Here is a 72,089-nt window from a genome sequence, read left to right as displayed (position 1 = left end):
CTAATTAACTTTTTTTTTTTAAGTGGTATTGTAAATTATGGCCACAGGTTCTGATCTTACAGTGTAACAGGAATTCTGTTACTCAATTGTTACTGTTTCGGTAACTGTAAAATTATATTCATTGGACTCATGTGCAAAGACAGTCTAATACTCCTAAAAATGAGGTCATATATTTCTTTACCTAACAAAACATTTTTTTTTACCATTTCACTAAAGGACTTGACTGCATCCTCTGAAGTAGGAACCCAAGACAAATATTTGTCCAGAGTTTGAATGTGTTCTCTTCCACATTTGACTGTTTTTACTCTTCAGAAATGGCTGTTGATATAGGTTCAGAAAAGACTTGGTAGCTGCCAAATACTGAACTGGGGAAGCAGGGAAAACTGTCAAGCATCTTCCATCCCCCTAGAGCTCCATGGTGTGACTGGGGAGCTTGTGTTCAGTCAGCAGTCAGAGACAGCACGCTGCAGTCTGGAATGGCAGGGATGAGGCCAAATTTTCCTCAGTTACAACACGGCACTAGGTATCAGGAAGAGGAAAGCTCTGGACTGCCTCACACTGCAATGGGGGGAAAATTTTTGCTTTGGTGTACAGTGATAAGTGAGATAAGACTGAAAAATAAGGAAAATTAACAGCAAGCAATAGAAGGGAGACACTCAGAGGTGTGTGAGGGTAAATGGAAGCCTTTGACAGACGGAAATCAGAAGAAGTTACCAGAAAGGAGAGAAGATTCAACAGCACACCTTTTGTCCTGGATGCTGAACATACAGGACTAGGATGCTGGATGTAGGGAGTTATGTTGGCTCTGCAAACGCTGGCTTCCAGATCAGCAAAACTGATGTGAATACACAACCCATTTGAGTTTAGGGTCACTATTTACCTCATTTGACTTGAGCGCTATGAAAGCTGCAAGCTTACATACAGATCTAATTTCCCCTTGTTCATAGACTTCTGATCCTTGACTTTGAAGCTAATAAATACTTTGACAATGGTCTATTAGCTCTTACTAAAATGTTGCATTTCCCCAAAGTCAGTATAAATGAAAATATTTCTGGAGGTTATGAAACGTTTTAAAAGATGTTTTCTTAAATGGTGCAAACAAAGTAATTAATATATGTGCCATTTATAGCAAGGAACCTATCTGGTGATACTTTTATGAAATAAAGATACTGTTATTGCATAATTTGCAAACTATTAGTGTTCTTTAGGTGATGTATTACCTCTAGGCTAAATCCCAGCTGTACTTCAAGTTTTATGACCATAATGACAATAACAGGGGACGAAGTTGAAACAACATTTTGTGGCAAGACACCCTCATTTTGATTTAGCTGTTAGGCAATGCTTTTAGGTGTTTGTTTATTTGCATGTTTCCAAATCTTGGAATGCTCCCAAATATCACTCAGTTTAGGATTTTTTTTCCAACAGCCATATTAAAAATTGAAATTGATTCATAAGTTCTAATATCCCTTTCCAGTCTGCATGAAATGATATTTCTTGTTACTGTGTTGAAATAAAACAAGACTCATTAGCAGAGCCTTGCAGTTACCACTTCGAAGGACCTTCCATCCTGATTCTACACCAAGCAAGTCCCTGAAGTTATGGAAAGCATAATTTAGTTTGTGTTTCTCTGCAGTGTCAGCTTAAGAGTAGTGTACTCACATCCACTTTATCCTCTGAAGTAATTTGTGAAGGAAATAGGCCATTTTTTTCAAAGGGTGGAAACAGAAATAAAGGCACTAGATGGCAGCAAACATCATAAAACTGGGTTCTTTCTGAAGTCTGGCCGGAATCTAACAGATGTGGCTAGCCTTCCAGCTGTGAAATGCCTTTTGGAACTTCTTCCATGGTTCAGCTGTTAAACGACTGTCTTGCCAAAGAGACAGCGTTTCCTCAAACTTCTGAAATACCATTTAAAATCAGAGCTTTGCTGCTGTCACTTTCTGGATGAAAATCAGAAATTGCCCTTTTTCAGCATCCCATCCCTACTCCCCCCTCACACCTGTACTTAATTTTGTATTAATTATACATAATTGAGTAGGGCTGAGTTCAAATGTTGTCTTCGCAAAGGCTTAGCTGTAAACAGAGGTGGTAACGTGGGCTATTTGCCCTGTTGAAGTTTAGCTGTATTGTATTCAGTATCAGCTCACACTGCTCAGTATCATCATATTTATTTAACACTATTTTCCCTACTCCAACAGCTTTAGGCACACTGAGTAAACATGTCCATTTTTCATGAGTGTCTTATGAGTGTCTTATGTCAACGCATTTTCCCTGAGCAAGATGATGCCTACTGCTTTATTAAAATACTGCTATTCAAGCTAACAAATACTTCTTAAGCTGCTGTAGAGGGAGTTAACCAACTTCCTACAGATTCTGGGAAGCCAGATGTTTCCTAAAGATTTGTTTTTCCTTTATTAGGAAAAAATGGATAATAAAGGTTTTGTATGCCCCTTTGTAAAGTGTTTTTTCACCGAACTGATTCATTAGGTAAACTTTTCAAGGGCTATTTTTGTATACATGCAGCTGTAAGCTAAGGACATGTAAGGTATAGGACTGAGCATTAGTAGACCTTGAGATGTTTGAGAACTTTCTATTTGCTTGTTTCATGGATGGATTTTATGCATTAGTGTATGGACAGATATTGAAGCAGCACTGAGAGATCATGCAAAATCCTTTTTTCCATGGAAAGCTTTCAAATCTATACAGATTAACTTTAAATGTGGAACACAGACCCCCTGCAGCCTACTGCATCACTATACTGCTCAAGGTGTACCCAGGAGTGGGCTCAGGCCCAGTTTTCAACAACAATGACAGGTAAATCTAAGGAATTACCAGCTTTTACTGTCTGGTTGATTCTTATTTCATCTAAGTCATATACTGAATGTCTTCTCTCCAAGCAAAAATAGAGACCCTTTAGCTTGCTTACAAAGTCTGGAGATATTGCATGCCTACAAAAGAGGAAAGAGTGAACAGCAAGAGTAACAGTTGAGGCAGGAGGTTAGGTGTGAGCCCAATGGCTTATTTTACTTGCTTCACCAGAATATCATAATCCATGTTTCTGGTAGCTATGACCTCACCTTTTCATTTTTCAGCCCAATTTATGGTCAGAACATTTTGTCCCATTCAGTTTTATTTCCCAAATTTATTTTCCAGTCTTCCAATCACAGATTTTTTTAATTGGTTTTCAGTCTGCTCCTTAGCACTGCTCCCTTGGGTTAATCTCCCCCTGCTTCTGCTTTTTTTTTTGACCTACTGTTGCTCTAAAAACAGGAACTATTTTTCCATCATTTTTTTTTCCTCCTCACTGGAATCTTATCCGTCTTCCCTTTGCCATAAAGAGGAGTTACGCAGCAAAAGAGGGAAGCTGTTTTAAAAGTCTAGCTAAATTATTTTTTGGTCAAGTAACATTACTGAAAATCCTAACCTCCAAAGAAACTAGATGACACTTCATGTTATGTTATGGCTTTATCCTAGGCCTTGGGAATACTTCCTGCAAAGAGAACAATGACAAGCATTTAACAAATGTTTGAACGGTTACTTTGGATCTAAATTCAGAGACAGTATCAATCAATGTAGTATAAAATTTTTCAGCTCTTTCCTACAAGGCCATTTCTGGAATTGCTGGAAGCAATACTAGTCAGCTGCAATGAATTTAATAAATATTTATTCAGACCACGCAATTAAGTCTGGTGTTTATTATCCTGTAAACATTTATAGAGCAGCATGCATTAGCAGGCTGTATGCTTTCTCTTATCATTGAAGCTCTGTATTACACTGTACCAATGCAGCTTCAGGATGCATTTTATTAGAAGGCCTTGAAGAAATTGTTAGGGTTAAATATGTAACTATTTATATAAATTAAGAAATAACTCTTGACATGGCTTGTTTATTAACCAGTAAAAAGGAACTGTTTCAGATCTGTGAAAGAATCTCCTCTGTGTTCAGTATTACCAGCAAGAGAAAGATGTTTACTTTTCCTTCCCTAATCCTCAGATCTTAAAAAGAAAAAAAAATAAAAAAAAAATAAAAAAAAAAGACAACCTTGATTTTATCTGAAAATGCAGTGAAATGTTGGAAACTGTTTGCCAAGTTAGAGCTTGTTCCCTTACAAGGAAATGCAGTTTTGGGAACAAATAGCATTCCAGTCTTTTTCCCAGTGGGCATTATGCCATTGTACTTGCAGACATTGTGTCATGGAAATGTGCAAGAAGGCCTGAAACAGCTAAGAAATGCATTGCCTAGTTATATATTTATTTTCTGCTACTTAAAAGCTACTGTCTACTCTTATTCAACAATAGAAAAGGACACAAGCTGAGGCTTATGCATTACAAGTTTTTCTGCTCTATTGACTTAATGAAAAGCGAAAATTAACATGATTTTTAAATAGTTAATAAAATTTATCATTATTGAAATATTTTAATATTGATAAGAGCATTTTTAAGGAAGCAATTCTGTAGGTGATTCCCATGCTGGCCAGAGTTAACTTTTTCAGTGTGAACAAGGAACACATTAAAAATTAAAGACAAAGCCTTTTTCCTATTTTTTAATGAAAATATTGTTTAGCAAGAATTTTACAGAGGTATCTCCTTTGGCACTCACTGCTTTCACAATACACTTGAGAAAATTAATACCAGATGCCCATGTTTCTTCTCTTATTTTCAAGATAACTGTCTTTCTAGAGGGGTACTTTCATAATTAGAAGGAGTTTTTCTGTTATTAATATTCTTAAATTAATCTTTCTTGGGAAATTACTTTTATTATAAAAGTGTGATTTCTGCTTGGAGACCTTTGTTTTTCTCCTTGATATTATCCAGTAAAAACATGGTTTAAATCCACATGAGCATTTTGACAGTCCATTGTTTTCTTGGGCAATGCAGTTTTTAATAAAACAAGCTCCTTTATAGTTCTCCAACTTTCAGTATGCATTATAAAACATCGGTTTAAATTTAGATGCTAAAAATTCTTTTTTCTGACCTAATTCAGATTAGTTCTCAGCAATGAACTTGTTCTTTCTCCCGCTTATTGCTATTTGCTCAGTGGGGGGACCACACTCACAACAAATTTCCAACTAAGTGGGATATACTAATAATATTCCTAACTGCAGTATCCTTCTGCCATCTTGCTGACAACGGGGTATACTTGAGATAAAGCTCAGGGATGAATGAAAGCCTGTATTGACTCACAGATAACTTCCATAACATTCAGTTGCTCATGACACCTCTTCAGTATCATCAGTGTTTTCCAAGACCTGAAAGCTTACATCAGAAAGAAAATACAATTTCAAGTGCCCTTGGAACTTCAGGTTCATTTATTGGTACCAATGGGGTAGCAATAACTCTTAGCACAGTAATGTTTGGAGAATGAAGAGAATAGTTTGGTGAATTGTATGTTACAGTTTGCTCCCAGGGCAACTGCAAGAATCCATCCAACAAAGGAGATTCCAACAATATGTTTGAGAACTCTTGGAGACTGCTTATATTTTTGCTGCCCCAAGAAATGCTGATCTGAGAAATGCTTTTGATCATTAAATTCCTATGGATCACAGCACATATTCCATTAGAGCTGAACTTCCTTATCTATTCATTCTGTATAGTGAAGAGATAATGCAATGCAGGATGATAGAAATGTGCACACACAAGTACAAAACTTAGGCAAGTATTTAACACTTTTCAAATAGGACTTCATACTGGCTATTGGAAAAGATTAAAGCACCAGCAGGAAGTGCCTGTACCTTCTCCACTCCAAAATAAGCACAAACAAGAGTATTTTACTGATAAGATGCACTTCAATTTATTTCAATTATGCTATCAATGTCCTTGCACATTTTTCCTATTAACCCACATTTAAATGTAGATATAAGTTAGCCATTCTTTAAAGCTTTGCCAAGAGCAAAACAAGAATAGACAAAAGGTCAAAAAATCCCGTGGTTAAAGCTTACATTTTCAGTGCCCTGCTTTATGTGGCATTTAGAGCCTTTGTATGCTCAAGGGAAAAAGTGACACTCGTATCCACTTCCATTGTTAGTACTATTTTGGGCTTAACTCTAGTACAAATGGCAATTATAGCACAGCTTCCTTAGGAGGGATATGAATGATGAACATGGTTTCCTTTTCCTTAAGTTTAATATTCTCCTAAGTATCATGGTAATTTTGTATATGTTAAGGACACAATATTTTTTTGCTATTAGAGAATTTCAGCATTTTTCCTCTTTAGCTCACAGACTTAATTCCATGAAAAAAATGGTTCTGTGTCACCACTGGTGACAGGAGTAAGGTCTTTGCTTTCTTAATAATTACTATTTATTGAACAAGGGTTTTGCTTACAATTTTTGTTTTTATATGACAAGTTGATTCCAATTCCTGCTTACTAGCTTGACAAATAAAAATTATAATTCAATTCATACTGCTCTAGTTCCATACAGCAGTTTCAAGATTAAGTCCTCAGTGATAATATGTAAAACAGTTACAACTGCACAAGTTGTCCAAGTAACAACGACTAAAGACATCTTGCAACAACCATGAGAAAAAACATTTTTCATCGTTTTTAGCAACATTCATGTCAGACCTGAAGCCTGGTTTCTAATAGCCAAATTCATCTAATAAGTATGGATAGCAAAATGATCAAATATGTTAATCCACTTTTCAGAGGAAAAAAAAATATGATTTCTTCATCTCCTTCAGCTTCTGTTTCAGTAAAAAATCCTGGGTAATAGAGCTCATGGAACAGTCATGTTTACTAAGAGATAAGTTTCTTCTTCTGGTAAATTCAAGGTGCAAAACAAACAAAACCAACCCACCTGAAGTTCTTTTTTTGTGCCAGTAAGCAGAAAATAGGGGGGAAAATGAAACTGATTGAAAATTCCCTTGTCTTCAGAGGAAATTAATGCAAATTGATGGATTGCCACTGGAAATACAAATTAAACTAATTTGGATAGAACAACCCTATTACAAATCCAGAACATCTCTTTGGATGGCTGTTCAGTGACTATTAACAATTTCTGTACATACACACATTTGTGAAGAGTAAAGAACAGAAGCATTTGTCAAGCTGCTAAATCAATCTAAGAATTACCACAGTTAGTTTGTAAATTGCCTTCAATGTGCGAGGGCTTGTGACACTTGTCATTCTGACCACTACTGAGTATAGGCTTTAATGGAAGGCTTAAATTGCCACCACCACGCCAGAATACCTTTTTTAGAAGCTGATTCTGTGTTTCCAAGGGTAAGTTATTATTTCCAAATTTGTCTTCCCAGTCATCGTTCACAGTCAATGAATAAGTTCTGTGACAACAGCCATCATTCAGTGACTAAATATAGATGGTCTTGGGATCTTGCAAAATTAAATCTGCTCTTCCCTGTGCATGCCTACATGGGCTACATCAGCCCACAGAGCTGAGATCTGAAAGCTGTGCCCTGTATTAAGGATGTGCCACACCCTGGGAACTGGCTGACAGAAAAGTAGCACAATGTTGGCAGCCGTATAAATTTATGTGTGTCTGGGAAGCAGGGTCATGGATTCAGCTCAACAAGGCACATATGCTGAATGCAAAAAAAATCTTTCTTCATCCATTCATTTTTAGCATTTCATTCTTGGTATAGTTTTTCCCAGAGTAGGACTCTGTCAAGATGTTTTTTCCCTTTTTGCAAAGTCATTGCTTTTTTAAGTTCCTTGGGCAAGAACCTTATCCATCAAAATACAAGCACTCCAAAATCCGGGATTCTCCAGCCTCATTATTTCCCATAGCTTCAGGAAAGCAGAACAGCCAGAAAGGCTACAACAGCTAATTGCCCTGGGCAAATGCTCAGTTTGTTGCTGCAAATACCGTGAGTAGAACCAAAGCAGTGCTCACATAGCATGACAGTTTCCCTATTCCTTCCTCACAGGTGCATTAGCAGGCTTTGAAGAGACCTCTAACAGCAATTGCAATATAACTAGTAAGTATCAGGAATATCCTACATTTACTAACAACTTGTATGCAAGTTGGACATATGTAAATACCTACATAGTTTACCTACATGTAAATACCAACATTTGTTTCTTAGGCAGTGTTCTGACCCAACAAGGAAGTATCATCAAAACTTCATAAACACACTGATGAAACAAAGGTAGTTTTCAAAGGCAGGTAAGCTTTTAAGATACAATTCATAAGGAGGGGTTATTTTTTTGTTGTTCTATTATTTAACATGGGCAATTCAAAATGCAGCACATTAATAGTATGGACAGGTAGTAATCTTAATTTTCCATTCATTTCTAAACTAATTGGTGTCCAAGAGCTTACATTTGAGAATTCAATAAATGTGGTGTAGTTCTTTTCCTAAATTTGTCAAATGTTGCTACTGTACCTTCACTGCTGTCTTTAGAATAATAGAAGTTTCCATTCTCTGTTGTGCAGTCAGAAAGCTAAGAAACATTTGACATATATTTGATCAAAGATGCCAACGGCCACAAAGTAAAACATCTTCAGCTGCCAATTCTTGTTTCTTCAACTGAGGGATAAACTAGTGTATTATTGGCATTACATGTATCTCAATCTCAAACTAGATGTATCAAGTCATTTCTGGAATCCTGGGAAATAAAAACATGTACTTTAAAACTACCTGTAAATTACCTGTTGATAACATCGGTATCCTTTGATTACTTCTTCAGAGGCCACCTTGTCATCTTCTGTATTTTCACATTTATCTAAAAAGAATGCATTAAAAAGGTTTTATTTTTGAAGCAGTTGTAAAATGTTCTCCAATACCTACATCTTCTGAATGGTGTGTTGTGTTCACAGTTTACTGTTAGCAACCAGAGAACTTCCTCAGAAGTCAAAGAACTATCAGTAGTAACTAACATTGCTGCTGAATGTAAATTCACTCATTTTCTGGAACACATCTCGTCCTCCAGTCAAAGGCTGTACTTGGACTAGTTGATGACATATGCAAAGTCCAGGTAGAGCTGATTCTGAGACAACACATCTTTTAAAAACATTTAGTTCAGGATCAAAATATGATTTTAAAAATCATCCTTACCTACCAAAAGATATGAAATATTGAACATGAAGTTTACTGCATACTCCATAGGTAGACTGAAGCTATTACTGAATTAAGTGTTTCAGTGATGACTTCTGATCTTTTTGAATCATGTCTGACAACGTATATTTGCCTTCAACATCCAAGTAAACTACAAAGGTCAAGTACATAGGACTAGTGTTGGAATGAGAAGATAGTTTAGGGAAATATTAAACAGCCTGTAGTAAATAGCTCAGTTTCACTCACTTAGACATGAGCCTGGAAGAGCCAGTACGTTGCTTGGTCCTTCTGTGTGCTCTGTGCCCATGTTCTTCAGCCTTTAAATACAGTGCTAACATTGCATGCAGGGGTAGTCTATACCTCCGAGTGACTGGTTTGGGGTTTCATTGCTGGAAGAATGGGGAAAGGGGGTGGGGCTTAAATATACTAAATATATTGAATTCCTCCTAATTTCTTCTTCACCATTTTTATAACAGCCTTGTCCTAAGCACCTGTTTTGGTCACGAAGCTCTGAGACTTTCTTTTTACAAATCTCTTGACAGCACTGGTTGCACCAATTTGTTATTCAGCACGACTGTAATGACTTTTCAGTCCCAAAACATTACCTGCAATAACAGTGGCAGGGGCAGAGAAGTGCATATATTTTATATGATGTCACCTTTTCAGAGTTATTCAATATACTCAGCCCAGTCTGACCTCAGCATAATTAGCAGCACACATAGCAGTTATTTCCAAATGTTGTAAATTTCTTTTCTCTGTTTTCCTTTAAATCAGCATTTTCAAGCTAGATATATAGAGAGCAAAAAACGGATGCTAGATTTTGACAACCATTGAAACATAAGTAAAACTCAAAGGTGAAATCACAAAAGCCTTGATCTTATGTTAACGATGGCAACACACAGAAGCGACTAGACCAGAGACCCACACTGCATGAGACCTGAAATCCAAGGCATTTAATACACGAAGAAACCCTTCCAGCTATCATAGGGTCCCTGCAATTTTGCGTGGATCTAAAGATAGTTAGAAAAGAATCTCCCATCCTCAGCACTTTTCCTGGGTGAGAAGAACAGGAACATTATGGAGCATGAGCAAGCTAGTGGTGTAGAAGTTGAATACCTAAGATATGATAGAAGCAACAAGAAGAAAGGATGGTACAAGTGCAAAAGTGATTCTACTCAAAAATTTTCATGGTCTTTACTGAACCAGTTTTAATGGAAAAATGCACTGTGAACCATAACAGTACGTTTAAGGTAGTAAATAGGGGGTTTTTCAGCATACAGCTTAATAATTTCATACTAATTCTAACAGTGAATGTGAATACTGGCCACCACTTTTTATTTTACATGGCACTATGCTACCCTATACCATTTATTCTTTAGACACAGGGTCTTAGATAATCAAATGGAGGGAACAAAAAGTAAAGCGGAGACACACTGTTTTCATGTCTCCTTGACAGAAGTTCTGGAGCATTCATGTGAGTCCAATAAAAATAGACCAGAGTATTTAGAGTATTCAGACAAATATTAAACTTATAAAATATCAAAACCAATGAGACAATCTGATGGGCACATTCACAAGAAAAATTGAAATGAGAACAGAGTGGACTAATAAGGTTTGTCTCTGATCTGTATTTTCAAGATGAACCTTTGATAGATGTTTGAAAAATTTCATTTTCACCCCCCACAGGTCTGAAAATTACAATAAATTTATACTGCACAACTTATTTCAGGTGTTTGTTTACTTTTTCTGCATTGGAATTGCCCCTTCTATCCTTCTATTGTGGCACATTCTACCATGGAAAATGACCCATTCCTTAACTTTACCTCTGTCAAGTAGAGGAGGTTTTAACCTTCATGAGGGGACATATCTGCTGACAAATCCTATGCCAAATTGTCCACTCCTACATACCGAGTCTGCAACATTATGAAAATGACATAATTACAACTAATTCACCAAAATTATTTCTAATTTTTATGAGTCAGAGACAATAATTCAGTGCCTTAATTTTTCTGGTATTTTCTTGACTTGATCTATATTTAATTATGGAAATGCGAGCAAAGCAGTTCTACCTTAGTATGTGTCCTGGTTGTCAGAGAAATCTAGATACTCCTTGTCTAGGTGGAAGTGATCTTCAAAACTATTATGGTACACCAAGCAATGTAGCACATGTAGCAAATGAAATGTACAAACAGGAAAATAAAAACAACAAAAAAAGAAAGCTTCATTTAACCAGTTCTCTGCAGCTGAGTACTGTACTTTGCAAGATGGAGAGAGAGAAGGATGAGAAGTGGTCAGTTCATACCAACCTCCAGGCTCACTTGAACAGGTATAACTCTTAAACTGAATTTCAGTACTCTTACTGAACTCAGTACGGATTTAACAAATACTAGGCAAATTCCTACCCCTGCCTTCATCTTCATTTTCTCTTTGAGGAGAAAAGACAACACAGAAAGAATTGTGTCTTGCAGAATATACCACCTAAGGAGTCTTTCTGCTGTGCCTTTTGCAACCGGACGTGCCTATCTCATATTGGCCTTTTTAGCCACCAACGTGCTTGCAATAAACGTGGGTAGAGACCTTCCCAAATCTTCTCTCGTGAAGCCTGGCCATGACATCAGGGCGATAACAGAATGTCTAGGTGGTTTTTATAACGCAAGTAAGAAAAATAGGAAGCATGTTGCTCGAGCGGATCTAGATAAGGAACTACTAATAAATGCTTATAAAATCACTTAATTCTCACTTGACCTGCTCTAAAAATATTTGATAACATTAAAAGGAATTTCCACTTTTGTAAATGGACAACTCAGGGTAATAAAAATAACTTGCTATTCATAGGAGCAGAGCAGGGGAAGTAGATACTTTGTTGAGCTATATGCAGAACTGAATGGGGGAGGAATGCCTTTTCATAATAAAGGCAAGGGGTACTAAATCCTCTAAGATTTTGGAGAACCCTGTTAGCTCCATTTTCCCCCATCTCTCCAGTCTTTCTTCACTGATAGTTGAAGACACAGGTAAAAAACAAGTGGTTCTTCTCACTTTCTCCTGTGACTTGTCTGCCTAGGGCTGTTCCCACTGTAGCCAGAGCTGTCTGACAGACAAAACCCCACCTCCAGCATCTACCATCCAATCCCACAGCAGATCTTTCAATTCATCTCACTTTATAACCTTTCTCAATCAAATGCAAGAAGATTTCATAGTTCAATATAGTTAAATTTCCAGAGGTCTTTCCTAGAATATGATAACACTTGGTTAACTTGAAAAGACTACCTTTTGTCCAATGTTTACAGCAGTAAACTCAAAAATAATATTTAGAAAATGGAATTCTTATTTGCAGTTAGCTGACGAATTCAGCAAATACTAGCATTTTCCATGAAGGAATCAAGAGTTAAAAGGGAATTGGCATACTGACCTAATAGGGTCTCATTTCTGTGTGTGACAGAAGACTGCAGCAACGTTTTAGCTAATAGCTTTGAAAAAACACTGCTAAACACAAATGCTTCTATTGTAATACTCTAGCTATTTTAATTACAGCAACTAACAAAGCTGTTGTGTTTACTATGCAACCACCCGGTTCATAGTTTGAGCAGAAGACATTTCAGTTCTGGAGAAGTTCACTTGATATCATGATTTTTGAAACTGTTCTGCAGTTAAGAATATTCCTTATGATTTTTGCATATTTCTAATATTTTTTAAGAAATTCTATGTCTTCATAGTTGCAAAGGGTTAACAGTATTTGACCTTGCTATCAAAAAATTATAAATCCCTCTCAATATATTTTCAAATGCTTCTCTACCATAATTACTATATAATGTTTTCTTATGGATATGGATATGAAGTTGAGCCAGCTTTCCTCTTTTGTTAGTATTTAATATCCAGTTATGACTGAAATAATAACTCTACATTTAATATTCTAATTTAATGTCAGATTTTTGAAATATTGAAACATATAGAAACTTTTAAATTCAAGTGAACAAATGAAAGAAGGCTCAGTGGGAGCTGTAGAGTGCTTAGAGAAAAGGAGACAGAAGCCACGTAGCTAGGTGTTGGAAAAAAATTTAGGAGGCTAATTTAGACCCCTCTATTTTTGCAGTTTATTTTAGGTGCTTGTCATTGTTGCTTTAAATAACTTTTTGTGATACGCTTCCACCAGCCATCTCACTTCTAAGGCAATGGACTTTAAACTTCATAAAGAACCACTGCAGGATGTTATGCAACCTACCTAGTAAGAAGACTGCACTAGCCTGAGGTCTTGTGCATGTAGTAAAATAAATCATCAGCAAATATATTCCAGCTCGGCTTTATGCGGCAATGATTGGGAGTTATTTTACATATGTGGTATTCAGAACTTAGGGACTTATAAATCCAAGTATCTTAAAAACGGCAGTGATAGAAAAAGCATTGAGAGATCTTTTCTCTAGAGAGAATAAAGAAAACCCACATTTCTAACTCTGCAGCTTCCCAAAATTCCAAGGGACTTTTTCTTTATTAGCACTGACATTAATTTTCCAGCAGCTGTGGTAGGATAGGTAAAATGCACATTTGCCTTCAAAACCTCGTTGCTGCTGTTCTAGTGAAGCATTCTCCGATGGCCACTTGTTTGAACCTCTTGTAAATGATTGGTCATGACAAGAAGCTCTAAAATCAGAAGCAAATTACAACAATGACAACACTCAGCTCTTATGTGTCACTTCTGCCTCTTTCACCTCTTCCCCCAGCTACTAGTATTCCGTAGTTTTCTTTGGCATACACAACAGGCCCTTCATTATTTTCTGTTCTTAGTTCCCAGCAGACTCTGGGAAAAGTTCTCATTTGCATTACACGGGTACAAAACACTGTCAGCAGACAGGCAGGTATCACCAGAAACCACCTACACCTACAGGTTGAAAGCTATACTTTTATATGAATTGTACAAGGTCAAAAGAGTATTCTTATGGAAGTTCTTACCATGAAGAAAAGGTTTGTATTCCAACTTCTCAGAGCACCTCACAGTGAAGCCCAAAAAAAATTCTTCCACTAGATAAATTTGAAGTTGCTACAATGTTACATAGCACACTTGCTACAAACACCATTTATTCAATATAAATTCATATCAGAGAAAATAAAAAAATATCCATCAGCCATATACAACACATGCAAAATGAGAAACAGATTTCTGAGCTGATGGCATACAGAAATATATGTTTGCCAAATTCAGCCCTGTAATGATAATCCCTTAAAAACTTCTTTACAAGATTGTTACATTTTTCCATCAACTATTCCAAGAAATTAAAGGGAGTTGCTACCATTTCAGAAGTTCTTTAAAATATATTCCCTTTAAAAACTGCCTTACTGCTCCATAAAATAGAACCACTTAATGCAATCCCATAAATTCACTTTCTCCTAGTTGATACTTAGGAGAAAAGATAGAAACCAGTTGTTTCTAAAACAGTCTTGGTATACCCTTGTGTTTTCCAAATGTCAGTGATTTACAGGCTTCCTGAGTGAGAGATATCATCCTGAACACAGTTTCCCAAAGAGCCCACCCCATATAAGTGCTTCTAATCTTTCAACTGCTTGTGTTGACTATTTAGGCACAGAAAAGGCAGAGGACACTGAAAGGGAAGGTGAGTGCAGTAAAGGAGTGCTTCACAGTAAGACAGAGCTGAAGCTGGCAGGAGCTGCTGGAGCACGTCACTGATGTGAGAATTGGGAGCTACACAAAGTCTCATTAGCCTTTAGTCCCTGCCAGTTTGACTTCACAGCTGGTGTATCTCCTGCACATGTGCAGTGTGTGGTAGCCAGAGGGGAGCTATCAAAGGCCACTGAATCAAGGGTTATGCTGCTATAAACACAAAACCAGCAGGATTTAGGGCTCCCTGTTGAGGTGCACACAGGCCAGATGGAAGCATGCAGGAAGCAAAATCCTAAAGGAATAGGATGCTTGTGCTAGTTTATCACCAAATCCTCATATTACATTTTATCACTTGATTCTGATCCATTACTTATCATTTTCAGGGCTGGGGCTTCTTCTACAACAGTCTCATTTTCAGCCCCATAAACCTAAAAAAATTGAGACCTTTCCAGTGTCACAAGTAAGTCCAGTCAGTGAATAATAGCACTGTTGTATCTGAGTCAACTGATCTAATTATTTCTCATGGCTTAGAAGGGATTACAGACATTCACAGCTACTTACACAAAGCATCACCTTTTAGAACGAGAAAACACGCTGCTAAAATTTCACATGACTATTTCATCTCAGGTTGAAATGTTGCTATTTTAAGAATGGTCACATAACTGCAATTTACTTAACTCTTGTGTGTTCCTGTCCTCCTCATCCTAATCACTGCTTTTAAAATTTATGTTGTTGTTCTCCCTAAGGCTCAAATCATATCCAACTCTATGTTCAGTACATCCATCAGACGTCTCTAATTACAACCAGCTTTTCTTTTACTACTTGATGTAATCCTGAAACATTAAATAATAGCAAATATTGATGTGTCAAATCTTCTATGTTTATATTATACAATCATAACAATTAGAGATTAAATATATACATAGTTCATCTGTTGTCTCTGTGACAGAATTAGATTTGTTTTAGGAAAATTTAGGGCTTACTGTTTTCTCACACGATCTACAGCTGTTGCCAGAAATGGTGTCCACAGCTGCAGCAGCCTGTATAGCCCCTCCTGGCTCTGTGCCTGATCATGCCCTTGTGCAGGAAGAAAAACAGTGTCTATTTTCCCCTCCTCTGCTGTACAATCTAGAGGTAAGATCCAATACTGCAATATGCAATAAACATCCACTGATTAGGTTGATGCTCCATGTCGTCCTCTAATGAAAGTTTTGCTCTAAACACAAGTTTTCTGTCTGAGCATCCTGTGCTGGAAGAAGACAGGGGGATGGCATTGATCCTGTGTGCCACAGGGGTCCTGCCTGCACCTTGGGACCCAAGAGCTGGGTCTGATAGAGTCTGGAAATGTGAATTAGCTTCCAGCCACAGGTTTGGCACTTGGGTAGAAACAAGTGCTGGCTCATGCCTCAGCTTGGGTTAGGCGGTGGCAGAAACTGGGATGTGGGACTAGTTTCTGTCACATACCAAGTTCATGTGGTAGGTGTGCCATGACAAGAAGCACTGACTTTCACTGTTAGGTATTTTTTTATTTGCTCCACAACCACCATTGGTACCATCCTGTTCTTCCTAGTTACATTCTTACTACCATATAGGTTCACTGTCTCCCAGAGTTCACAAGCTGAGACTACTTATCTTGTTTTCATTATGGAATATTAAGGAATACTGCTCTGGGTTTTTGTTTTTTTTCTTTTTTCTTCCCCTTACTTCACACCCAAGCTCTCTGCTCATTTTGCTGCTTTTTTTCTGAAGCCTTTCAGCTTGTGCCTTCCCTATGATGTAGTACACTAAATTTAGTGTGATTCTTTAAATTTAGTGGAATTAGATCAACATGAAGAAACACAGACGCCTATCTTGCTTTATCAGCTGGATTTCCGATACAAGCACCTCAGAAAAGATTTGCAACTATATTTTGTAGCAGCTATAGTGTCCTGCAAATTCAGTTTGACTTTGGTGTTCTCCCTCAGATTTAGGCTTTTTCCATCAGTTCTCATTAATGTAATTCTTTTCTTGCTATATATAGGGATAAAATCCTTACAAAACTCCCCTTTCCTCCAGAGATTTGACTTTTAAGATTGATAACTTTTAGAAATACATCAACCTAATTCTTTGCCACATAGTAACATTTTCTGTTGATGCTTGTTAGTTTTAGATTCTCTGTTCATTTTCCTTCTCTTCATTACTGTTTTCATTGCTTCCAATAGTAATTTACATTTTAATTAATTAGTTTTATTTTATATCTTAATTTAGATTACCCATTAAAAATCCATTACATTTGAGAATTAATGTTAAATTAATAGAATGCAATAGAAACATCTGGGAAGAATATAAAGCATATATAAATTATGTCCTAATTTGCCTTACAGTTTTCAAAAGAGAAAAACTGCAGAGAAATTCTCAAAACAAGGACTTTTAAGAGCAGGATTACACTTCACTCTAAATGTATTATCTCTGAATTTGTTCTTGAGATATTTAGGATTTGTGAAAAAAATTTCAAAAGGTTAAACAATAGAATTATCACTTTTATCCTATACTCTAATAGTAACTGAGGAGCTGGTTTTTAGGATAGTAACAACACTTACTCTAAACCCATAGATGAAAAGGAAAGTGAATGTTCCAGATGAGCAGCTAGAATGAGAATGAGATTCAGAAAAAGAGACCTTTTTTAAACTTTGGAGAAGAACTGCTCCATGTAAGTATTGACACTAGGAAATAAGAAGTTGAGTAGAATAATGGTGAAGATTCATATATATTTATTGTTTCCCTGACTCAATAGGATGTTCAAAGATGGGGAACTGATTCTGAGATATCCCACCAACTCAACCATTTGCACTACAAAAATTAATCTATGCTGAACTGAACATATTGTGAAAAACTGTAGGTCACTGAAGGCATTTATAAATGCTAACACATTTATTTTAATTAGAAAAAAACTAATAGGTTGCTTATCCCATCAGGATCTATAGAGGTGGAAAAGTTAAGAGAACATATTTGGTCCTGACCATGTGGGAAAGTTTTTTCAGCATATAACTTTATGTCAAAAAATTAAGCCAGGAAAACTATGTGGCTTGTGGCTTCAATTGCTATATTTTGCTTTGGCTAACCCTATGTAATTTCAAGAGCAGTTTTAGTATGCACAGCTGTGCACCTTGGCTCCAGTGGTAATTATGCTAGTATAACTGACAAACTCTCTCTTGCAGGCAAAACCTTGGTTTTCCTAGGTTTGATGTGTGGGGAATAGCTATGCCTTCAGGAACATCCTGAAACAGTCACTCCAACAGATCTTGCCTAAACAGCACTTTAAACTATCTGCTGGGACACATTAAACTACCATTTGAATGATGCACCGTGATCATTTCAATCAAACCAACCTAAAGCAATTAAGTGAATGGCATTGATATGATGGTCTTCCAATTTTATATTTGTACCCTTCTTACCGCACTGAAAGATTTGTGCCTGCTTGGATAAGCAATGACAGAGAAAACACTTCTTTTCCATTTTCTCTGGCAAATACATGCCTCTGTATACTCTTCCTATGCATTTGATATACATCCTTCAGCTTATCCACACTTTCCAATGTATTACACATATTTAACTACACCAGCCACTGCTCTACTGTTTTCAAAATTTCAGAAAAAGAAAACATTAATCATCAGTCTTAACTTTCCTGTATTTTTTTCTTCCTGTGAGCCAGTCATTACAGTATGTCTGATTATTAGGAACAAGGAATAAACATTTCCCCTCTGTGCAGAACAGGAAACAATGTTTGGAGAACAATCAAGTCTATTCTCATTGGAAAAAAAATGTAGCAACGGGGGAGAGGCTTGACCTTTTTCCAAACTAAAAAAAAAAAAAAGAAAAAAAGAAAAAAATCTGCTTTCATCTGAAGAAGAAGAAATTAGCCTATGTATTCACCCAGTCTGACCTCTTTTCTAAAGATGTATTTCATTGTAAAGTACACTTAAATATCAAGTATAACCATGGAAAGATACCAAAACACTAGGCGTTTTCAGTAAGTATTTTGCTTTTGTCTCGTGAAATTCTTGTTTATACCTACCTGCCATTGTAAATTATGTTTTCAGCGTAACATGAAAAAAGGCACAAGATATGTAGAGGGGCCATTCCCCTACATGAAGCACACATGAACATGCACTGCCACCTGCTCGCAGCTGTGGTTTATGTGGGACACTCAGCCTGGGAAATAACATCAGCAAAGGCGAAGCAACTGCTCTGACCACAGTCCAGCTGAGGTCTTGTAAACATCAACATATCTCTTGGAGTTGGACTTTTTCATTTTGTTCTGTACTTTTTCCAATATTTATTAAATATGGGGGGGGGGGGGAAGAAGACACAAATGTATACAGCAGCAGCAAGTGCAGTGGTACATACATTAATTCCCTAAATCTGACAAAGCCACACCTCTACATAAGTCTCCTGCCACCTGTTTCATCCTATCACATTTTGTACTCCAGGTTTCTGTTGTATTGCACAGTTCTTCTCTTTGTGCTAATAACTACTTCTTCAGCGTGGGGCAGTATGTAATTTGTTGCCAGAGCACCTAAGGAGTCACAATATGGTTCCCAGTTTGGCCCAAAGGGAGGAAGTAATAGATGCCAATTTTTAACTGATGAACAATACTTCCCTGTGTGTCAGCTCAGACATGTGGTTTGTGCATCTGGGAGCTAAACACAAGGTTTAAATGTTCCCACTCACACCCCACACAGCAGAAATTTGATGGAAATTTTTCTCCTCACTGTGCAGTATAACAGCTGCACTGACTGTCACAATTTGCTGTTAAAATCCCTGGGGCTGCACTCCCTCTCTGGCCCCACAGGTGCCATGAGAACACTGACATCTCAATACACTACATTTCAGCAGAATAGACAAATTTACCAGTCATATGCACCAAAGCTGTTGCCAAAGCTGACAGGTTTAGTATTAGTTTTGCCCTTTTGGATTGTATTTCCCAACTTGCTGACCAACAACAGAATCTCAGGGAAGGGAGACACTTTTTTTCCTCTTTCTAAAGCCTATTTCTATACCTTTTGGTTAGGCCGAAAGAAAAGTCTTGAAAACAATGAAACAACATATACATTCGTTGGGGCACAGAAAATGGGGGGCTAAAACAAGGAAACTAAAGTTTATTTGTCGTATTTTTGAATTCATTATTTTTCCTCTGAACTCATTTTCACTGACAAAAACATAGGGTTTAGACACCTGAGTTACTGAAACTGCAAATGCTCCTTGCAATCCCTCTGCACACTTAAAGCTGACAAATTTCTATCTCCGAGCTCTCAGCCTTTGCGGTGGCTTGACAAGAACAGCATAGCTGCTGTGACCTTACCATGTCCAAAACCAAGACAATAAGAAAGGGCAGAAAGAAGATTAGGACTGCTCATTCTAAGGGGAGAAAGGCACGTTGCAAATGAAAATGGCTGTCAGGCACAAATTCCTACTTGGAGCTCACAGGAGACTAAGGAAACATTGTTCTTTAAAAGGCTGCACACTTAAAAATTTTCATGAACTGATCAGCTGTGAAACTCGCTGCCATTAGATGCTACAGAGCTTAAACCACATCAAGAAGAAAATTCGTGCATATGAGCAAATTCAAACAACTGATATGCACAAGGACATGAAGATGCTGGGAGAATTTGATCTGGTGAGCAGGAAATGTATGAAGCAGGACTGGCAGTATGTAAAGATTATGGGGTTTTTTCCCCCAGAAAATGCTCTATTGGTGCTTGTGAAAACAGCCTCCATCTGACATCAGGCTGAGAGTTTATTGATTAATATGTGTAGGATAACCTTTCTGGCAAATTTCTTTAAAATTACTTGTTGCACTATTAATGCATTTTAGATTTTAATCCCTCTAGAACCAGATAGTCTGTTAAAGGCATTCAGCAAATATGTTTACTGAATTTCATGTTGTATTAAAATGCTGTTATTCAAAGGAATGTTCTCAATGGTTCATTCAGCTCTGGTCAAGACTCTGCCATAAGGGGTATTGTTCACTGAATTTGCAAATCCTCCTCCACATGCAGCAAAATACCAAGGCATCACAAGAACAAGTTAACTTTATAAATCTCAGTCACCTTTTCCCTTTGCTTCAAACAATGCTGCTATTTACTTATTTGTAAAATTCCTCTTTGGATATAATGATCTTTAGTCCCAACATATCACTGTACTACCACAGAGATCTTAACTTTCACAGTTTGTTTGCAAAATTAAGCAATTAATCTTGCAAACTCAAAACATTTTTTTTTTTTTTTGTCTCAGGAATCTGGTGTCTGGGGGCTACTTTAAAATACATAAGGAGCAAATCTGTCAGTAGTTGTCTCAACATTGAGTACAGAGAAAAGACTGATAACCATATCTTAGAGATTTAGCTGAACATTTATCATAAACTGTGGGTATATTCTAACAAGTTATAATTAGCATTCATTAATCACAAAAATGCATTAATTTATATTTTCACATTCCATCCAGGTTTTAATGCATATTATGGACTGGATTTCACATACTTTGTGAGCTTTTTATATTTTAACTCGTTTTTTAAACTGACTCGAAATACCAAGCCAACAGTTTGTTTTGACCAGCTTGTACAGTTAGAGTCAAAAAAAACCAAAACAGAAGTTGTCAGTTGTACACTCCTTCATATCTTTTCAGTCATAGTAAAGAAATTACGTAGTACCCAAAAAGTTAACTTCAATTTCCACTGGCAAAGGACAAACATTTCTGAATTAGCCTTACAGCAAAAAATCACTGTCATTCTGTTACATCTTGTGAAGAATTACTCTCAGGTGTGCAACGCCTTCCAAACAGAACACTGAATACACTAATCCCACCTTCTTTTTTACCACACTCGGCCTTGTTCTTTCTGTACCTCCTGCTAAGTGTCAAATATATTTTCCTTTTTGTACAGATCTGTGGACACATATAAAAGGCAATCCTCAGTGAAAACAATAGTACAGTGCTAGTGACACCACATCAATGAGCAGCTCACAGCCTGTTGGTTATGTCACCAACATGTGATAGGATTTGCCATAGAGACATGCCACAAAGTTCTTGAAAGGAGTGAGAATGTTTGCATTTGGTGCATTAGGGGATTGAAAGCTGCTAGAAAGGGAGCTGCTGTGGTCATGACCTTTGCTAGCTTCATAGAATCACAGAATTATAGAATATCCTGCATTGGAGGGGACCCACAAGGATCATCGAGGTCCAACTCCTGGCCTTGCACAGGACACCCCAAGAATGACACCATGTGCCTGAGGGCGTTGTCAAAAAGCTTCTTTGAACTCTGTCAGGCTTGGTGCTGTGACCACTTCCCTGGGGAGCCTGTTCCAGTGCCTGACCACCCTCTGGGCGCAGAACCTTTTCGTAACATCTAAACTAAACCTCCCCTGACAGAGCTTCATGCTGTTCCCTTGGATCCTGTTGCTGGTCATCAGAGAGAAGAAAACAGTGCCTGTCCCTCTGCTTCCCCTTGTGAGAGAGCTGTTGATTGCAATGTCTCCCTGCAGTCTCCTCCAGGCTGAACAAGCCAAGTGACCTCAGCCGCTCCTCATATGGCTTCCCCTCTTACCCCATTGTCATACCTCTCTTTTGGATGCTTTCTGATAGCTTATGTCTTTCTTATACCGTGGTGCTCAAAACTGCACACAACACTCAAGGTGAGGCCACCCCAGTGCAGAGCAGAGCAGAGCAGGACAATCCCCTCCCTCGACCAGCTGGCGATGCTTTCCCTGATGCCCCCCAGGACACGGTTGGCCCTCCTGGCTGCCAGGGCACTGCTGACTTATATTTAACTCGCCATCAGTCAGGACACCCAGGTCCCTTTCCGTGGCAGTACTCTCTGGGCTTTCATTCCCCAGTCTGTCTGTACATCCAGAGTTGCTCCATGATGTTATAAATGGCTGCATATATGGTAACATTTCGGTCACTGCAATATAAGAAAGATATTGAGCTCTTAGAGAGCATCCAAAGGATGTTCTCTAATGATGGTGAAGGGCCTCGAGGGGAAGCTGTATGAGGAGCAGCTGGGGTCACTTGGCTTGTTCAGCCTGGAGGAGACTGAAGGGAGATGTCATTGCAGTCTACAACTTCCTCATGAGGGGAAGAAGTGGGGCAAGCACTGATCTCTCCTCTGTGGTGACCAGTGACAGCAGCCAAGGGAATGGCCTGAAATTGTGTCAGGGGAGGTTTAGGCTGGATATTAGAAAGAGGTTCTCCATCTACAGGGCTGGACATTGGAATGGGCTCCCCAGGAAAGTGGTCACAGCCTGCCAGAGTTCAAGAAGTGTTTGGATGATACTCTCAGGCACATGGTGTGACTCTTGGGGATGGTCCTGTGCAGACTTAAGAGTTGGACTCAGTGATCCTTGTGGGTCCCTTCCAACTCAGCATATTCTGTGATTCTGTGAACCTTGCAATCAGCAAGCACACTCCAGATACAAGGCATAACTCCAGTCTCAACATGAGAGCATGGACAAAACTCTTAGCTGTAAGTGGAAGAAAGAAAGTTGTATCCTGTAGAAACTATGCAGCAGAACTGCAAAGCTGAATTTGACAGCAAAGTTGCAAGTCCGAATGACAAGCTGGCTATTGATGTTGTCCACAGTGACAGGGGAGCTGTCTGTGAGGATCTGAGGAAAAAAAGATTAAAATCTCCATTAAACTTTAGCAGCTGGCAAGAAACACACAAGATGATATCAGGCAGAGGCCAGTCAAAACAAACTGGAGGTTTGGTATTTCAAGCTAGTTTAAAAAAATATAGACAATGAGGAACTGTTTGAAACAATGGTGAACTTTCAAGTCCTTTTTATAGTTTGTCTTGATTTTTTCCCAAAAGAATACTATCTTGGTGTAAAAAATGGCATGCAAAAGAGAAAAATTCATACATTTTTGCATTTTCAAAGAACATAAAAGAATTCTGAATTCATATACATTTGGTGCAAACTGCCCTCCACTCCTCCTAAGTGATCCTTAGCAGCTGTTCATTTCACTATCATCTCCCAGCAAAAACTTACATATTTTCATTTTCTACCTTCCACCGGAGAAAATCTGACCTTGTCTGAGCTATACTGTATCTATGTTATAATGCTATATTGCATATATGCTGTGCCTGCCCTTGCACCTGGTTGTGACTACGTGGACTTTCCTGGTGGTCACCACACTGTTGGCTGAACTTGGTTTCACTGGACCAACTCTGTCTCTCCTGGCTAGGGATTGGGGGACAGTACTTGCCCCTGGGGCCGCCTCAGCTGCCAATTTGACTCCACCACCAGGGGTCCCTGAGATAAATGGCTGAAGACAACCTCATCTTGCAGTGCTCCTCCTCCTTTCTCTTCCCACTCTTAGGGAAGTAATTCTTTCCCTGTGGCAGGTACTGGGAACTTGCCTTTCAACACGAGGCCTTCAGCTGAGTTGTGCTGAGATGCTCTTACTCTTGCTCTTTTCTGCTTCGTTCCATTTTTGAACTAACTATATGACAAGTAGCTCAGCTTATAAACAATCCCATACATCATCCTCATCCTAAAAAAGACAATTGTTTCCCAGTTCCTGTGTGGCTGGATGGTTACACAAATACTGTGAACATCCTTCTGCATGAAGATTCTGGCTCTGGCATTGTTTGTCTCACAACTGAACACATCCTGCCCCATGATGTCTCCTTCAGTCACACTAAATTGTTCAGAGGACTCACAGAGTCTTGGATTCGGTGTCTCCTTCACTTCCCAGGAGAGCAAGAGGCTCAAGAGAAATTTTACTGATCACGTCTACCAAAGGGAGCAAAAGTTTTTAAGGAGATGCTTTATAGTATTCATTCTCCAGTGGTGACTTGACTCGCCATGCTCCATTAAGACAGCTTTGTGTACTAAGCAAGCCTCAGAAATGGAAAATTATGTCTTACAGTAAATTAGACGCCATTCCCCAAAAAAACAAGATTAAATCCTATAGGATATATTCTGGCACATTTCCAAGCAGCTGGGCTCACACAAAGCAGCCTTTTTTTCTTTAATAGATTCTGGTGACATTTTGTTCCTCTTTATAAAAATTGCCTGTGTTATCTTGAAAATAGAAGCAATTGAGCTTTCCCTGACCTGATCTGGACGAAACATAAAAAACTCATTTAGTTATGAAACCTCTTTAACTTATACTCTCAAAGTTCATCACAAGAACTTTGCAAAAAATTATTTGGGAAGGCAAACAGCACCTTAAAAATGCTGTTAAATTACCATCCATTTTGTGGCTGTCATCCATTCTGATTCCTGGGGAGTTCTCTAGAAGTTTTCTATGTGCAACCCTCGCACAATAGTATCAAACCAGACACAGATTTCCTAATATACTCCAGTTTCATGTTGTAGAACTACTAAAACCAACTATTTGCATGGCTTTCTGGGATGCAACGTTAGGTTTCCAGCATCATCACACTTTTTGCAAATGTTAGAATACAAGTAAGGTGGTGCACTAAATGGAGATCCTCATCTGGCATGAAGGTTTTATTCTACACCAAGAATTACCTTTGAAACTCACCCTGTGTGGAGCAGTCAAAAGACATTTAAGGATTTATTTAATTTTCAATTAATGCTTTTATCCTGGTTTTCTTTCAGTGAGATTAGCTTAAAAATGTTTATAAAGCAAGCTTGTAAAGCTCAAACAGTGAGTTCGGCATGGCTGAATTATGGAAAAATAAACAAAACTATAATTCTAGTACTGTAACTGTCTAGCTGTCCTTTTGGGTTTTTCTTTTTCTACGGGGTCTTGTTGTTTGGAGTCCTTTTTTTGTTTTTTAAAGCCTTCAAAGTGTTCAAAGTATTGCTCTATTTTGGATCTTACCTCTTGCTTTTGAGCAATTGAATTTGAAATATATTTATCAAACATCTGATTTTTAAGGACTTTTTTATTCTCAAAATTACATGTATTTCAACACTCCACCAGCTCTCCCTTTATTTGTTGAAAGTGTGATCAAACCTGGATTAAGGAATTGAGAAGAAGCTAAGGAAACATTCAACTAGAATGTTGAAAGACACCTGCATATCTGATGTATGCCTCCCTTTATTGTCCTAGGCATCTTCATTTTTGAGCAATGCAATTTAAAGAAATGGTTATAGTTTTTGAGAAATTATTTTACACACTTGAAAAAAATAGGCAAGTTTTCAGGTGCAGAATCCTAATCAACTGTATTTCAATGATACCCCTGTTTCAATTTTTAATGTAGTTATTATCATGGGTCAGTACATTAGGCAAGAGTCACCATTTACCACGTGAATCCAAGTGCATATGCATATGAAGTGCAAGAGACCTGACAAGTTATAGCTGAACTGAACACCCTTTCCCAATCCTTTGAATTCTTCATGTTAACAAGTGTTTCCAAGATTTGAATAAAAAACATCTGAATGTATGCATTTTTAGAGTGCTCTGTTTTTTTTAGTCCATCATATTTCCCAAATGCTCTTTTATATGCAACTGAAATGTCTTGGATGCGTGAGAAATTTCATCCATTTGAAGTTCTGAACTATATCAAAGCTCCAGGAAACAGGCCCATTTAAAAGGAGATAGATCTGTGTAACTGTAGATAAACCTCCTGACAGACAAAATGCCTGTAACTCTGATGCTAGGCCCTTACACCTATATTGCTAATTCCTGAAACACACTTTTGTCTGCTCTCAGAGCTACAAGAAAAAAATTATCACTACAAGAAAGCAGCTGCCTGCAGAGATACAGAAGAAACTCACAGAAAAGTAAGAGATGAAAGGGAAATATGTGTTAACAAGAGCCAGTGGAAGCACACAGGGCTTCATTAGCAGCTTTCTGGTCCCTTGGGGGCTTTGCTTCACAAGCCAATATCCCCTGCCTGAAACAAACAACCAGATGGAAAGTGTCACTCCTTCCAGAACTTGGCTCCCAATCAGAATGCCCTAATTAAAAAATAATGCTCTTTGCCAAAATTTAGTAACTGCTTCACATGCTTCAGAGAATTAATAAAAATATTTTCATATATTTACAAGAAAATTAAAACAGTCTAATTGGATTGCAGGTATTCACCTGGACATCCTCCGATGATAGGTTTAAAGCTGATTTGCAGCTGTATTGTCATGCATGGGGCTACTGTCATCACCCAATTGACTGGCTTTCAAAGCTGTTATCAGATCCTAAGTCAGCTGTAACTTATAGCATTTCAGGAAATATTTTTCAATAATAACATCATTTTTGTGTGAAATTTTCTAATTAGAGTTTAAAAACACACATAACCCTCACAAAGTGAGAACTGAGAGGGAAGTCAACTGTTTCAGTGTGCCATAGTTTTATTAGAATACATCTAAGATGGTAAGTAATGAATGTCCATTTAAGAACTATTTGCATAATTTTGTAACTAATTAATTAATTTGACATGGCATCTAAGACTATGTCTTTAATGAAAGAGAAATCAAACAAACTATATGAATTAGCCCAGAAAAAGGTATTATGAGGAGGCAGCATCAGAATCAATGCACACTTCTGTACTTGGCTATGTTTTTCCCCTGTGGTGTCAGGCAGAAATTACTCCCATTTTGGTATTAAAAAAAGTTCTGCTCTTAGGATTCATTGAGATACTTGCACATACATTGTCAGCATAGATTTTGTAACAAGCAGGAAGATAGTTTTTCAGATGGCCACTCTGAAAAATGTTAAATGTTCAGCGTTTTCCAACAGCCCAGGATGTTGTAAGAAAACTCACCCACACAAAACTGAGCTTTCTTTGAGAAAACTGCCTAGTTTCTAAATGTTTCATCATTCATCTTTTACATTATTATATTTAGACTCAGTTTGCTGCTATATCTTAAACTTCTCTGGTTTTGATTTTGATTGTCTCCTTGGAGCAAACTGCTTAATGATCTTACTCTACTTTGGAAATCATAGATGTAACACACCATTCTGGGAAGCACAGAGTAGCCTGACTTTCAAGTGAACATGTATAATCATTATCAGGAGCCTGAGCCAATGATTACCATATTCCCTGGGACTGCTGCCATTAGGTCGTCAGGGAATGTTCTACCAGATTTTAAATGAGGAATAACCTCTAGATAAAATGGCCATATCCAAACAGTTTAGATATCCTGGTTTAGCTGGAAATGTATTTTGAGCTGAAATTATTTTAAGGGCTTGGGGTTTTTTTATGTAATTCTACTATACTTGATCCATGTTACTTTCCACCTTGAAACTGCAGCATTATGCACAGTTTAGCAGCTTTTGAACTGATTATGAAAACTGAACAGGTAGAGAGCTTTCCTAAGATGAAAACTCATGGTATTACATATTTGTTTTAATTCAAAGGTGAATGAATTGCCAGAAAACACTAATGTCCTTCCTCATGAACCACATTTGCAATTTCTAATTTATCATATCCTTCTACAAAGGAGGCTGCCAAATTTGTTTAAATGAAAAGCAACTCTGAACTGTATTTGCAAAATGTATAGAATGCTTGGATTCAGAGAATCATAGAATGACTTGGGAAGGGACTTTAAAGGTCATGTAGTTCCAACCCTCCTGCTATAAGCAGGGACATCTTGCACTAGACCAAACTGATCAAAGCCCCATCCAACCTAGCTTTGAATACTTCCAGGGATGGGGCATCCACAATTCCTCTGGACAATCTGGTCCAGTGTCTCACCACCCTCACAGTGAAGAATTTCTTCCTAATATCTAATTCAAAACTATTATCTTTCAGGTTAAAGCCCTTTCCCCTTGTTCTATCACTACATGCTTTTGTAAGAAATGTCTCACAGGTGAAAACTTCATGTGCAGATAAGAATGCAAGGTGCTAATTTGCATGTGCTCTTGCAAGACCCTTGTAAAGCATTCACAGGATGTCTCTGAGGGGTAGATTTTCTGTATGGAGTTAATGGAAAGATGTATCACACCATCTCCAATCTAGCAATTCACTGTTATCCACTGTGCTTCTGAGGAGTTAGCACTTATTTTAGCAAGTATAGAATATATTTTGGGATCATTAAACATGCTGAAGAGCCTTACACTGAAGTTACTGTAAGGAATTCTCTATTTAAAAAACCACCAGTATAAATGAGAATCAGAACCACATTAGGAACACATAAAGAAGTAATGTGGATAATTCAAATTTTCCATTTTTGTGAAATCATGCTCAGGGGTGTATTTAGACATTGTTAATGTTTAGGGAGGAGCTGGGTAAACTGAGAGAGTACCTAGATACAACCTACCATTATCTAATCTTCCATTAGCTATCTTCTTTCCAAATTATATTATTAGTGCCTTCTTTGCCTGTGATTCATGCTGTGAGAGACAAACCACAAAACACAGCACTCTGACTGGGCAATCTCCTAATTTAGTCAGAACTATACGGTGAAAGCTGGATGTCTACATCCAAACTGGAGGAAATCACCCATTTTCATTGGGAATTAACAGCTGCAAACTTGGCCAAAGTGGTCCTTTTCCAGATCATCCTAATGGTTAGAGCCCACTTGGGAATTGAAAAGTACCTGGATTGAAATTCTCCGAAGTTAAATAGTATTTAAATGTAGGTAACCCACCTCTCTACTGGGGAAAGAACCATTACAGTTGTAAAGGAACCATTACAACAGTTTTCTGAAATGGAATTTCTGAATTTCTTTTGTGGAACCCATTCCATCTGGTTCTCAGCACATTCATGTCAGAGTAGATCTCTGACACACAGAGGAATCAAGCTCTGCTCTCTGTTATGCTCACCAACCCTAGAAAAAAGACACACCACTTCCACTGGGCTTCAAGCACAACTCAATATGAAGACCAAAGGCTTAGGTCTACAGAAATGTCTGTAAAAAGGAAAAGTTTTTTTCTACTGAAAAATATGAAAGTTGCATAATGCATACTTCATTTCAGTCCAGAATGCTTGAACAGATCTTAGTGACATCTGTATGCCAAGGGAGAAATGGGAAACAATTGCAGAAGTTTCCCTGAAACTGGAGGTTCAGTTTTGAGCCTTAAAGAATGCAGCCTTTGCTTCCACTAACGCCAATGAGGACTTCATTATGGACTTGAAACATATGCAAGAGTGGGAAGAAAACTAGCAAAGCTGACCATACACTGGGTTGCAACACAGTCCTATTGTGGCTCCGAGACGAGGTTGTAAGAGCAGCCTCCAGGGATGGAGACTGGAGGAGAGCAGATTGCAAACAGCTACGTGAGAAAATACAGCCTCCTTTTATCTGGATTCCGCAGTGAAAGTCATCCAAAGGGCAGGACTTTTCCAGGCTTTAGTCATCAATATAGTGACAGGGAGGGTGGCAATTTATAAAAAATTTTGGTCAAGAAAATTCTCTTCATTTTCTTTAATGTTCATCCACTCCTTAAAAAGTAGAATAGCCATGATATTGAGCTCCACAAGTTGTTTTTGCAAAACTGAATGAATATCCGACCACATTCTCAGATCTACACTTCTGAAATACACTTTTCTCTAATCATCTGTAGTCCTTCCTTACAAGACATATTTACATAGGTTTTGGCAGGACTTATCGCCCACCAAAGAGAAAAAATTACTTATTTTTCTTTGCTAATTATACTATTACCTATACTTAAAATCAGGGAAAGCAAATAGGCTGAAAATTTGACCCTAACTATATGTGAGAGGCGAGGTGCCAAGAAGTACTGAAACATGTAAGTTCTGTTTTCTTAGCAGGAAAGACAGCAATTGTGAAAGCCTGAGGATACATGCACTGGGTGGTAAAGCCAACAGCAGAAAATCAAAGAAATCTTAGCACTAAGGCAACAGTGTAACAAAAAATAGGAGTCAGCTCTTCATGGCCATGCAGATTATCACTCAGATAAGACTGTGATAAAGGGTAAGAATTCTTTCCCAGTATGGTGTTGACACTGCATAAGCTTTAATCTGTTGTTCTTTGGCTCTCGGATCTCTTGCTTCGCAACACAAACACTAACAAATTGACAAAAGCTGTGTTTGCACATTATAGCTACTTGCAAACTAGCATTTCAAGTTCAAGTTTGGACATACAAGCACGCAAAGCAAAATGAAGTGGAAAGCTGTGATTTTAATGGGGATTTAATCTCTTTTGTTCTTTGACCTTTTGCGGCTCTCAGAATACATCAACGCTTCTGTCGCATGAGTTGCCTTATTGGCTTAGTTCATGCTGATACAGCCAAGCAAGCATTCAAGTGAGACTAGAAGTGCAGGGTTTGATGGTATATTGCACTTTCTAGCAGCAATACGACAGTACTATCAGCACAACCCAATGGGGTATAAATCCTGTGAATCAGCCCAGGCCTCAGCTGCAATCCTAAGCACAGTGACTCCTACAGCTGGACAGAAAGAGTCTCATACCTCAGTTAGAAAGTAACTTTAGAAGCAATGGCTCAGGCAGTGCACTGAGTCTGGGGGAAGTATCTTCCCTGCCGAAGGTCAGAAAAAGGCAGAACAGTACCGAAACATAATACATATATGTATATGTATATAACATAACACAACTTTTCCAAGTCTTTTATTAAGATTATTAAGCAAACAGCATACTGAATTTTTAGTGTATGTAATAGGGTTTTTTATTTCCCCTTCCCTTTTGAGCTACAAAGCCTTCTTAACCAGCAACCCTGTAGTAGAAGTCTCCTAGTTAAAAGTGCAGCAGGACCTGAATAACTACAAAAGGAATCCACACGAGAAAAGGAACCCACAGCAGGAGGAATGAGGACCACAGGAGTGATCAGTCAAGATGGAGCCAGTAGTAATTTGTGGATTACCTACGATAACAGATCTCATATTCTTTCATATCAAACTCTTAAAAAAATAAATTAAAAAGAGCCAACAACTAGGCTTATGAGATTTCTCATAACAGTCTATGTCTCACCTGTGCTCCCTTTTCAAAAATTCAGCTGGATATGCTCTAATAATGATACACGTGAAATAAACTGGGAGATGCTTTCCAAGCATTTATCTATCTGAGTTGCAACTGCAATCCTGAACAGTAGCAGTGATATCTGCTATAACAGGAATATTATATGGAAGAAAAGTATCTGGTAAGAAAAAAAAGATGTTACTTTTTTATTTGAAATCTGAGAAATTATTGGTATTGATGCTTCACATTGTAGGAGATCACTAAGAGAAAAACACACGGGTATTGATCAGCTGCATAAAAGACTTGAATCCTGTAGGGATCAGGCGCAAAATAAAAACTGCAGGCGTAGGGTTCAGAGTTTTTCATTTAAGTGGTTCAGCCCCAGAGGGAATAAAAACTAAACCTATTACATTGAAAGAATCAGCAAGATTTAGGAGTATACTGGGTATTGAAACTTACAGAACAGTCAAAAACCTTCATGGTATAGGCCATGATGCTGACCCATATGAGCTGTGATGGAAGAATTGTCCGTGTGGTCATGAAAAGAAGTAGTAGAATGAGTGAATGGGAGTTTGGGGAAAGATCTGCTACAACCATGTGGTCCTGAGCATAAGTCAGACAAAGAGCCTCAGATAGTTTCCTCACATAATGAGGTTTTTTTCAAGTTAGGTCTTGTCATATTTAACAGAATGATTCCTTTCATCTTCCTTCAGGATGATATTTTTATTAGGCAGGTCTAGTTTTTGTTTGGGTATCACCAGTTTACTGCAACTATGCCCCAGCTGTATTTAGAGTATGCTTCAGTCACTTTTCACTTTTACTTTTTGATTGCATATTTCTATTTCAGGAGACCTGAGGTAGGAAAAAACTCCAGGTGACCATAAAAGACCCTGTCTTAGGTATGTGATACATCCACATATATCTGAAAATTAAGATGTTTGACCTGCAGTTGTTTCAGAATTCCCAGAGCATAGCAGCACACTGGACTACCAGCTTTTACCATCTGTCAGACATAATTCTCACACTTCATAAGGCTGGCTTTTACACAGTTAATAAATTCCATCCAAATCTCAAAGTGTTTCACATAGCCAGCTGAAGAATACCTCTGATAAGGCGTGCTTGTACAGCTTAGCAGACCTCTGTGGAATGCCATGCCAGTTTTTCCATTGAAGGAAATAGAGATAATGTTCTTGAACAGTGAATGCTGAAACCAAATGATTAAATAAGAAGTAAATGTACTGCAAAAGACTAAAAAGGAAATAACTACTGAAACTGAATTAATTTTTAGAGAAAGCTACTTATTTCAGTCAAATAAGTAACAGCATTGGTATACCCAGATAAAACAATGCATCACAGTGGGAAAAAAAGGTTTCTGCATTTTTTGTGCATTTCATCTTTTCCAAAAGAACAAAATCCATGGAACTGCTTTTGGAAAACCACCAGTGGGGCCACCCAGCCAAACAGTACTCTTGGACTGTGGCACCGTGAGGTGAGCACGTGAGCTTGGGGCATTATCTGTGGCCCCTTTCCCCTATATTCCCCAGTATCCAGAATTGTTCTATTAGGAACGTTAGAGGATAAAAGCTTGCCTAATTTTTACAAAGTCCATATATATAAATATGCTGTCCTTGAACTTGTCCCCTTTGAATGTCCTGACACACAGAAATACAGATGGAACAAGTTGATAGTCTTCAAAGAACACTTGTAGATCCTGCTTGGAGCCCACAGATGTTGTTTAGAGTACTTACATTCCAGGTTCTATATCCATGCTATATTTCAGGCAACTCTCCTTATTTGTCTGGTAGTCTCCTAAGGTCTCCTTTTGACCTTAGGGTTCAGTTCTCCAATCTCTGAGAACATGGATTAACCTAACTGACATAAATTGTTTTATCTGGAAATGGGATAATTCAGTGAAATTGAAATTAATTCACACAAATGTATCTGATAGAACTTAGCCTGAAGCACACAATAATGTGCAAAAATAAGTAATATTTTTAATAAAACAAAGCAAATTACTTTGTGTGGGAAAGAGAATGAAAATGTTTCAGCATCTTTGTGTTTCCCATTAGCCTCTCTTGGATCATGGCAAATAATGTAAACTTGAGAGGCCAAAAGTTCTTAGGGTACTTTAACTCTGTGTGAGTCTCTATTCCACATGCAGTTCAGTATCTCTCTTCTATTCCTGTGTTTGCTCATGGTGTGTTAGAAAGTTTACGAGTCACCGACCAATACTTCTGTTCTGGCATCATAAATGGCCATGGCCTTTTCTGCTCAATGTTTATGTAAGTAGGTACTGTCAGAATGGCTAAAGAAGGTAGTAAATACCAGTGCTTCAGTAACCAGAAGGTTCACAGATACACTGCATCAGCTTAGTAAGAAAGAGTTGCAAGTCTCATGAGTAAACAGCTAGAAAATATTTCGACAGAAAGAGCCCTATAATCTGTTTTGGATTGTTTCTGTGAAGAAGCAGCTTCAAGGCCATAATTCTTTCTGAACAGTAACTAATGATCCATATATTAAGATAATTATTGTGTTATGGTTTTGTTGTTGCAACTTAGAGAGCTGAACTGAAAATCTGACAGTTATTCTTTTATTTTGTATATTCCTAGACACTATATGAAAATAGCAGTAGAGATTCAAATGATTCATTTCTTGTGAACACACTTTTACTGGTATTAATTAAAGTATAAACAAATTGACTTTTAAAATTCACAAATTCCAAAATAAAATGGAAATTCAATATCTAGTACAAAACTTTAAAAAACCTCTGAGTTGATATCACTCTGGCAGTTTAGCTCAGACACAAACATATTGCTGTTTTTCCCTACAAATGAAAAACTTATAAGATTATACAAATGTGTTGGCAAGGGAAGAGTTAATCCTTTGAGAACAAAAGTTTCATCTATAATAATGTTTTGTTTAAACTTCAACTTGTGTATACCCAAAATTTGACTTACAATCACAAATACAATTCTACATGTAAACAGTAAATTACATAAACAGCTCACTCTTTATTAGCCAAATTGACCATTTTATAGGAACAAGCCTAAGTATATAAATATATACATGTATGTTTGTGTTTGCATGCACAGGCATGCACATGAAAGTGTTCCCAGAATTGCTAGAGGAACCTTGTCCCTTAACGTATCCTAAATCTGTATTTGCTCATTTGAAACCATGGAATTTATCTTTTTTATTATTATTATTTTAATATAGCATGTTATGGAGTACACACACAAAAAACAAGAAGGACACTGCTCTCACAGTGCTCCACAGAAGTTTTCATGTCCTCAGCTTCTGAAACATTTAAGAGTATTAACTTGCTGGCAGGCTCCCGAGGAATTTTAAGGCATCTGTGCCTGTGCTACTTATTTTAAGCTCTGACTCCCAATGTTATGAAATCAGCAGACTCTTTTGACTTTCTTAGTAATTCCATTTCATGTGGTTCTGGCTTTCAAGTAGATTCAAGAATGACATAATCGCCTTTTCCTACCCACAGGTTTTGCACTGTTGCTGTTGGTTACACCCTTCCAAGTAATATGCAACACCAACATTTGTGTGATCCCATATGCCCAGAAATGGAAGACAGCCCAGCAAAGATGACTAAAGCACAGACTCTTGGTTTTCTATTGATCACCACAGGCTGAGTAAGACTTCTTCGGGATTTGCCCTGTCAGTTAATATTATTTAGGCCACAGTGCGCTTCCTGCCAGTCCAACGTCACGCTGCTTTCAAAGGAAGTGAACCGATTTCCCAATAAACTTTACCCCTGTTACTGAAGGGACAGCAGGTATCTTGAATGCAGCAGTAGAGAATGAACAAACTCAATAAAGTGCTTTTTTTGTATTTTTTACTGTAGCTTTTATGCAAATGCACTCAAAAAATACAGAATTCTTCATTATCATAAAACAACCCCCTAGACCTTGGCTTGTATGTACTCACAAGCGCTATTGCAATCATACTTTGCATTATTAACAATACTGGATTCAAATACCAAGCTCCGCAGCAACAGGGTAAACATTATGGAGAAAAAGCACTTTCTGGAGTTTGTTATTAACTTTAAAGAATTAGAAGAAATTTACAGTCCAATCCCACCGTCCAATTTCACAAAGCCTCTCCTGACTTACCTGAAGACTTATGAGAGTGTTTGCACACATAAGAAATATGGCATGTTAACCTCCAGCTATGCATAGTGCCATAATAATGCACCATTGTAAGATGAGAGCAGCATGCAGAATGCCTTGTCCTAGACACAAATTCAGACTTTCAGAGAAAGAAGTATTTCTTTGCCCTTGGAAAGTCTCCAGAAGTTCTGCTTTTTACAGTTATGCTTTTCATGCTTGGTCAAATTTTCAAGTACTGCACAGCATCATGGCTGCTCAGACCTCTTAAACTCATGACAACTGAGAGGCAGTGGTCCAGATCAGCCTCAGGGCAATTTTTTACTAGTAGGCAATTACATTGCTGCTTTAAGAGCTGGCACTGAACTGCCAGGCAAATAAAAGAGCATGTGTCATGCTCAGGGAAACACTAGTCCATATCCAGAAGAAACGGAGAAGAATGCATTGAGTTACGACCATATAAATAAATGACCCAACCTGAAAAAGGTAAAAAAATCCTTACTTTCAATTTCCTTCTTTTCTTGGAAAATGACCCAATTCTGGAAAAAAAAAAAACAACTTGGCAAAGTGAGGAAGTGACTTGGCATCAGGATGTGCAGTCTAAAAGATAGAAGACAGAGTTCCCATAGGACTTTTTTCATAATCAGGTACATGCATATCTCCACTTGGCCCTCTACTGTTTAGTGCAGCTGGGATTCACGCCTTTCTCCCACTCCCAGCAGTGTCTGATAATCCATTTGAACAGATATCTAGCAGGAAGAAAACTGTGAGAAACGCTAGAAAATGAGACAAATTGATCATGATGGTCATCAAAGAGTGAAATTCACTGCAACAGGAATTCCATGTGAAATGGATCCTTAGGATTACTTCTTTCTCTAGACTCTGTTCACAGTGTAAGACAAATTAACATTTTTGTTTCTGTGAAAAAAATTATCTGGCTGATAAGTTACAACATTTTTAAGAAAGGGGTAAGATGAAAATCCTATAAAATTCTACTTTGGTGCTATTAAAAAGTCCAAGGCACTCTAAAACATGTGCTTTCAAGGCAATAGTTAAGTTCTAGTAAGTTTTAACAGATTTATCTGTTCTTTGCCTACAAAATAAAATATTATTTAGCTGGCTAAGCCCTTAAAATTTTACTAAGTATTTTTAAGTCTGTCTATAATGAGATCTATTTCTCCTAGTAATGCAATTATTGTTAATAGGTTTTCTGATACTAAGAAAGAAATCTGGTTTTAGCTGGTTTTAGTGGAATTGTAGTTATTTAAAACATTAAATTCACCCATCCACACTAACAGTGATGAGACATTTTAGTTTCTCATTAATGACATTAAACAAGCACTTTCAACAATATTTTAAAATCTTATACACCATATATTTTTTTACTATACATAAAGACAAGAGTAGCTACAAAAGTATCCAACTTCTACCATTATCTCAGGGCAAGTAGATGATAGATATTTCTCTAGAAAGATGATAAAAGTCTTTTTAAACAAACAGGTGGAATCAGTTGATATTTTATTTCTGCAGGATAGAAATCGTCCAACTTTCTCTAACAGCCTTACCTTTGGGAACACTTAGGGCAAGTCATTCCATAGTGGTCAATCTTAATGGAAAACCAGAGCCTGAACTGCTGGCCAGAGCTGAGCACACAGAATAAACATTTCCTGGGTGCTGGGTTTATCAACACTCATGTTGTTAGTAGGTCTGCTTTTTAATAATTCTCAAAAAATATTGTCAAGAATTTTGCAAAAACAAAACATGTAGCAGCAGCATATTCACAAAAAGCTAAAGCCACTTTTAAAAATAGTGGTAGCAAAGGACAATTCTGTGAGAAATACCCAGTTAATCAATAGACAGAAAATATCAGATTATCCACCTACACATCAGAACAACTTGAATTGAAAATAGTACATTGTAATGAGTGACTCATGATGAATTGTACTCCATACTGGACAGGTATTTGTCAAAATAATTATTATTGTTAAAGTCATGTTCTCTTTTCCCTGTTTTTAAAATTCTTTCATGTCCAGTGCAAGCACTCCTGTCTTTAAAAGAGCTGAATTTAGTTCTCAGATTTCAAAAGATCAAAATAAAATAAAACAAGCCTTGGAAATGTTGGGATTTTAGTATTCCTAATAAAAAGACAAATTCCTGTATATATGTTTCAGGAAGTAGACGCGATGACGGTTGTCATCAAGCTTATATATCTCTGGTCCTATTTAATCTTGTGAGAAAAACTTATATTGACTTGAATGGGGGAAGTAAGAGTAATCCAGACTAATGTACTGAAAATCCTGTTACTAATTTTCAAACAGTTTAACAGAAGGAGTGTTCATGATACCTATATATTACTGCATATTATTTATTGCACCATTTGGTTATTTTTCATGCCACTGGTGACATAGAAGAGACTTCACTGTGTTGAGCTGAAGCTGACATTTAAGTATTGCTTTTAAACCATGTAAGATTTCTTATTTAAAAATAAGAAATTTAAAAATAACCTTGAAAGTTTGGGGGAAAAAATTAAATAATTCTATGAATTAAATCAATTTTACTGTCAATTTTTGTCCCATACAAAATTTTTTAAAGACTGTCTCTCAGATGGAAACAAGACTGTTTCATTCATTCATGGGCAATACTTTGGCTCCATGTGCATTTATATAAGTAAGAAGAATTTTGGACCTCCTTTCTATTACATCAATAAGCTTTTCAATTCCTTTTCTGCCTCCTTGGCTCTCCCAGTATATTTTGTCAAGGAACAAAGACTGGAGCAACTTCTCACGTAAACGCTGGCTCCTCAGCACTGAAACTGCAGATTCAGGGAATCTGGAAAAGAACAAAGAAATTCATCAGCTTTGCCATTACTCTGAATTGCAATATTTATGTTGTGCTTTAGCAATCAATTCTATGACTGTACCCTGCAACTCGGCAAATGTTCCATGCTTGCTTAACCATATGCATGTTAACTGTATCTTTTACAGCAGTGGGATTACTCATTTTAGGCACATCCTATCAATGTCTTGACCAATGATATCTATTCCAGTAACTTAAGAGTCTCATACTAAAACTGGGAAGAAATTATCAATCTTTTTACAAAATTATTAACTTAAAACTTACTCATTGATTCCTTGTAGTATTTTGAAGTCAAGATTGTCCTCATTTCTGTCAAAGAAACCCTTATTGTCTACAAAGGCCAAGTGCCTTTGGTCATGCCTTCTCTGAACTATGTGTGTCAGGTCAACAGCATCCTGATCATTACATTTCAGCTTCAGTCCTTGCTGCATGCAGGAATCCTCCTTGAGAGGTTTGAATCCACAGCAGTTTCTGTCTAGTCGATTATAGATCTAAAACAAAGTACAGCAGAGTGCCAAGTGAAAACAATACCAAAGTACTTGGGGCAAAGTGCCACTGTAAGGCATCACTCACTAACAGAGTTGACAGGAAAGCAAGCCCAGGACAAGTATAATTAAAGTCAGCAGTGAAATGGCATTGAAGACCTGGTCCCCATACTTCATGTACTGCTAGAAGCAATGTCTCAGACTGTGTATTTTATCCATTTTATAGCCATGATTTGTTATGTCAGTAGAAATTCTTTGAAAATAACGGAACAATACCACTGTGTAACTGAAATAACAGGATGGTGAATACAATTCTTTTTTTTTTTCAGAAGGCTGTAGGGTTTTTTTACATTTTCTCTGTTGGAGAACAATAGAAATAGCACAGTCTGACACACACAGAGGATCTTCATTTTGTGGAATCTTAGACTAACAGTACACAAAATAACTGAAAAGACTAGTAAGGGGCACAGCAAACCACCTAAAGCTATAAAATGCAAGAATAGTGAACTTATAATCATAGAGCAGCCTCCCTGAGTTGCACTGTAGAATAAACTTTAATGACATGATGGTCTAGGTTATTTTTTCCCATGCAAACCCTCGATTATTCATCACACAGCTCTTAGCTGGAAGGAATACACACATCTGGTCTAACTTTAGTGGTGTAAATGTTAAGCATCTCTTTTGACTTAGTCATTTCTTTTCCCTTTCATAAACAATGAAGGGAATGAGGCACATCCAGAGCAATGGATGCCATTTTTGGATAATCATCTAATACAGGAAGGATAAATCACTCCTTGAAAGTGCTTCTACCCCTGTTGACTAGATGAGAATAAATACTCCACATTGCCAGGGCCCTGAGTGCACAAATCAACCTGAATTGCCCTGAGAAGTCTCATCTGGGACTTCCACATACCTCACCTCTGTCTCTGGGCACAGGAACCCCCTTTAAACTCAGGCCTGGCACCTCAGCCCTCTTCTGAGCCCTTTGAAGGGAGGGGTGGTTATCTGCTGCTTGTCCTGCTACCTGATGCTTCTGGGTTGCTGCTTGGGGTTCATGTTTGTTGGTCTTCGAATTACCTTGCAGCCTTGTCTGTGCCTGATGCTCGCTGGACTATAAATCAGACGCAGGGCTTTCACTATCCATCCTGCTGGGCTGCCTCTCCAGCCGCTGGTCCTGCCTGTCCTACCTGCCCTAGAGCTGCCCTTGGCTCCAGCTCATCTTCCCAGAGAGCAGAGTTGTCCCTGCTAACAGGTAATTAGAGAGTAGAAGTCTGGTCTGGAGCATCTAAGGCTGAATGAGTAGATTATCAAAGATAAAGCAATTTTCTGTCCTTCCTTCTTGTTTACTGCTAAGTCTTTACACTGCTCTAAGCACAAAAGCATTAATGTTCACATAAGCCTTCCAAAATTACAACTTTATTTTTGTGACATCCCAGTGAAATGGATTGTTAGGACTTTTCACCTGATGTAGAACTAGGTTGCATGTTGAAATGAAAAGGCCTCCTATTTCATCAAATGAAAGTCTGAGAATTTGTTAGGGTTTAATTTTGGTTGGTTGGTTTTTTTATATGTAGTTCTATTGCTAGCAGTATTGCTGAAGGTGTTCGTTTTCAAATGTGAAAATCCTGAGGAAGAGATTTCTCTGCCTCTTTCTCCTTTCATGAGCAGCATTCAGCATCTGCAGGTGGTAGAGTCTCTCTGGCTTCCACTGTTTAGGTCATGGGATCTCTTATTCAACTCATCCAAAGGTAAAAAAGTAAAGCAGAGTTGTTCTAGACAGACTCTTTTGATGTATAGACCTAATTCATCTGCACCACACTTCACTATGTGCATTAAATAGACAAAGAGACCACGTTTTACAGACAGCCTTTTCATAATATCTTCCCTCATTTCAGTGCCATAATGATGGGACACTCTGGAATTGAGGCTGCAACCTTAATAGTTTAGCATGTTTTTCGTTATACATTTATGTACATAAGAGGTCCAAACCCCCAAAATTAAAGAAGCAACTTTATGTTTATGTCCTTATTTTGCTTGAGTTCTTGCAGAAGGCAAATAAAGGTCAACTATAAGCATTTTTCACCCTGCTCCTATGTTTTATAGCATTTGAAACCAGAGATTAGGAACACCTATTACAGGAACCAAACCCATTCTTCTGAGGGAAGTATGTTTAACAGAAAATACTTTTCACCATTATTCTCTATTTCTGAATGACTCATGTAGCACAGATTTATTTTTTTTTTAATGCAGAATCCCTCCTTAGCTTTTTTTTTTTTTAGAGTCTTCTCCTACTGATGAAAAATTTTAAAGTATGAGAGCACCTAGATAAAATTTTGTTTTTAATAACCATAAGGCTCACTTTCACTCACTATCTGGCATGCGTGTTCTTGTCTGGTAGGGAACCAGAGGCATAAATCACTCTGATACCAGCTACTAGTACAACAGTAATTTGTTTCTTGTCATGTAAAGTTCAATCCTGTTGTATCTTATTTTAAGATCCAGCTCCTTCTGGATAATAGGAGTTCTACTATGAATATCACAAACTTTTCTTAGAAGACCCTAAAATTAGAAATCAACACAGAACTCATAAGAATTTTTAAACTGTTAAATGAGAATATAATGGCATGAAAACATTAACTCTGACACAATCTGTACTATTCCTATAGGACCCTTACTGTTTAGCAACAGACTAATCCACATATGACTCTATACCCATTTCTAAGCATTACTTGCTCATAATGGGACTAAAGATGGAGTTATTAGACAAGTGGTAATCTATTTTTGGAGAATAATTGAATGCTCTGTTTAACGTAGCAAATATGCAAAAATATAACTAAAAAAATTGGAGACATGAGTTCATTCTCTAACAGGACTAAGAAGAACAGGGATAGGCTATGCATAAGCCAAGTCATGATTTTTAAATTTCAAGAAATTTCACCCTCTTAAAAACTAAATTATGTGAAAAACCAAACACTCCTTCCTGGCTAAGGAACTGGCTACACTTTTTTAAAAAAGGAAAACTAGCAACTACAGCTATCTTGATCCAGATTGCAGCTCACCAAAACCACTTCAGTTACCTCTGGGGGCTGGGGAGGTACAAGAAGGACCACACAGTAAACAGAGATTTACAGTTGTGAACATAGTCAAGATCTTTTTCTTTTGGAGAAAAAAGGAGTGAAGGAGAAACAGTATGCCTGTCTCAAGGTGAAATAAAACAAGTCAAAAGCCTTTGCTTCCTCTTTAAAAGGAAATTAGTCAGTTATGTTCCTGATCTCTTTCCCTGATTATAAACTGCATTTTGGATATTTTAATCATAAGAAAAAAAAACAGAAATAAATTCAAACTATGCAGATACGTCTCTTTCCCATTAAAAAAAATGAAATAGACTAAAATTACGTTTCCTAAGAGTCCTGTGTTTGCTCACATGATTTTTGAAGCAGATAGTTGTGCTCAGTAAGCGATTTACCTGCAGAAGAAAATCAAAAAGTGCCATCTTGGACCACTCATGATGGTGGATTTCAGTACAGCCCCACTCAGCTTTGGGAACTTTACCATTCTGCCAGCATTTCTGCTTCAACAGCTGCTGATATTGTCCCCATGTTAACCTCACTGAAGAATGGGTACTATTATCTGTTGGACTCAGTGAGGAATCCCAGAGAATAACAGGACAGGCTTGACCACCTGAAAAAAGAAAAAAACCATCATTAGTATAGTGCAATACTGTCAGTCTTATTTGACTTTTCTTTAGACATTTTACAGATCTGGCAGGAAAAACAGCCAGGGACTAATAACTTGACATCCTTTGGTCAACGTGGTCTTATTCTACATCCAACACCAGCCACCATAGGAACAAAAGCATAGGCATAAATGCCTTCAGTGGACAGAAGGCTTTTCCTGTTTGAAGCAAGAGATTAATGTACAAAATCGTATACTAAACTAAACTATTACGAAGTTTCTAGGTAAATTAAGAGCCTACACTCTGAATCAACAATGTAATTTCCCTCTGATTCCAGTGAACTGATTTTCAAGAGTTGAACACATGTCAAAGGGGTTTCTTTCTGCATAATGGATATAGAAACACTGCAAATTCTATACTCAGAGTGGGTTTATTTTATTATCTTTAGTACTTTAGACCTTAAGTATTTATGCCTTCAGAGCTCTGAAAAGATATATGAGAATACTAGAATGTGTGAGTTTAGCAAGAATAAACACCTTGACAAGTTTGGGGTTTTTACCTAGAGATGAGAACTGTTCTGTATAGCAGATATTTTGGCCAAATTCTTTAGTTCCTCTGTGTAAAGAATATTCTGCTCTTCCCTGAAACAGAGAAAAGGGACTTCTCTTTGGTGAACTCAGGTGTTCAGAATTCTCAGTGAGAAGAAATCTCATGAAAGAATTTAAAATGAGCTTTCTCAGTATAAGAACTGGCAAATATATTTCATGAAATGTCAAGTAACAAATGTATCTATCTTCTTGGGAAAGTGGAACTCTCCTTTTATGGTTGATGCAATGCTACTGCTGCCTTAAACTGTCAAGGACCCATGACTGACTGTGGCTTGTACACACATTAAAACAAAGAAATTCTTTACATTTTTGGGTGCGTAGACAAAAGACCAAAATATGTCTTGGTACAGAGAGGAAGAACCATTTATCTGCAAAGCTGCTCTTTACTAAATAACAAGTGTTCAAACACATATAAAGCTTTAAAAATTATTCATATTCATCTTGAAGGTCAACTAACTTAAAGTCTACACTATTGCACAATTTACTGCATAGTTAAAGGCAGCCTAAACTGTCTCTTTGTCTTCCACATGCCCATGGAGACAGACAGATTTGAAAAAAAGCTTTCAGAAACTCACATGGAGGTAAAAGGTCCAAGGCACCTTCTCTAGAAGCAAACCAGACAGAGAATAGCACAGGGAAAGCAGGTATCAATGCCAACAGCAAGGTAAAAGCTGCTGATGTGAATGTTACACTTGTAAGCAGCCAGGACTGTGAAAAACTATCTCCATACAGCTGAATCAAAAAGCAACTTGTTCAAAGGATGCTGACTGGTCTAAAACAACAAGTGAGAAACTATCTTTGCCCATACCTAGCACTGAAACATATGTCAAGTTCCATCTTGTGTTCACCAAAAAAGCAAGAGAGGCCCTGCATGCAATCAAGCCTGAGAGAAAAACTAATTCCTTTCCAAAACCAAAACGTACTTGATCTTCTCTCTGCCGTGGCTTGCACATACAAGGTAGTCCTTCCCAAGCCAAGACAAGCCAACCTAAACCAACATGCAGCTTCAGTACCTCTTTAACTTCCTTCCCAGTTGTCCAATGCTTTCTTAGAACACAGAGCGTGTTCTTCTATTAGGAACATCAATCTCTCTTTCATTATCAGTATTACCTTTATCAGCAGCATGCTCCATACTCTTTCCTCCATTGAAAAAAAGTGCTGAGCACTACTGAAAATCAGGCTTCTCCTCTACTGAGGTTCCTGAATAAGTATTTAGGTAACTAATTTGGGAAATCTTACCCATTTCTCCATCTCTCTTGCTTTGGCTCCATTGCCTACATTGAAGATGACTTTAGCCAAGTTAGGTCAACTATCGTCTAGGCTTCTTTTCCCAGAGAGTTGGAGAAAGTCTATATAAGCATTGGAAATTGTCACAAAAAAAGGATTGCTTTCTTCAGGATCAAGCTTGATCTATTATTTTTATATCTCCAGTAACAGCTTATGTAACTATTCATGAATTTTTCCACAAACCAAATACATAAACAGTCTTCTAACAAAACAAACATCTCCTGTCTACCCAAAAAGGACATGATAAACAATAGTAATATAAATACTTGAAAAATATTAATAATATCTTGCCGGTTTCCACTAAGATACAAAAACATTTTTAAAAGACTAAGGTTAAATGCAGGAAATGTTTGCATTTCAGAGGAAATGGGGGCAGAAAAGATGAGCCAAAATAAAATCCTTCAACTCTGTAATATAAATTGAATTACAGGAATATGAAACAGCAGCTTCAATAAAGAGCTGTGATTCAGATTTTTGACACTTGCGGGAAAAACATGAAGATTCCGAATTAAATCAGATAAGGGGTCTGATTCACAGCTGGATGAACTGGCATGACCATAATGAAATAAGTGGAGCTCTTCTGATTCAAACCTTGTGAGGATGGGGCTAAAGTCACCTGAATAGTGAAGAGACCTACAGCCAAAACTGAGAAGGTTGAGTACACTTCAGAATAAGTCCAGTGTATTCTGTATGTCCTTCTTTCCTATTCAGCTTTATACATTAACACCAAGGGCTGCTGCTTTTCTTTTGCTGCAGTTGCATTGCACTGAATCTCCCCCAAAGCTCAATGGCTTCATTTAACTTTCATCTGCCACTTTAGATCTGTATATCTACCTAACCATCCAAAGGCAATTTGCAAAATTCTATAGGAAAGATTTTTCAGAACTCATGTTGAAACCAGCTTCCTAGTAAATCATACACATCTTTGAATATCAAAATATTTCTAAAATGTCTTTGCTAAGTTGAATAAACTAACACAGATGAAACCTCAGGTTGCTGAGACTAGACTACCTCAAGGTACTCAAACTGCATCACGTGCAGCTAAGTAATGTATCACTGCATGCCTTCTTCAACACAGGCATCATCTTAGATATCCACACTCCATGTCACTTCAAAAATAGTCTGCATTCTTCTTCATCACATTTTGCTCTTGCAAATATCACTCTCATCTTGTGCTCTAACTTGCAGCTACAGCATTTTTTCTAACTTTCTTAAAAGAAAATAATTTCAAACATGCCCCATAACAGCAACACTAAAACCAGAAAACCATTCATGAGGTAGCTAAAGCCCTTTCTCAAACTCATCATTGTTTGGCAGTACAGCTTACCACTGCCACATTTGCAAGGAGCAGTTTAGCTGCTCACATATTTGAAGGAGAGGGCAATTTAGTGTAGAAAATGAGAGGGACTGACATACAGATCATTACTTGATTTTGAGAGTTTAAATTCTGAGGGAAAATATAAGGGACAGAAGCAGAAAGCAGAGAGAATTTAGGCCATTTATTTTTCTTTCTTCCCTGTGCAACTGATTGCAATGTTTTTGTCCTGTGCTCATATAGATGTCAGTATTAAGGAATGCATGAAATGTGCATTAGTTGCTCTCTAGACTATGGACTGCATTGTTGCTTATTCACAAACTTCTCTACCCAACAGAATATTAGAAATATTCTCTTACCCCTCTGAGAGGTACAGCACTATAGGGAAGTATTTTAGAGTACCCTGCATGCATAAAGCAGTCTTGGGTTGGGGTTTTATTCTTTGCCCTGACATAAGTGATTCATAATATGTTATGCTTTTGCATAACTTTTGATGAGATGGCAAGGACAGTCTGATAACACAGGGTACAACAAGGAAAAGCTTATGGCTCCATTTATCATCATGTAGAGGCCAGTAAAGCAAAATGACAAGTGCAACCAGTGGAGCTATCTATCACATCATTCAGCTATTTGCACTAAATCATGCAAACATGAAAGGTGTTATTCAAAGGAAGAGTTTCTTGCATGTTTGGGGGTGACAAAAAGAAAGAGGTTCTGGACAAATAGTAGATTAGATCTTTAGCTAAAAAAAAAATTAAGCTGAATTGAGTACACCCGTTTCTGTTCTTTTCAGCACAGTATAAAACATATTTAACCAATTTTAGGTTATCAGAAAGTCAGAGAAGAATAGAGGTAGTCGACAGCATGCAGTAGTTCAGTCCCTCAGCAAGTGGTGCAACAAAATTGCATAGCAATAATTATATATAGTACCAAAAGCTGAATAAAGACTCAGCCTTGTTGCTATGATCCAAGGAACCAGAGTGCTATCCTTACAGCTGTCAGCTGCAACAGAGAAGCAACCCTTCTCCAGCTCATGTTAGTCCTGTTGTAGCTGAAGCCCTAACAAGCATTGCCATCGTCCTACCCTGAAAATTCGATTGCTGAGATAGAGGCAACACGTGCAGTCATTTTACTTAGCTTCTGTGTAAAGGTAATTAACACAGAGCTGCAACACCAAGCAAAGTCCCTTATGTCTCCTCTGTTCCTCAGGTTAGGGTTATGAAATAATGAGGATTTTCATTACTGTGGTATTAATGTGACCATCTCAAAACTCAGACACATAAGATTCAGCCTCCATCGTCTCCAATAGACACAATTTTATGATTATTTCTTGATGTTTTACAGGCTTGTCCTTCTCTGTTTATAGATGTTTTGGAGCTCTCAACATTTTTCACAACTTGTAGGTAGCAATGGGAGGAAAGCATGACTGCTTGCGTATGCCCAAAATCATGCTCTTTTAGTCTGTTACGCTAAACTCAAAGGGGCTTTTCCTACCTGTACTTCCCAGGTATTTATGTTCAGAAAATGCATCGCAAAAATATGAGACAGTTATCATACCTGATTTTTCCATCCATGATAGAAAAATTAGACAAACGATAAAAACATTCAGTTAACACTTAAAAGCTCTGACAATTAAGTAAGGTAGGTGAGCGTAGCAGACAGGGGACTTGAGTACAGTGTATTGATAGACTTTAGACAAAAAATCAGAGGCAGATTTATGAGAATAAGGGAGACAGGACCTATAGAGGGATTCACTAAGCAGTTCTTTGAAACTGCTTTTGACAAAATGAATGACAGTTTTGAAAAGCCCATTTTTTAAGATTTTAATGCTACATCAAACATGTCTTGTTAGATCACATCACAACTGGGGCAAGCAAAAGGGATGTGTCAGGGAGAGAGATGTGTCAGCCCAGAAATAGTGTACATGCATACACACATGCACAGTCTTTAATCCTGCATTGCTTGCTTTCCCATGTGAATAACTATTTTACAAAAGCCACCCTGTAAAAAACTTTACAATGCCCACCTAATCTTAACTGAAATGCATATGGGTCATAGAAATGAGCTAATTGTTCATATTATTTTTAAGGATATATTTTTGCTCATTTGCTCAACACAGATGTTCTCAGATTACGCCCAACACAAGCACATCAACAGTAAAGAGCTCAAGTAGTTATTAGGTATCTGAGCTCCAGCATATTTCCAGGCTAAAGAAATGGTGAGAGACAAGGTACAATCACTGTTCCAAATGCTCTGTTCAGCTTTTAGCTGGAAAAAATGAAGTGAGACCAAAATAATGTTATTTCTCTTCTCATCACCTAGCAACCCTCCTCTTGCAATAGGAACATAGCCAGTTATGAGGAAGAGAAAATTAAAGAGGGCAGAACAACACACTCTGTCACAGACAGTCTAAAACATACTGTAAGGCGACAGACAATGAGCAACACAATGCACAATTAGCCTAACAGCAGTTTTCCAAGCTTTGCAGTCTGTCATCTCCACAGCCACACTATGCAGAGTTCCTCCAACCGAGCTACCTTAATGCCTTAGGACAGCTCTATAGCAATAGATGTTGTTCCTAAAAATAAAATAGGCATAATGTATCTTCCATGCTCTGCAACTACGAATAATATTCAGAAGCCTCTAAACTGTTGTTCCTAGAGATTCATTCACATTGTTGTACAGGTTTTACAGGGAAGGTTTACAAAGGAGGAAGAAACTGGACATCACTGGATTGTCTTCCTGCTGACAGACTTTACAAAGTCATTCTTGCATTACTTTTCTTTTTAAGAAATGTAGACTGATATAAAAGTATTTATTATAAGCTAATTTCAGCAGCAAGAAATGAACAGCAAAAACATAGCTAGCTACTTTTGCAGTGATTCATTAAAATGCAACATAGTCCTTCTGGATTGTGATTTGTGACTGTACAAAAATAGCAGTTATGCTGAAGACATATTTAAGAAGGTAGCAATGTTAAAACTCACATTACATGTCTGAAACTTACCTTTAATTTCACTAAAGGTTAGAAATCAAATTTTTAATTGAAAACTCTATGCCAATCATGTAACAGCCATATTGAGATATTTACTGTGTACGTTTCTTTGGATAATATATAGACATGTGTAGTTAACCTCAAAATGTACAGCGAGATCCACTGACATGTAGTTTATTTGGTTTTTAAGTACCAGAGGAGAGGGAAGCACTTTTAAAAAAATTTTCAGTTCCCAAGGGGATTAGTACCATAGAAGTAGATTCAAGCTTCTGCAGGAAAGTTCCCTACCTCTCTGAGTAGATTATCTGCCTAAATACAACCCCCCTTTCCTAGCACCTAAGAGATGAATTTTTGTGCCCAGTTTCAACAGTATTTGATTGAAATCAATTCTAAAAGATGAGAAAACTTTTTTTAAAAAACATCAGAAATACCCATTGAATCATGGAGTATTCCAGAACCTCTTTCACCAGTTTCATTTCAGGCAGTTTCTATAATTTCATGCAACCTACGGATTACACTCTCTCTTTTTTCTCATTCCAGATTCTCATGTAAGAGAAACTGTTACTGCCCTCAACAACTCAATGGTATTTGACCTAAACTTTGGGGTACTGCATCCTTTGGACAGGATAACTGCACTGCAGAAGTTATACCAGCTTTATTTCCCTCTACCAACAGGGTTAGCTCTTGGGGTCTCAGGAGTTAAAGGTGGTGGCTGCTGCCCCATGGCTAACATGGGAGGGGAGAGGAAACATCTGTACCTCACCTGCAAGCTGAAAACCATAGGAATGTGTTACCTTGGAAGAACTCTGATCTCCTGCTTACAGAAGGTAAGCTCCTGTTTAGCCCCAAGATCCTATCCAAATGAAAGGCAAACACTTCGCTCATGTCGAGGGGTCTTTTGACGATCCCACAGTGTCCTTGATCACAAGCAGTTCCTGCGGTGCTGGGACCTCCTGCAAACACGACCAGGACTGCTTTGTGTGAAGGTACTTCTTGGATGCTCTCTATCGGAGAATCTGCCAGCATTCGCATGTTTAGGATGTCATTTTTGCTCATCCACGAGGGAGAGCTCTCACTGTAAATCCTGATATTGCTTTCCTCAGGCTGGGGCTGTGCCTTCACAGCTCCAGAAATCATCCCAGGTCTCCGATGACCCCTCTCCCCAATCGCCATTCCTTTATTTCTATGTTCATCCAGCTGGTACTTTCTTGCCTCCAGAGCTACTGCTGCTCCCATTGTGCCCGTGGCATGCATGGCCCTCCCTGGCTGTTGGGCAAAGGCCTTTTCCAGGCCCATAAAAGTGGCTTTTGGAAAATGTTGCCCGTAGGACAAAGGCGTTGCATTTTTCTTCCTGCGCTTTGGCTTCACTGTGCCTCTGATATTGGCAGGCTTGCTGCGCTTGGACCGCAGGGTGATATAAACTACATTGGGTGGCAGCAAGGTCCCATTGCTACCCAGCTGGGGTTCCTGGAAATTGGGTGGTGACAGGGTGCCATCCAGTGGGATGCCCAGAAAAGGAGTTTGGGCTGCATCTTGGAGACTTCTGGAACTGATCTTTTGATGTCCTCCTTTGTGCTGGGGTAAAACATGACCAACCTGACTGACAAGGAATCCCAGGTAGATCACACAGGCGGTGCCCACAAGCAGATTCCTCCTTGTCCTTGGGCGCCTGCAAGTCCAGAGCCTCAACACCCGCGAGGGGCACAGGCAGCAAATAAACAAGTTTTTGATTTTACTTTGCTGATCAAAGGTGGTCATTTCTCTGGTGAATCCACATGATGAAAACAGCATAAAGTCTTCGGTGCATTACAGCCAGGATGATGATGCATGATTTTCCTTCCCCAATTTCTATTTCTTGTTTTCCAACTAGCTTCCAGCATGGGTGATGGACAGAGGCTACTGATATGCCTGGGAAAGTGGTTAGCACTAAGGATGCACTCCACCTTCTCAAGCTGTTAAATTCTTATCAGCCACCACAGGGAAAGTGATTGGTTTCAGAGAATGAATGGAGCCAGCTGCGTAAGCAAAGTTTACTGACTTGTAGTCTAAAAGATCTGATGTATCTCCTTTACAAACTGCAAAAAGAAAACAGTAACATTTCATTTCATTACTCACATGTGGCATCTGTAGTTCTATATTTTCCAGGGAAAAAAGTTCCAGATGAGACAGTATGTACGTAGAAATTTGTCAAGATACATCTTTCACTTTCTCATTGCAGTATAAATTAAACACAAAAATCATTAAATATAGGCTCAATTTGTAATCTCAGCTGGCTGTATTACAGCATTAGAAGAAAAGCTTGTCAAACTCAGATCATTATCTTTTTCTTATGAGATAAAGTTTTCACTAAACCTTAGGTTATGGAAATGCTGTAAATTATCCAAATATTAACACCAGTAACTGTAGTAGTTAAATATGCACATATTCATTAATATAAAAATATATTAGCATTGCCAAATTTCCCTAGTTGACATGAATATAATTCACATAATTCATAAACACACATTAAAAATGAAAGATGGTTAATTCTCTTCACACTTCTGAAGCTATAAAAAGTATCTAGCTATAGTTTTAAAATGAAATGACAGTGGCTGATACCTCTTTCCAAAGAAACAAAGATAGAATAAGTGCACATTGTATGTATATTGCTATAAAAATAAAATTTCTTACCTATTCAGCTTGACACATCCTTTGTTCTGGTAAACTCCTTAGGTCAATAAAAGTAACTGAGCTGGCGTCTAGCACATATTTCAGTTTTAAGTATGGTTCACATTTAGGTATTTCATTGCAAGCTAAGTACAATTTGGAAGCTAACTTTACTGAGAGGTGGTTTGCATATGAACTGCTATAAACTTACATGAACCTCACATTATTAAAAAAAAAAAAAAACAACCCACACACACAAAACCACAGCAACTTCTATTTTAAATTCTGTAATGAAAAGTTCTGTGAAGTATATGCCTTCCAAAAGTGCATTCCATCCATTTCTAACTCCTGAGGGCCCTCTAGTGCACTGCATGCAAATGTACTGAAAAAATTCTCTCTTCCACGTTTAGGTTTGTTTACTGAACTTTTTAATTTAAAATATCCCCTGCCCCCTGGATTTTAGAACTTTTGGGAAGCATATATTCTTGTGATGAGAAATTAAAAACAGATAGGGAATTTTTAAATTCTATTTATATGCTACTAAACAGCTCAGCAGTTTCCTATTTGTGCTTTCCAAAGTGTGGCATAGCCTAATCACTACACAGCTGGGAAAGTTGAGGCAGGCAGAAGTTAAAAGCCTGAGCACCCTTAAGCAGCGAGACACTGGCAAAGCTCTGACTTCTGTCTCCTTGCCTAGTCAAAATACAAAATAATAAAATTTATATGTTCACTGTAATTCAAGCTAATGGAGATATTCTCTTCTCCACAGTTAATAGGAAAGGGGAATAGACAATTAAGGAATTAGTTTATGGTTCCTATTGGTCCAATCTGAATTTATAAAACTTTGTGAGTGGATTTTTTCATAAGCCATAACTTTACGTTTTTGTCTAAATATGTACTGTCAAGTTAAAATTTCATTATCTATGCCCATTACCAGTGAAAGAGCCTTCATATCATCTCCTTTATCCAAATCTGACTTTTTGGAGGAATTAGGGTTGTAAGAAATCTCTCCATCCACTTCAGTTTTTCTGCCTTTTTTTATTTTTTAGTTCAAATGTGACTGATGAGACATATCCCAAGCAAAGAAAATCAATTCAAAAAGCTCCAGACAAGTTGCTTGAGTCAGAAATGCATCACACTGCAACAATTGTTTCCAAATGCCTTGTTCTTGCATGTACTCAGCACTGTGGCCTGTCCATTACAACCAAGCAGCGCCAAAACATGGTACATTCTCAGTTACTAACAGCTTTCCTATACTATAACATTTCTCTGAAATTGAAATTTTGGAATCTGTAAAATCTTCCTACTGCAATTCTTTAAAGATTATCTGGAAGAAATTATAAATGAATATGGAAAATTGTTCTTCCTTCCTCGTTTCATTTGCAACCTTGAAATCATAACGTGCTGTCACCACTGATGTACAGTATTGACTGCTGAGGGGTTTTTTGAGGCTTTCTCATGCACCAGCACATTCTTTGGAATAGATGATGGTAGAAATTCAACAAAATGGAATACAGTATCTTGTTAATTTAGCAGATATTTGCTCTAATTTTGGACATTTAAAAGCTAAAATACCAAATTACATTTTTTTGGTTTTTTTCAGGTCTTGTGGTGTACAGCTCCAGTACACTACTAGATACCATGAAATAATTAAGGCTAGAATGACTATGGAGTTGTTTGGAAAACAAACATTTCTTCATGTTTCAGGAAAAACAAAAAAAATAATGTTCATTATTCAGGTGGGTCATGTTCTTCTTTCTGGAATTATTCTAGACCAAAGCTGGAACAAGTTACTAAATGGCACTACTGAGCTAAAACGGTACTTCCTCTGTGGTCATAAAATATGCAAGACAAATTTTTAGAAAGAATAGACTGAACATGGTTATTGTCTGACCAAATTCCAGCCTATGTTATTTCACTTTGCCTACCTATGTTTAGCCTGTAATGTCCATTAGAGTCTATATTTGTTCTTTGCTCTAAACTGTATCTGAGATACTGTCATTTGCATCCATTAAACTCAGCTTTTTATGTAATTTTTTCATATACCCATATTTCATGGTCAGTGTTATCCCTTCCTAAGGTTAGGAACACAGGAATATAGGAACTAATATAGGAAAATAGCAATAGATGGAAGAGGGGAATTTAAGAAGTATTTTCTAGTCCTTCACAGTCCTAGATATAGTTTACAAATGTAAATGAATAAAAGAACTGAATATTTGCAATTATTTTCTCCCCCTCCCCCTTTTTTTTGTTTTGTTTTTTTGATTTGGTTTTGGTTTAACCTCAGAAATGCATCCCCACCTATAAATGCATTTGTAGAGGAAACTAGATCAACCTGTATTGATGGGAAGAACTGTGACCCAGGGTGCTGCTGATCATGCTGGACAAGCTACAGACTCTGAAACAGCTGGTGGCCTGCACTGCTGCCAGTCTTCCTAGCCAACAGCCTATGGCCAATCTGCAGGAGATAGGTGGACTGTATCAATGACCAGCAGGCACAAGCTCCTGCATCTTGACTTGTCTTTATCCCTGGATACCTGAAATGATGCAGTCACAGACTAGGCTCCTTAATGTGCTCTTGCTTTCTATGTGCAGGCAATTCAACATGAAAGATTAATATTGTTCTTAATACTTTTCTTCTAAATAACATAATATAACACATATACTTGCACTGCCTTTAGAATTCTTTTTTTTTCCGGGCTACATTTGTTCCTCTTGGATGCACTATAGCTAAACTGTTTCCATAGAGACGTTCTGCAGTTCAGCTCTAAATGACACATGTACAGACATTTATGTTAAATTGATTGATAAATGGTGCATTCCTCGCTTTACTGGATCCAAGGGAATGAGAGCTTATTCTCCAGAGAAAAACCATAAATTCTTATTATGGAAAATGCAGATTTGATTTGCAAAATATGAAGCATTACTTTAGAAGGGTCGTGCTGTGTTTGTAAGGGGATCAATTTGGGCTGCCATCTGGTAACTGTACTTCAACAGCACAGAGAGAAATGTTTGCTTCATGACTAAACATGCTGACTAATAGTCTGTGCTTTGGCTGGTTTGGATCAAATCCTTACAGGGAAATCTGCAAAAATCTCTTCTTGACAGCATATAAAAGTTTTTTTCCCTACTTGATTTTGTTTGCCAAACAACACAGGGGCTTCCAGAGCAACTGGTGGTAATTTTTGTGCTTAAGAGAACAAACCCTGGATGCTCTGACCAGCCTGGGGGCTTTCCTTGCCTTGCTGTGCACCACAGGCTGCTGCATGGCCTTGAAATGTCCCTGCCTTCCCTGACATGCCTGCCCCTCTCAGCAGGTGCCTGTGACCCCCCCAGCCCCGTGGAAGCCCCCCAGCAGTCAGGGAGGCCTTAGGAGCAAGAGAGGCCCTTTAAGGAGACCATGCTATCCTCTGTGGGAACAGTCCCATCTTTGAACCATGGCTGTGTTGCTGGGTAAGTGCTGCCAAAACTTGGGCGCCTTTTCTGGAGCACAGGTCTAAAGTGCAGGAGCTGAAGGAGGAGCTGGGGTTGTTTAGCTCGGAGCAGAGAAGGCTAAGGGATGAGCTTATGGTTCTCTACAATCACCTGAAAGGATGTTGTAGCCAGGTGGGGGTCACTCACTTCTCTAAGTCAACTAGTGACAGGATGCGAGGACATAGCCTTAAACTGCAAGAGGAGGTTTAGGTTGGACATTAGAAAGAATTTCTTCACAGAAGGGGTCATTAGACATTGGAATGGACTGCCCAGGGAGGTGGTGGAGTCACTATCCCTGGAGCTGTTTAAGTAAAGACTGGGCGTGTCACTCAGTGCCATGGTCTAGTTGACACAGTGGTGGTGTCATAGGTTGGACTCTACGATCTCAAAGGTCTTTTCCAACCTGACTGATTTTGTGATTCTTGCATGTGCAGTTACAGCACAGCATCGGCCTGTGAAGTACACGGGTGCACTTCACCACGGTGGGAACTGTCTCATCAGCTGCCGCTTACGGCCGGCAGGGGCAAGGGCGCTTTTGTCACAACGTCAGCGCCTTAATCTAAGGTTTCTCTCAGTGTTTGTCCCCCGCTAGACGGGAAGCCGACGCCCCAGGAAGTCTCCTCCGCTATGGCAGCAAGGGAAAGGCGGACGCGTGCCACCCTTGGCTCTCTTCCTCGCACTTCCAGCCGGCGGGCAGGCTGAGGGCGGATGGGGGCGGATGGAGGCGGACAGGGGCGGATGGAGGCGGACAGGGGCGGGCCGAGGCGCGGGCGGTGCTGGCGCGGGGCAGTGCTGGCGCGGGCGGGAGCCGCTGGGAGCGGTGGCGAGGCATGTACGCGGCCCCGGCTGTAGCCTGGTGGGGGCGGGCGCGGAGGGGTGCGGGCGGCGGGAGTGGAGGGCCGAGGCTGCACGTAGGGCCCGGGCGAGGAATCAGCCGGTGCGGGCTCGTCCACGGCCGCCTTCCGGCCGGCAGCGGAGACCTGTAAAACCGGCCGCGGCGGTGAGCCGGGTGCGGGGCGCTGGGGCACGGAAGGCGTCCGGTTGGAGCCGGGCCTCGAGTGTCCCCGCGGCGTGCGGGGCCGAGCAGCCGCGTCTGGCGAGACGGCCGGGCCCGCCCCGCCGCTGCCCCGTCGGTGCAGCCACACGGGCCTGTGTGGAGCGCTCGGCTGAGCAATTTCCGTGTTCCGTGATAGCGCTTGCTGAAAACACTGCCGGAAGAACGTCTTTTAAAAGCGTTCGTTTCGGGGACGGGAACACACATTTGCTGAGCAACTCTAGTCATAAGTTGCGGTGTCACCTGGGGACTTCGCTCTGAGCCACGTTTAGACTGGTAGCAATCTCCTAAATTCGGGGTGAAAGTATCCATTCTTAAATGGCAAGTACATGATAGGAGAAACGGGCAAATAAACAGTCAACGTGGAATTACCCATTCCATTAGCGCAAGCAGTTTATTTGGGATCTTAACAGCAGCTCGGGTCTCCTTTGGGGTGAAAGCTCCCAAAGGCAGGCTTCTTGATTTCATGCCTCTCTGTGGAAACCACAGCAATGTGTTGCTGTTGCATTAAGTGAGCATCATAATTTGTTGTGTATCTCTGTGAAGGAAGCAAATAGTGGCAAATTTCTGAGAAAACAGTGGAAATAGAGAGCACAACATTCCAGTGAGGTGAACCAGTGAAGTTAGTAGGATAAGCGGAATATGTGCCAACAGAAGCCCATTATATTTCTTCTACAGCTTGGGAACCCTGAAGCGCCCTTCAGTAAGGGCTATTTAGGGGGAAAAAAAGCCTTCAATAACAGCAACAATTCCAGTTGTCTCTGCTTGATTTTCAGATGCAACCACTGTGCTCTAATATGGCAGCTTCAGGAAGTGATCCTGATTTGGCATTTGGTATCTATAATGGAGGCATATAAGCAAGTCCATGTGGCAGTAACACAGGATTGAAGAGAAGAGGCTTTTAGGGAGTTCTCTGAAGCTCTGTATGTGCAAAAAGCATAGTCAGCTTAATGCTGTGTGCCGGATCGTTATTTGCTCTTGACATTGGATCATACAATAGTAGAATTATTTAGCTTGGAAGGAACCTCTAGAGATCATCTGGTTCAACTCCCTGCTTAAAGCAGTGCTGCCGTTGAAGTTAGAGAATGTTGCACCAGGCCTTGTCTAGTTGGGCTTTCTCTTGAAGGATTTAAAATGGAGTTGAAAGCTGAGTCTGAAATTTAGCCGAAGTTGGAACGAAGTGTCACAAACTTTGGAAAGTAACAGAGTTTTAAGCAGTCTGAATGAAGGACACTTTTCCTTAGTTAAGTAGAGTTGTCTTTCTGGTTTTGGTATTACGATTCTGGTTCTCCAACTGTGCAACAGTCTTCAATGTGTACAATACAGAGATTTTTGGAAGATACGAAGCAAGCAGAAGAGTGTATTGCCCTGCAGCACACAGATTTTCTCTTAGTAGATACAAAACTGATATATTTTTAAAGTAACAATTTTCTGTACAAAACCAAAAGACAGATAAGCTACTTCAAATTTGAAAGGTTCGTAGTATCTTACCTGCATAATGACTCATTTATTTAAAGGCAAAAGGTGTGATTCTTGCATTCACAGAGGTGCAGTGTAATCAGCTTTAATTCTGTGTCCTTAACAGCATGGTGTTCATGTGCAAAACCCAGCTCTTGTGTCTTAGTTGTGCAATAAATGAATAAATGTATTCACTTAGTGAGTTGAGGTTAATGGAATGAAGGTAACTGATGCCAGCCTTTATCTATATTGATCTTTTCTTGTCATGTCACAGTGTATCCTGTGAAGTTGAGTTTTTGAAGAAATCTCAGAATTATTATTTGCACTGATCAGTGTCTACAGGTCCTGGGTAAAACACACTTTGTAGAAGAGTCTTAAATACAGTGAAAAGTTCCTGGAGAAGCTTATCTGCTAAGCAGGAAAGAAAGATGAGGAGGGAGAAAAAAAGTCAATATAAATTGAAACAGCCGTACCATTTCACTTTCATGATGTGTCTTTTAAGTGTTATCTGTATTTTTCTTAAGTTAGAGCTATACTGATATCTTTTGAGGGGAAAAATTACAGAAATTAAATGGTTATATAGTTGTGGAATTGAGTTTTTTGTCTTCTAATACAGATAATTAATTTCAGCAACCACTGATGACCCTGTTGAAGATGCAGATAAAAGCATAACCTCAGGAGCTACAGTTCTTGGTGTCCTAAGGACTGTGGAGAAGGTAAGACTGGAGGGTGAAATAATATGAAAGAATGTTCAGCAGCTCAGCTCTTATTTTGTGCAGAGAGTGTAGTCACAACATCTCTTACAAGACTTGGCAAAATTTCCACCATCCTAATTCAGCTTTTTTTCTCCAGGCAGTAGCTAGTCCACCTACACTGGGGAGTGGCAAACTGTATTGGGATGTCATTTGATTCAATACAAATAGCATTACTTTGACAAGAGAATTGGATGAATATCGCTATAGCAACATATTAAGTATCCTGTTACCATTTCAAGTTAAATTTCCAAACACTTTTCCTACCTGTAGTCTTTCAAGTGTGGTGGTAAGATTATGTTTGCAAAGTTCACATAATTATGATTGTCCTCAGAGACAATCATTCTGCCAAAGTTATAATCCATATCATAATCCATATCAAAAGTATATATGTGGCACATCTGTTGAGTGTAACCTCAAGATGAATCTCCCACTTAAAAAAAAAAAGAGAGCGGTATTATGGGATTAAAAATATCTTTGCTTTTCTTATTATAGTTATGTGGAATGAATGAAGAAACCTTGTTCCCCAGAGAAAAAATGAACTTTTCATGGTTTTTATCAGCTAGAGCAATCCCTTTGGTTGCCTTATGATCTTGTATTGATCCCACTGTGACATATATAGAATCTCTTTAGCTGTTCACAACTTCTAGAAAGTGGGTCTGCAGATTGCTATAGCTTCTGCCAATTAAGATTTTGTCTAACCCCAGCTTTTTTATACATCCCAGTATGGCCTGCCCTTTGGCTACAGGAATAAGGAATAGTCTGATAGAACATCTCACTAAAGCATCAGGCTTCCCATGGATTGAAGTCCTCATAACCTTTGAGTGCACCTCTACATTTGCTTTTTATGTGTTCAGACATGTTTTTCTGTGAAGCTGGTTATGAAACAGTAGTGCATCTGTTCTTAAATCACTTTATTCATATTTTATGGCAGCTTAGCATCTCATGAGATTCTGCAGTATGCTTTGCAGTTCATTCCAGCTTTTGAGAGATTAGTAAGGTCCTTTAAGTTTCAGATTTCTGAACTACGCTGGTATTATTTAATACTCCACATATTTAATTCCAGTCTTTTATTTCAGAATCTGTCAGGACCTGCAGCAAAACAACTCCACAAAAAGAGGCACCTACAGAACAAAGATGAATATCGGAAAAGCATACAGTGCTGCTAACACCAGCAATGGAACAGATCTAGCTATTGGCTTTACTTCTTCTGCAGTAGCTGTCCTTCTGTTTGGGACAAATTTTGTGCCTGTTAAGAAGTTTGATACTGGTGATGGTAAACTCTCTTATTTTGTCTGGTTTTCTGTTTTTGCTAATAGGAATAATATTTTACCAGCAAATACAAGAGTTTCTGTACTAGAGTTGTAAATATCATCACAGTTTTAATCCAATAGAGTATGTTTAATTTTCTTTGCTGATGTTAGGGTAAAAAGCAGTAATACTGCTTCAGGATGTGACAGATCTTTAGAAGAGCTTTCTTAACTGTTGTGCACTTTAACAGTGATGTACATTTCATGAGCATTTCACAATGGAAAGTGAAATGTCCTTTCTTCTATCCTTGTGGGGATTCTCAGATACCTACAATGTTATTTATGAGGTTAAAGTTGTTGGACTTCAGAGAAGTTGCCTTTCATTTGTGGACCTAACATAAAAACAATAGAAAAATTGAAATTTTAATACGTTTATTTGGTGAGTTGGTAAGAGGAAATGAACCTACCTATTTCATGCTTAGAATTTCATCACTCTAGTAGGTTTATGTTATATTTCCATGTTTATATTAAATGTAATGAATTACAAGATTCCTAGATGAATAGCTGTTATTGCAATCATGGTATCTGCATTGCAGGCTGGATATAACCTCTCCTCTTCATGCCAAATATGGCCCTAACAAGACAAGGCGAGGCTTTAAAGTGAAAGTCTGAGCATAGCTGACATAAAGTTAACCAGTCTGCCTCGTTGACCCTTCTAGAATCTACAGAGGTAGAAGGAATGTGTCACTGACCATCATCAGTGTCCTGGATTAGTGGAAAAGCTTGAGCTTTGAAGGAGTGTTTTCCTGTGCAGTCATCTATGTTAGCAGCTCCTAGGGTTGTGGGAAAAGTTTGCAGCAGCTGAATACCCTCTTTGTCAGAATTCTGTCAAAGTTTTCATGTGTTTGAGAATCAGGGCTTGTGTAAATTTTTGTGCAGCAAAGTATCTTTTGCAGCTGTGTATAAGGAATGCATGATAAGGAAAAGTTAACAGAATTATAACCCACCTTAAAAAATTATCTTTTGAATATATTGTAACATGGTCCCTGAAATTCACAAAGGAAGTGGACACCTTTTTGAATTTTTTCTGAGCTACTGTAAACTTGTTATGCTAAGAGATTCACACATCCAGTATTCTACAAGTTTTCTATTGTGTGCACATGATTTTTCCACAGGCATGTTCTTCCAATGGATTCTCTGTGCCTCCATATGGATGGTTTCTTTGGTGGTCAATTTGATCCAGAATTGCCCCCGGTTTTGGCCTCTGGCTATGGTTGGAGGTTTTGTGTGGGCCACAGGTGAGGATAAAGAGATTTCATATCTTGAAACACAAAGTAATCCTCTTGCTTCATAAAAAGGTGATAAAAACTTTTCCATATGTAAGGTAGTAGCTATTTAGTAGTTATTTGTTTTTTTAAAGTCTCGGGATTAATGGAGCTGTACCATTACAGTAAATGTTATTTTATTATGCTTATTTTATAAGAGGCAAATTCACACTAGAAGTAACTTTTAAAATCATATGGAGGCAAAGTCCATGTTCAATGTATTTATTTTTTAAAACACTGTTTCTTACCACCTTGTGGTTTCCTAAATTTCTTTGTCTTCTGAACAGGCACAAAATCTAAAGCAAATGTATACAAGACCACATTCTATTTTTTAACTGATTTCAGTTTTGGTTTTTGTATTTCAGGCAATATTACAGTTGTTCCTATTGTTAAAACGATTGGCTTAGCTCTTGGCCTTTTGATATGGGCTTCTTTTAATTTGCTGACAGGTTGGGCAAGTTCAAGGTAAGTATGCTTAAGTCTTAAATCATACATAATTAATGTTGCCAATTCTTCGTTAATAACTGCAGCGAAAGCTATCACCTGTGGAAACATAGAATCATTTAGCCTGGAAAAGACCTTTAAGATCATCAAGTCTGGCCATTAACCTAACACTACCAAGTCTACCTCTAAAGAGAGTTTATCACATATATTAAGACTTATCCCCTCTTAGTGGAAAGTACTCAGGTTAATTATTTTACCTTTTTATATTTCCTTTGTCTCAGTCGCAAGAAGTGTGCCTAATGATGGTCATTATCTTGAGTCAATAAATAATGTATTTGTTAGTGTAAACCTAGCACACTGTATTTTTTCTTTTGTAACATGGTCTGTAAAATAATTTAACTTCAATTTTAAGTGAATTTTAACAGATTTAAAAAATTAATATACAATAAATTAGTGTAAAGATTATTTTTGTAAAGTAGACATAGCTTTTTGCAAGCCAACTGAAGTACTGATATAATTCCGCAAATATATACTTAAACAGAATTCTAAGGTAAGATGAAAAGTCACAGAATATTCTGAGTTGGAAGGGACCCACAAGGATTATTGAGTCCAACTCTTAGGTTAATGGCCTTTGTAAAGATCAAACCTACAACCTTGGCATCATTAGCACCATGCTCTAACCAGCTGAGCTAATCTGAGAGGTTTATTTACATAAGTCAAGATTTCAAAGACTAGATTATAACTCAACTATTCATATAAAGTCAGTGCAACTAAGTGAAACTGGTTGAATGTTCCAGGTTTGGTTGGTTTGGAATTGACCCAGAAGAGGTCTCAAGACCGATCTTAAATTATATTGGAGCTGGACTTTCACTGTTAAGGTAACAATTTATTCTTATAATGAATTTCTGTAATGTAAAATATATATTTAATAATCAACCACAAGGACAATTTAACTAGCGAGTGAATGTATTGAAGTATTTTTTGCAAATCAGTTTAGTGCCAAAATCATGACATATCCATACCTAGCTGGTCAGTGTTGTATTTCAGAGTAGGAACATACATGATACCCAGTACAGTGGTGGCATGGTTATCCATAAACACAGAAATATATTTTTATGCTGGTATGCATGTTCAAGGCAAAGCAGGGATTTCCTGATTGCCTCCCTAGCTAGATTGTTGAAATGTTTCACTTCTGCAAATCCTGTGAGAGAGGACAAATCTGACTAGAAGAATCTTGTTGAGAAAACCTCAGATTTATGATCTGATTTCACTCAGTCAAGGGTAAAAACCACTGAAATGCCACAGAACCCTTTCCCTGATACTTTGGGATCCATGAAAAGCAAGAGGCTTTGCATGTTTTCCTGTCCATAATAACTCCCTGTCTTGTAATTCTTAAGCCACACTTTAAATTTCCAAACAGTCCTCCTTTGGGATCTTGAGAAGGGCTTTATTCTTTATTTTTTGGTTGGTTATTATTTGCATGAGTGCATACAGTTTGGTCCAAACGTGGAGGAAAGAGGATTCTTCTTAAGGATCTTGCTTTCCAGCTGGGTTGCCCGGAAGGCAGCCCTAAATCCTAAGGGCTCTCCATGAGTATAGTAAGCAGCAGGTGGACATAATACCTTTCAGAAACAATGGAGATAAGGAACCATTTTTGATTGCTAAGAGAGAGCTGCTGCCTTAGTTTCATGATTTTTGTTTCCACTTTCCCTCTTTCCTAAGAGTCTGCAGCTTTGTACCCATTACTGTTACGTGGGGCACATGAGTTTGGGAGATACTGAGAAAATAGTAGTTGTACTGCTATTCATTCCTGATGAATTCATGCAGCTCACCACCTGCTTCCTGCCTGTTTCTGATATATCACGGGGGAAAGATCAACAGGGAAAAAGATTGTGACCAGACATGTTTTCCTGGCAAACTGCACAAAGCCTGTGTCGGTTGCTCTGACGAGTTCATTTTAGCCTCCTGAGTGGAACCTCTATATGTTTGTCAAGTCCTTCTGGAGGAAGCTGACATTCTTTTATACTTATTCAGTAAGGCATGAACAGTTCTTCAAATGTAGACATTCTGTTTGGAGTTTGGAGAAAAAAATTCCTAAATCATTAAAATGTTTTTCATAAAAATAAAAACCAGATCCTGCCAGTTCTGATTGCATGTATTTACCTCATTTCCTAGAGCCAGGGGTACAAGTAGTAATGTTTCATTTTATTCACTTAGTGCACTGGAGCCCCACTGAGCAATACCTCTTCTCCTTCCACATATGCATGAGGCCTGGTAACAGCAGTATTCAATCCCTCACATATAATAGAAGACTAAAAACTAACATTTTTCCTTAAGCGTAGAGCCAGTTCTGTGCAGGTTTAAGCTGTTCCATATAGAATAACAAGTGTTCCATTGGATGTGTGGTTTGGTACAAAAGGGCACTCTTAACTAAGGCATCTGTTGTTAATGTAGCTGTAACTACACACTGTAAAAAGGAGACATTTCAATCCCATTGCATAAGAAGAGAGATCTATAAAGTGATACAAAACCTGATTTATTTACTTACTTAGGTTGTTTGTTAGTTAAGTTAAATTAATAAATTATAATTATATTTTATATATGTGTTATGTATGTTTATTATATATGTGTATATATAATCATAAGTTATGACTGTTTAAAGCAATTGCATTTTTTAAATATGTTGAAGCGACTCTAGGGTAATAATGAAAGCGGTGCCTCCAATTATAACTTTTGTTACTAAATGTTACGTCCTTATGAGCTGACATGATATTTATTGGTGTATTTTTCTCTTCTGAGTGCTGTCATATTTCTTTTTATAAAAACTGAAGTCCAGAGTTCTTCAGCTTCATTAGAAAGCACACCTTTACTGAGAGAAAGTGTAAGTCCTCTACAGTTGTTATTTTACAGCAGTGAAAGTACAGATCCATTTAAAATCAAAAACTGTGTTTGTTACTCAGGTTTGCTGGGATTTATGGTAGACTACATGAAACAACATAAATATGTATTGATTGTATCATTGATTGTATCTTAATTTGTGGATCTTGTATATCCAGTTAAATATTAGCAACAGAAGAGTTTCTTCCCAAGTGTTCTTTCTTGATTGTCAACTTTAAATAGCTTAGAAAGTCCTTTTTCATTATTATGGAGATATAAAAGACACAATGTATTGCTTTCCTAGGTGAGAAGAGGAAGCAATTTCAATTAAATGTTAACCATAAAGCTATGAGGGTGCTTAGATGAAGGGTCAGAGTTTTGCCACATTACAGAGCCAGGAGACTGTCAAGAGTTGCTGACTGTCATCTCATCATCAGCTATGGCACAGGTTGGCGGCTGCCAGATTGGCTGTCACTCCTTTGGGAGCCCAAAGTGTTCAACAACAGCTAGAGAACAATAGGCTCCTACTACTGTTGTATCTTACTCTTAGAGGTCAGTGCTCAGTTGCCGCCTGAACCCTGAGAGTTCTCTAACTATGCTCAATGCACACTAGAGGTTCCAGTCTACCAGACTAAATCATAGAAGACAGTCTGATTACAGATTTTAAGAAATCAAACTAAACTAAACTTGCATGAAGAACTCTTGTTTTTTTGCAGTCTATTAATGTTTCTGAAGATACCTCTGATGACTCGTGGGTGAACAGACTTTCGCCAGCAAAAAAGAGACTCATGTAGGTTATTAACAGTTCTTTTACTGGTACAGACCAAATAGCCAGAGAAAGTAGTTGAACACAGCATAAGAGCAGAATTTGTGTCCTGTGGTTTTCCTAGCGAAGTCACACAATAATAAATAACAGGGGTTTGTATACTAGTATAGTGTGCAAATCTATATATGAATAATTGCACAAATATTTAGATTATTTCTTTGACACTGTTGAGTGTGCTTAACCTTACCAATTAAGTATTAGGTACTACTACGAAAAAACTGGCAAACTAAATAGCAATATCAACTAATTACAGAGCTGGTTTTTGTCACCTGGTTGATTAGCACTCCAGCATAGACGAAGCCTGTGCTAATGACGTGCTTCCAGGTTTGCTTTCTGGTTAAATACATCTGGAGAAGGCATGGCAGTATGGTAAGGAGACAGTAGAAGTGCCCCAAAGTGGAAGCAAGCAAGGGGAGACTGCCAAGAGCTCAACGATCTAGAGATGAAGAAGGGGATTAAAGAGCAATGAGTCTGGGAATAGTGATAAAAGAATGTATAGACAGCAACAGTGAAGCTGAGGGTGTGAGCATTTTTAATTATATATTTGTTTGGGTTTTCCTAGCTTTGCTTTTAGGAAATTGTAGTTAGTTAATTTCCCATGTCATTAATCTAGACTGCTCGCTCTTGGGGCAGGAATTTTCCATGTTACTTGGCCACAAAGTATAAGGAAACTCAATGAACCATTTCTACACTACACTGAAAATAAAAATGTGCCAAAATGTATTATCTTTATACCTAGCAATTTTCACATGATACACAGTGTTTACTGGGTGCTTAAGTGTGTTGTCTACTTCATTAATTTATGCTAGGCTATGTTCTCCAATATTTGCTCTTTTTAAAGAGGCTGTAGCCTGGCTGTAGTAGCTGGAATACTGTACGGTTCCAGTTTTGTACCAGTACTTTACATCAAGGACCATGGAAGAAGAAATGAAACTATATACACAGGAGCAAGTCAGTTTGGTAAAGGCTAATAGATCATTTCTACTTTATTTAATCATTGTGTTTTCCTGCTTTTTTAAAGGCATAGGGTGGAATTCTTCATATGCCTGAAAATATACCATGACAATTTATTGGTTCTGCATTACATTTTATGTTGTCATAATCATAGTCCTAGCACTCCCTTTTTCTCAGAGGTGAACTAATCCATCAAAACCAGTGAGAAACATCCCAAAGGCTAGCATACTTAACTCATAGCTGTGTTCCAGAAGGCATTAAATAGTAGCACTCTCAAAATATGAAGTTTGTATGCGTGGAGGATGAGGTGAAGAAGGGCGCAAGCTTGACAATTGCTAAATTAGTACACCAATCAAGGAAGAGAAGGTTAATAATAAGCTATGAGTGGAGCAGAATATAACAACATAAGTAATTAAAACTGTGTAGGTTTTTTAATTGAAACCTTTTAATGTAAGCCTAATTGCCAATTTCAAACAACATTTCCCCGAAAACATTTTCCTTAAGGTTTAGATTATACTCTGTCAGGTAATACCAGCAGCAGCTTACGAGCAAAGTATTGCTGAGAGTGCATAATGTTGCCATTGTCACATACAATTTCTCTTGAATACTGCAGTTTGTATATTCCCCACCTAGGCAAAACAGATGTTGTCATTAGTATAGCTGCCTTTCTTGTTGAGAATTTACAGCTCCAAGGAGACAGGGATCGCCTTGTTACATGCTTCTGCTTTGCCATGTTGGAAATACTCTTTTTAGCTTATACAAAGTCCATACAAATGTATTATTGTTAGTGATTATGGTAATCAAAATTTTGATACATCCTTTAAGATTAAAAGGGACAAAACTGAACCATGTTTAGCTTACATAGTATGTGCAGTTTTCTTGCCCTTAAAAGTACAGAAAAGAAACAAGGCTATATACAGGAACACATTGTAGATGATCAGGAAAGGATGTAATTATGTAAAATCCCTAGCCAAGTTTCGTAACCTTACTTGAGGATTTTTCCAAGGTTTTATTAAATGAATGCAGTAATATATAGTAGAGTTCCAAAAATAACAACTCACAGAAGTGCATAGAAACCTGTAATAAATGCTGGAGTCAACACGGCAGTTAGTTCATGTTTAATATGTGTCATTGACCATATCCATCCACAGTCAGACTGGCAGCTGAGTTCATCACATTCAGATTTGAATTTGAGTTATTAGGAGTAGCACCTTATGCATTTTTGTCTAAATGAATGCTATCAGTGAAATTAATTTTGTTAAAATTAATAACTGATGTTTTATACTAACATAATTTTGTAATTTCTCTTTCAGATTTAGATTATGTTTTTGCACACTTCAGTGGAATATTTCTTACTAGTACCATCTACTTTTTGATCTACTGTGTAGTCAGGAAAAATAAACCTAATGTTTATCCCCAAGCCATATTGCCAGGTATGACTGTTTTTTAAATTAGCAAAGCATTTCAATTACTACTTCTGACCATTTTGCAGTAATTAGTCCAAGCCATGTGTTGGAATTGTAGTTTGCCTTTCAAGTGACTCCATTTGACTTTTTGTCTCTTTTGAAAGAGCATTCCTATTAGGTTAATTAATTAACAATGATAAATTTTATTCTAATCTAATGCTAGAACAAAATGACATTGCAGATTTTCAAAAATGAACTGCCAAGATGGAGAGCACATTGCCCCCAAAATTGTGAACTTTAATTAATTTGCTGCTTCAGAGTAGCTGATTTTTATCCTTTGAGCTTTGGTTTAGATTACCAGAACCAGCTTTTTAAAGGAGTTAGTGTACTAAAATACATACCTACAATTTCTGTATTATGCTATAAGTATAAATTTTCCACAAATTGCAGTCTATACCTTGCTATGCATGTTTTTGATTAGGATTTATTTTTCTAGGGTTTCTTTCTGGTGTGCTTTGGGCGATAGCCAATTGCTGCTGGTTCATAGCCAATCACTATCTCAGTGCTGTCGTCAGCTTTCCAATAATTACTGCAGTAAGTATATAAAAATAAAATATGTAACTAGAATGAAAAGTGAATTCTTTTTTACCCTTCTCTCTGTGAAATTAAGTTGAAATTATGATGGATCTAGAACATTTTTAATCAAGAGTATATATTGCCTTTCTGCTTGTCTGTGTTAGTCTTTGGATTTTTAGGAACATAAATGACTATGACAAGCACTATCCTGGTCAATGCCAAGCATAAGAAAAAGCAGAAGAATTAAGAGTGTGAATCTTTAGGTTACATAAAAGCCAAATCTCTGGAACCAGAAATATATCAACATTAACTATTTAACCAAAGTGATTAAAGGAAGAAATATTTTATGTTTTCATCCCAGGGAGTACAGTTTGGTCTGGATGTTTTAATTTGTGAGTTTTATCCCCTAGCAGTCATTTTACTTAATTAAGTCAGGTATTTTTTCTGTTTACCATTCTTGAACAAACAGAACAGATTATGTACTGCTGAAAATAATGTTCTTATGCAAATGAGAGGAAAATAGGTTGGCCTGTTCTGCCTGTTTTATTCTTATTTATGACACTGTACCTTTAAAGCATAAATTTTATCACCAGGTAAAAGTAAACTTTGCCTTCACTCTCTTGCCAGTGTACCAGTTGGTGATGCAAAGGTGGCAAATGAGAGTTAATAAATATCAAAACCAAAGTTTTGCTCAACAACAGTATTTTGGAATCAAACTAATGAAACATCTTTAATAGGGATTAAACTTTGCCTCAAGATGCAGTAAATCCGAATAAACTTTGCAGTGTGCAATGGAAAAAAAAGACTTGGGATTGTTCTAATTAGAAATTGAAGGATTAATGGAAAGCAGCTTTAGTAACTCAGTTATCAGTATGCCTAAAGGGCAAAGATATAAAATCACAAAATGAAAAACATAAGAACAGCAGTGATGAGAAACTGCCTATCTGGACCACAGGTTCAGAACTGCTGCTTTACTTCACCCTGGAGAGAATTTCAAGAGCTATTCATCACAGCCGTTTAACAATTTGTTTCATTTTTAAAAATGCATTCCTCTTGCAGTGTACATTACCTAGGAAGTGAAATAACACCTCACATTTCACTAGAAAACAGCACCCACCCATACATTCAGCATGAGACACCATTTCCTGCTGGTCTATATCTGTGTCCCATCAGCTGCACTGAGGATGGAGAGAAGGTCCTTGTCCAAACATCTGTCAAGTGTTCCTCAGAGCAGCTCAAATGGGAAGCATTAACAGAGCCAGGTTTTGCTTCATATTCAGATATTTTCTCAACAGATGTGAAAATTCAGATCCTTGCTCCCTCAGGAGAAAAAGTGTGTGGAAAATAGTGTGAAAAAAGAGCTCCTGCAAGTTGCCATTGTGTATCATTGTTTGCTGTTAGCCAGGAAATCTGTACAGCATCATCACCAATAATCAGCAGTTTTCCTGACCTGTCTCTGTGGCTGGCTTTGTGAGTGATAAAATCAAACCTTGTCCAAATAGTTAGTCATGCTAATAAAGGAAATGTTAGGAATATCCATGGTAGTTGCCAATAAACCTGAAAAGTCTTCTGAAACAAGATAACATAGTGAACTCAAGTTTGGACTAAAGTGAGGCATATTATTTAGCCTACTGAAAGAACATGGAACAGCCAGGGCAGACTCCACAGTGTAATTTAAAAAGGAATTGTGCCTACTCCAAAAAAAAAAAGCAGTCTCTTGCGTCTTTAGTCCTTCCTGAAGATTTTACTGTGTCTTACTTAGTAAAGATTTCAGTGATGTTTATGCTTTAGTCATGAGTGCTTTACTTAGATGAAATGGAAAGGCCTAAATGTGTTATCCAGACAAAATTCAACCACCCTGAGAGCAGTAATGAGAAGGCAGTAAATTTCAATGAAGTGCTGTAATGTACAAATGAATCCTATTTTTTAGGGGCCTGGCCTGGTTGCTGCAATGTGGGGAGTCCTTGTATTTAAGGAAATCAAGGTAATGTTTTTGAGTCTCTTGCCCAATCTCTCTTGCTTGTCTCTAGCTCTGGAAATAGTATGACAGCTGTATCTCAGATTTCTCCTCCTTACAAGTATTGTGCTATGAAGCTGAAAGTCCTATCGTGCACTGCTTAAGTTTTCCAAGAAACATGAAAAACTGTGAACAGTTTTTATGGGAATGCAGATTTTAATTCCATAACTGTATGAGCAACAGTGGATGTATGTGAGGACTGTAGTGTAACCAGGAGGCAGGATGCCAGGCACAGCCTGAGGACAGTTTTCACTTGAGTCAGTTCTTTCAGTGGAGGTGGGCGAATGAGCAGCTGTCCTAATAATCATGTAGACAGGTAGAGTAGACTTTTAGAGTCAGGCTCAACAAAAGACTAAAAAATACAACAGAGGTTAGTTGGTCTTAATAATTACAGTATAACGTAAAGATCCTAAACTGATATGGCAGTGATTGCCTAGAACAAGCTGATTTACTCTGCTAGATATTAACATACAGGACAGAAGTTATTTTGCTAGTGGAGTTTCAAGCACTGAATGCTAGCAGTGTAATATCAGGTTCTCTTAGCTAATCTATCCAGGATCCATGGGTACCTAACTTGCTGTTAGACATCATCTTTCCCAATGTTTTCGGTGACTGTGTAAAATGAGTTAGGCCTCATTGGATCTACAGCTAGAAGTTCTGTGCCTTCCACTGCAGATTAGTGTTGCACCACATGAGAAGATCATCATGCTCATTATCTAAATCTTTGTAACTCTCTAAATCTTCCATTTTTTTCACACATTTTTGAATAGTCTCTGCATAAGTACTTACTGTAAATAATCTGAAAAATAGACAAAGGCCTTTAAAAATACCTCCAAAAATTGCTGAATTAATTTTGTGAATATTTTACTAAGTGTATAGGATCGTAGATTGCTTGTAATAAACTTCTCAGCAGCAAATGTTACAAATATATGAAATAAAATGGTATAAAATTTACCGTGTCATATAGTAGAGTTATTAATTTTGTCATAAAATGAGCATAAAAGTTCTTTATTTTACTTTTTTTTTTTTTTAAGGGGTATCAATTTTTCTTTTTTTCTCCCTTTTCCTATACAGGGACTGAAAAACTTCATCTTACTGTCAATATCGTTTTGCATCATTTTGGCTGGATCACTTTCCACAGCTTTTTCTAAAGTTTGAAAGGACCTTCTGAACCAGTAGATGGTGCTAATGTTTAACACAGATAGAAAGACAATGGTGGTAGATTGCAATACATAATAATTTTCAACACGTATGTCCAACATTTACCCTAACTTGCTTCAGACGAGTGAAGATTAAAACCATTTGGTATGAAAGAAAATATGGAAATGTTTGTTTCTTCATTTCTTGGAATAGTAAGAATATCAGAAGATCTTATTAAATAAAGCTAAATTATTTTATAATTACAAATTATTGTTTTTTCTGCTACTAAACTTCATGTCATTATAAATTGCAGTTTAATGTTGGGTTGGTGGATAAAGGGAGTTTAATTCATAGTCTGTAATACTGTATGTATTTGCAAGCTGACTCCTTTTGACATTTTGTCCTACTAACTGAAATATAAAATATGTCTTGAAATAGTCTTTATGGAACTCATACACGTGAAGCTAACAAAGCTTTTATTTAGAAGCATTATTCTTTAAAGTCATCAGTTTATGTAAAAATGTTGTCTTCCAGTCAGTTTAGAATTGTGGAGGAGATAGAAGGAGCTGGAAAATAAATTACTTTTGTTTCACAACATTTTCCATAACCACCACTATCATGGAAAACAGTTTATTTTCTTACTTATGGCAGCTAACCTTTATGTATGCAAAGCATGTTGTCTGAACCTCTCCTTCCAGAATCACAGGATCCTACAGGTTGGAAAACACCTCTGAGATCATTGAGTCCAACCTACGACCGAACCCCCTTGTCAATAGACCATCCTCCGTGACCTAACAACAGCCTTAAACATTTCCTGAGTTGCCTGTCCTTTTTTGCAAAGGTGATAAACCCTCTTTTTTTCCCTGAGTTCCTGCAAGACTTAGACTCCTTAGTCTTTACTTCAGTATGTGAGACAACCCAAGCTCCTGCAGTCTTCCTTTGTTTGTAACATGCTTATAACTCCTCTTTCTTTCCTCATAGTAGAATGGTTTGGGTTGGAAGGGACCTTAAAGATTGTCTAATTCCAACCACTCTGCCATGGACAGAGACACCTTTCAGTAGACTGACTTGCTTAGGCCCCAACCTGGCCATG

The 72,089-nt window shown here is 37.9% G+C and overlaps 2 protein-coding genes across 11 annotated transcripts; one reads left to right on the top strand and one right to left on the bottom strand.

Moving 5' to 3' along the window:
- Positions 1 to 34,445: 34,445 nt before the first annotated feature.
- On the bottom strand, positions 34,446 to 54,727 carry GASK1B (golgi associated kinase 1B). Of its 2 annotated transcripts, none has more exons than XM_051790792.1 (5): positions 54,649 to 54,727; positions 49,592 to 50,872; positions 42,383 to 42,597; positions 38,696 to 38,922; positions 34,446 to 38,404 (listed from the first exon to the last, which is right to left on the bottom strand). In XM_051790792.1, the coding sequence occupies exons 2-5, from the start codon at positions 50,586 to 50,588 to the stop codon at positions 38,197 to 38,199; spliced, it is 1,647 nt and encodes a 548-aa protein (XP_051646752.1). In that variant the 5' UTR covers positions 50,589 to 50,872; positions 54,649 to 54,727; the 3' UTR covers positions 34,446 to 38,196. The 2 variants fall into 2 exon arrangements, with proteins under 2 accessions (XP_051646752.1, XP_051646751.1); XM_051790791.1 differs by lacking the exon at positions 54,649 to 54,727 and adding an exon at positions 51,468 to 53,014.
- Positions 54,728 to 55,650: 923 nt separating this feature from the next.
- On the top strand, positions 55,651 to 71,582 carry TMEM144 (transmembrane protein 144). Of its 9 annotated transcripts, none has more exons than XM_051790801.1 (14): positions 55,651 to 55,749; positions 58,060 to 58,145; positions 59,116 to 59,176; positions 59,261 to 59,457; positions 60,607 to 60,729; positions 61,122 to 61,221; positions 61,998 to 62,078; positions 64,000 to 64,081; positions 64,794 to 64,867; positions 65,745 to 65,863; positions 67,171 to 67,290; positions 67,760 to 67,857; positions 69,770 to 69,823; positions 70,931 to 71,557. In XM_051790801.1, exons 4-14 carry the CDS (start codon positions 59,319 to 59,321, stop codon positions 71,012 to 71,014), a joined length of 1,074 nt encoding a protein of 357 aa, XP_051646761.1. In that variant the 5' UTR covers positions 55,651 to 55,749; positions 58,060 to 58,145; positions 59,116 to 59,176; positions 59,261 to 59,318; the 3' UTR covers positions 71,015 to 71,557. The 9 variants fall into 9 exon arrangements, with proteins under 9 accessions (XP_051646761.1, XP_051646765.1, XP_051646766.1 ...); XM_051790806.1 differs by having other exon boundaries at positions 55,701 to 55,749; positions 58,046 to 58,145; positions 59,261 to 59,451; positions 70,931 to 71,582; XM_051790803.1 differs by having other exon boundaries at positions 55,702 to 55,749; positions 58,046 to 58,145; positions 59,248 to 59,457; positions 70,931 to 71,563.
- Positions 71,583 to 72,089: the final 507 nt, after the last annotated feature.

This window comes from Manacus candei, unplaced genomic scaffold (assembly GCF_025592945.1).
Source record: "Manacus candei isolate 608988 ecotype Guabito, Panama unplaced genomic scaffold, ASM2559294v1 h1tg000028l, whole genome shotgun sequence".
NCBI classification, from domain to species: domain Eukaryota; kingdom Metazoa; phylum Chordata; class Aves; order Passeriformes; family Pipridae; genus Manacus; species Manacus candei.
This window is presented reverse-complemented; position numbering and strand designations above follow the sequence as displayed.

Coding starts and splice junctions, on each gene's coding strand:
- GASK1B (XM_051790792.1), bottom strand. CDS start 50,588: ATGCTGTTTTCATCATGTGGATTCACCAGAGAAATGACCACCTTTGAT. Junction 42,598..49,591: donor GAGATCAGAGTTCTTCCAAG/GTAACACATTCC, acceptor TTCTTTTTTCAG/GTGGTCAAGCCTGTCCTGTT. Junction 38,923..42,382: donor TTTTTGATTTTCTTCTGCAG/GTAAATCGCTTA, acceptor ACTTTGTTTTAG/ATCTATAATCGACTAGACAG.
- TMEM144 (XM_051790803.1), top strand. CDS start 59,319: ATGAATATCGGAAAAGCATACAGTGCTGCTAACACCAGCAATGGAACA. Junction 59,458..60,606: donor GAAGTTTGATACTGGTGATG/GTAAACTCTCTT, acceptor ATTTTTCCACAG/GCATGTTCTTCCAATGGATT. Junction 61,222..61,997: donor ACAGGTTGGGCAAGTTCAAG/GTAAGTATGCTT, acceptor TGAATGTTCCAG/GTTTGGTTGGTTTGGAATTG.